The 72089-nt window shown below is 47.3% G+C and overlaps 1 protein-coding gene across 1 annotated transcript; it reads left to right on the top strand.

The window, feature by feature from the left end:
- The first annotated feature begins 17495 nt into the window (after positions 1 to 17495).
- Positions 17496 to 69382, top strand: LOC142573181 (uncharacterized). The gene is made up of 5 exons (XM_075682755.1): positions 17496 to 17689; positions 32744 to 32996; positions 45120 to 45338; positions 55924 to 56133; positions 68556 to 69382. Exons 2-5 carry the CDS (start codon positions 32748 to 32750, stop codon positions 68949 to 68951), a joined length of 1074 nt encoding a protein of 357 aa, XP_075538870.1. The 5' UTR covers positions 17496 to 17689; positions 32744 to 32747; the 3' UTR covers positions 68952 to 69382.
- Positions 69383 to 72089: the final 2707 nt, after the last annotated feature.

Here is a 72089-nt window from a genome sequence, read left to right as displayed (position 1 = left end):
TGTCGGTTGACTTGCCATTGTGGTGGCAGGTAGATGACGTCCGCTGCGAAGTTCCGTGATTGTACCCCGCACCTTCCGCCAAAATGTTGCAGAAGAAAGCAAGTAATGTATATTTACAACTGATGTTAATGGCGTTCAGGCAACTGCCAGACTTCGTCTACGTCTAGTCCAGTCCAACTTCTTCCTTCCCTTCACCGTAACAATATTATTGTAGTTTTAATAATTACCTTTTCAATAATTTATTTTACGGCCCATATTGTAATTTACGAATTGTAGCCGATGAGTTCGCAAGGCGTATGCACTTCGACAAATTCTCACGATGATACCAGTTTAGAGAGAATTATCTTGAACGTGTACGAAGAAACACATTGGCGTCCCAGTTATTCCTGTGCTTCAATGCAGAAAACAGCCTTTTCTTATAACAGTTAGTGGAACAGCGCATTTTTACCACAAGTCTCACGGCGCATAGTTCGAAAGTCGTGCCATCCTCAGAATTCCTTTTAAGTCAATATGCATTTCAAGTTCACTAGCAAGAATTCGTGAATTACAATATATGCTGTACTATAATTAGTAAAATATTAAGTGTAAGATATTGTTAATTAGTCAATTACGCGTTTGACTGCTCGTGGAGCTAATATCCGCCTGATCGAGTAATTCAGTTCGAGGGTTATAGGTGCCACCCGCCAAAGTTGATATTCAAAAATTTGGTGTAGCTAAAAAACAAAAACAGAAATACGCTATTTATCCAAAAATATGTCCGCCGAGATAGCAACCGACCCATCAATAGCCTGGCAACCACGCGAAAGCGAGGAAAGTAGGCGGAAAGATTCGCTTTAAACGATGTAATTGTTAACATAATTCATACTTTGCGTCATGTGCAATACAAAGGGGAATTTTTTTGTAATTCAGGTACCTCAGCAGCCGCTGGTACTTGTCTGTATATTGTAATATACTCTAACGACACGCATAAACCACAATGATATAATCACTCGAGTCTTACTCGTATTGGAATCTAGCTACGTAGCGCGATGGTCAAACAACATCGTTTCGCGGTCTCGAGGGCCTTCAGGATTTTCCTGCATCCATTGCCGACGCGCTTGCCAACGCATTGCTGCATATCTCTTGCGCTGGGTCTCGCGTTTCTGTGCTTGGATGCGCTTTCGTTCCGATCCTTGCTTTCTGACACACGTGCATATTGAGTCGTTTCTCTTGCGTCTCATTCCCAGGTGCCCATGTTCTCATCTCGGAGCCACGAGGCAGACTGGTGCGCAAGCAGCTGCTTTCGCTTCGAAAAGAGAATCGTTGCGCAACATAAAGCACTGGCTGCCGCAGCGAAAGAGATTTCCTAATCACTCGTTCTACGCCCGCGTCTACGACCTGGTAGGAATATTGTCCGAATATTGCGCTAGTGGACCTCGGTGAGGGACTGTAGTTGCAATTCCCCACCATAGCGCGCACTTTCCTTCGATTGATGACCACGCGGACGTAAAGCAGCCTGCCCACCGCAAAATTTCTGGCAAGAGGTAAAGGATGGTTTATTTTTTTTTTAAATGCAGTTTTGCAAGGGTGAAACATTGGTAGTGATAGCAAGGTTTACCATTTCGGCCCAACTCCTTGGACGGTGTTGTATTTATGCGCGGATGCCTCACGATGGCGCGACGCCGCACGCAAGAAAACTGCTGCTGCGCAGTGTGAAGGAAGATCCTCTCGGCAGCCTGACAAACCTGCGCGATGTTGCCAGGAGGCGTTGCAGGCGACGCACCTCGATGGTGCACAAGATGACAACGACGGTAAACCGTCGGAGTCCAAGCCCGGTGAAATGCCAGGTCGCGTTAGCCTGGCGTTTACTACCCGTTCCACCGAGACCAGTGCAGAACGCCCGTGCCAGCTACTGCTGGCAGAACGCTGTAGTGGCGGTACCGCTCAGCCGATAGAACGGAGCCTGCACGGTGCCTCCGTTTCACCGTGTTGATTGTGGCAGCCAAACGCACTTCCAAAAAGCAAATGTGCTTTCAGCAACATTAAGCAAACAACTTGCGTCAAGCTGCATCGTGTTTAGATTACTCCTGCTTTCTTGCAGGTGCATTAGGCCAAGAAGTCCGCACCGGAAAGAGAATTGCTATGCTGTACCGAACATGCGACAATAATTTGTGGAGCCGAATCCTTTGTTTGTTGCCAACTGTCGTAGTAGTTTTCGAACGTAGCTCCGAGCAAGTTCGTGCTATGATCTGCGACCAGGGATTAGCTAAGCTTTCGATAAACCAATTTCCTAGGAGAACTAGAACTAGGAGTCCGTTTCCTGATTAATAAGAATATAGCTGGTAACATACAAGAATTCTATAGCATTAACGAGTGGGTGGCAGGTGTTGTTGTGAAACTTAATAAGAGGTACAAATTGAAGGTTGTACAGGTCTACGCCCCTACATCCAGTCATGACGACCAAGAAGTCGAAAGCTTTTATGAAGACGTGGAATCGGCGATGCGTAAAGTCAAAACAAAATACACTATACTGATCGGCGACTTCAATGCCAAGGTAGGCAAGAAGCAGGCTGGAGACAAGTCATGGGGACATATGGCATAGGTTCAAGGAATAGCAAGGAAGAGTTATTAGTAGAATTTGCACAACAGAATAATATGCGGATAATGAATACCTTCTTCCGCAAGCGGGTTAGCTTAAAGTGGACGTGGAGGAGCCCAAATGGCGAGACTAGGAATGAAATAGAGTTCATACTCTGCGCTAACCCTGGCAGCACACAAGATGTGGACGTGCTCGGCAAGGTGCGCTGCAGTGACCATAGGATGGTAAGAACTCGAAGTAGCCTAGCCTTGAGGTGGGAACGGAAGAAACTGGCACATAAGAAGCCGATCAATGAGTTAGCGGTTAGAGGGACAATAGGGGAGTTCCAGATCAAGCTACAGAACAGGCATTCGGCTTTAACTAAGGAAGAGGACCTTAGTGTTGAAGCAATGAACGACAATCTTGTGGGCATCATTAAGGAGTGCGCAATAGAAGTCGGTGGAAACTCCGTTAGGCAGAATACCAGTAAACTATCGCAGGAGATGCAAGATCTAATCAAGAAACGCCAATGTATGAAAGCCTCTAACCCTACAGCTAGAATAGAACTGGCAGAAATTTCGAAGTTAATCAACAAGCGTAAGACAGCTGACGTAAGGAAGTATAATATGGATAGAATTGGACATGCCCTCAGGAACGGAGGAAGCCTAAAAGCAGTGATGAAGAGACTAGAAATTGGCAAGAATCAGACGCATGCATTAAGAGACAAAGCTGGCAATATCATTACTAATATGTATGAGATAGTTCAAGTGGCTGAGGAGTTCTACAGAGATTTATACAGGACCACTGGGAGCCACGACGATAATACAAGAGAAAATAGTCTAGAGGAATTCGAAATCCCACAGGTAACGCCGGAAGAAGTAAAGAAAGCCTTGGGAGATATGCAAAGGGGGAAGGCAGCTGGGGAGGATCAGGTAACAGCAGATTTGTTGAAGGATGGTGGGCAGATTGTTCTAGAGAAACTGGCCACACTGTATATGCAATGCCTCATGACCTTGAGCGTACCGGAATCTTGGAAGAACTCTAACATAATCCTAATCCATAAGAAAGGGGACGCCAAGGACTTGAAAAATTATAGACCGATCAGCTTATTGTCAGTTGCCTACAAACTATTTATTAAGGTAATCACAAATAGAATCAGGAACACCTTAGACTTCCGTCAAGCAAAGGACCAGGCAGGATTCCGTAAAGGCTACTCTACAATAGACCATATTCACACTATCAATCAGGTGATAGAGAAATGTGCGGAATATAACCAACCCTTATATATAGCTTTCATTGATTACGAGAAAGCGTTTGATTCTGTCGAAACCACAGCAGTCATGGAGGCATTACGGAATCAGGGTGTAGACAAGCCGTTTGTAAAAATACTGAAAGATATCTATAGCGGCTCCACAGCCACCGTAGTCCTCCATAAAGAAAGACACAAAATCACAATAAAGAAAGGCGTCAGGCAGGGAGATACGATCTCTCCAATGCTATTCACAGCGTGTTTACAGCAGGTATTCAGTGACCTGGATTGGGAAGAATTGGGGAGGCAGGCATTCTCAGATCATGAACAGCAGGTTCCCATTATCCCTCAAGAGAAAAGTATATAATAGCTGTGTCTTAGCAGTACTCACCTACGGGGCAGAAACCTGGAGGCTTACGAAGAGGGTTCTACTCAAATTGAGGACGACGCAACGAGCTATGGAAAGAAGAATGATAGGTGTAACGTTAAGGGATAAGAAAAGAGCAGATTGGGTGAGGGAACAAACGCGAGTTAATCACATCTTAGTTGAAATCAAGAAAAATAAATGGGCATGGGCAGGACATGTAATGAGGAGGGAAGATAACCGATGGTCATTAAGGGTTACGGAATGGATCCCAAGGGAAGGGAAGCGTAGCAGGGGGCGGCAGAAAGTTAGATGGGCGGATGAGATTAAGAAGTTTGCAGGCATGGCATGGCCACAATTAGTACATGACTGGGGTTGTTGGGGAAGTCTGGGGAGGCCTTTGCCCTGCAGTGGGCGTAACCAGGCTGATGATGATGATGCATGTAGTGCGTACTATATACATATATTATTTGGAAGCACTAGTTAAACACACTAGGATAACCACGATTCGAATTTGAAGAAGGCGTGGAATAGTCAGGATAGGATAGGATAGTTTATTTAGCACCGACTGCTATCTAAATTGCATAGCACAATACCTGCACTTACCATAGCTAGGCGACCTCATTCCACCCTGGGATTAAATAAGGTTTACGGAACCTGACTTATACCCACAAGCACCAATGGCGAAGGCAGGGCACACCGATAATAAGGAGTATTAGACGCACAACAAATGCACGAAGGAACAAAAACATACACTTACGCTGCCTTACAACACGATGGAGGTTCACGCAAAATGCATGCTGCTGCCGCTTATTACACAGAAAACGGGGCAAGTATATGCGTGCGCTTCAGCGGCTCTGCTCAGTGCATGGACTACCATAGAGTAATCGAAGTCACAACGCCATTAAAGAAGCCATTCAACTTTTCAATTGGTTTCTGTTGTTTACGTGCCAAAACCACGATTTCAGTATGAGGCACACTGCAGTAGAGATTCCGTATTGATATTGACGACCAGGGAACCTTTAACGTGCCCCCAATGCACAGGACACGGGCGGTTTTGCATTTCGTCCCCATCGCAATGCGGCCGCCGCGGCCGAGATTCGGTCCCGCGACCTCGTGCTTAGCAGCGCAACACCACCGCAGCCGCCAAGACACCCTGGCGCCTAGGCCATTCAACTATGTCATGGGGGCACAGAAGCCACGGTTCACGTCAGCACTGACAGTCAAGAGGCCCTCAAGCAACTGAACTCCCGATCCTACACCACGGATCATAGCGCTCCGAGCAATACTAGGCTGCCGCAACCTGCGGGATAATAGACGGGCATGCATTCTCGTACAGTGTATCACCGCGTCACAACTCTATGCATGAAACTGTAAACTACTACTTCGCTGTAGCGTTCCCAGGCGCCGCCATCCCATTAAACGCGTTCGGCGTTAGAGGCCATATACGTACGAAAAAGGGCCTGGAGCTCGACAAAAAAGCTTCGCTTTAAAAGGAAATTGGCAGTTTCGTCGGAAGGGCAACGCATTAACATCGATAGCAAGGTTCAGCGCTGCGCTTGAACTCGTCGGATGGACGCGGACGCGACATACACGGCGTGACAGAATTTCTGGCACCCTTAAGAGCTTTAAGTCGCGCATGACTTGTAATGCCACTGCGCCAGTGAAATTACATCACTTGTCGGAATGTGTGCACCCATATTTTTTTTTTCACTTGTTTAACAGTCTAAAGTAGTTCCGATAAAAATTACCGCTGAACTCATGTCACGATGACTATGGACGGCAATGCTAATAACAATCGGGCAATGCTGCGTCAGACCATGTCCCTGAAGTCATGCTTATTTAACTGGTGTAGCGGTAATTCTGAGACTTTCGTTGCTTCGGCTATATTCGCATACTCCGATAGCGTCGAAATTTGCTAGGGTACTCGCTTGCGAAGCTCGCCCCTGAGCATGGAGGCATGACGGCGATTGTATGATGTGGATGCAGTGACGATGGAATTTAAGAAGGAATCATATCGACGATACGACAGTCGCGTATACCAACTGAAGTTTTTGCTTTTTGCCCTCACCAAAACGCGGCCGCGGCGGCCGGGGTTCGATACCGCGACCTCCTGCTTAGCAGTGCCGCGCCCTAACCGCTAAGGCTGCGCGGCGGGTTGTGTGGTGAGTCGTTGATGAAAATGAAATTAACGCTATTTATAGTGATAGAATCAAAAACACCGTTCGCGATTTAAGTAGGAATTATAATTTTAAATCAGCAAGGAAAGTCTCAAGAACCAGTAACTGGCGCGGCCTGGCGCTGAAATCTTGGTAATCTCGATCTAGCGTATGAGAGTGTAAGTCGGCTGTTATTAAGCACACCGTGTTGGTTCCTTAAGTATTGCAGTTCGTATTTTATTACACGCTTATTCTATGCGTGTTACGACGTAGAGGAAGTCCTCGTTAACGAGCGGCACACGCCTCCCACAATGCGTGCACATGCTGCTGTACGCGCGTGAGTTGGCCAATGACTGTGCAGGGTTGGGCGGTCTCCCTGAGAGATAGAGAATGCCATCGACTAGCTGCACCCTAAATGGGTACCAGCACTACCAGCACAATATTAGCCCACGCGTAGTCCCAGCAACACGCCTAATTGCTTACCACGCGTAAAAGTGTCGTTTCGCAGTTGGCTAAAAAAAACTCTTGTCTTGTTAATGACTAATGCAGGTGGACTGTAAACCCCGAAAATATGTAGCTATTAGTATAGAAATAACTTAACACTTCGGAAGCATGAATCGTAGGAACAACTGGCTGACAAAAAAAAAGAACAAATACCTCGCTGATCAACTGTGGGCTGTCCGGCATGCCAAGGAAGCCGCCAGTCTCCAAGGACTGGAGGCCGTCACCTAGGCTGGGGTGCTAATGGCCTCACCCCGCACAAATCGCCGGACATTTAGAATAAAGTTTTCACTCACTTAATACTTTCTCACAGCTACGTACAGCTGCACTTGTTGTCTTTCTCCCACCAATGCCATCGTATAAACGCTATCACGCTCACTTATCACTGACTTCAAGCTGCTTCTAGTCAAGGGTTATACGTCGTCACTGCAGATCTAAAGAAAATACAGTTAAAAATGTTCCACCTTGTTTTCCACGTTACCTCTTCATGATTGGACACGCTCAGCAATATTCTTTCCATTGCCCTAAAAAATATGGGCACAATGAAAATTGTTTGTTTGGAGAAGCCTTTGAGCCACAACGTTAGCAGAACGAAAGTGAGTTCTAGTAACGTTAACAAAGGTGACTCCCATTTATAACTCCTAGACTTCGCTAGACTTGCAGTTGCGAACCGAACTACACTAATACACGCATGTGACATGAAGCCAATGAAGACACCAAGCAAAACATAGGCTTAATTCGTTGTACTTAATAATTGAATTAAAGAAACGATAAATTAATAGAAATCAAAGTGAATGAAAAACATCGAAGTCCCGCCCCTAAGGTGAAGCACCGATTGCGAAGCAAATCAGTATATAGCTGTACGAAGTAAGAATGGTAGCGTTATCGGCGGTATGAAATTGTAAACATTAGCTTGTTAACAAAATTAACAATGATAGAATATGTAAGCGTGATTCCACGAGGACGTAGAAAGAAGCTGGAACACAGAGACAGCACTGTCTTTGCGTGTCTACTTTTTTCTACTTCTTTGTTCAGTCGCGCTTACCCATTCTATCATAAATTCAAACCAACTATCTCGTCAACGTGTTTTAACTAAATTAACCAGCCAGGTATCACCGGCGCACAGGTAGACACGAACAAATCGCTCTCGTATGGGGTTCTCCTCCGTGCTCTTGGGACAAAGGAACGACAACACAGCAGTGCAAACAATCACAAGGGCATTTATTGCACCTTTCATAGATCAATGCCTGCTAGCCGAGTTTCTATCCCCAAAACATGCCGATGGGCGCGCGACAAATCTAGAAGTCCGACTCACCGCGACCGGATAGCGAGCGAATATGTTCGCCCCATGCTGGATCCCAACGCCTGGTCGTTCGCGCGTACGGTGACGCGAACGGTGGCGCGTTCCAAGGCGGCCACACGAGACGGTCTCGTAGAAGCATGGATCGGCGCACGCGCGGCACTGCACGTCCGTACTGCTTGCTGTCCCGAACCCAAGACAGCAAGCGCCTTCTTTTTCGGCGCCCAAGTAACCCCGCAGCAGCGCGACACTCGCGCCATCTCTCGTACCGCGCTTGTACCGCTCCGACCGCCGCGGGCCACGCGGCGCAGCCGCACGGAGATGGGGGCTATGCGGCGGGAAGAACACATCAGGCGACGCGTGAGAGTCGCGCATCCCCACATCCCCCCAACCTTAAATCACTTCTTATTCCGACGAAACATGTGACACGGTCTAACATTAACCCGTGCTTCGCGAACAAGATAGTACATGCAACAGTGGCCGCGCTCCGAAAATGTCCACACGCTGTCCATAGCATGTGAGCCGACATTGTCCCTGGGTTACACTGCTGGCGTCCGCCGGTCACAGCAGCAGCTTTGCAGACTCGACGGCACGATTCCAGGCCAGGACTCCGGAGACGACGACGCAGTAGTCGGTACGAGCAAGCGTCGCTCGCGCCGACGCGCCCTGCTGGCAAGAGCCGCCGTAGCTGTCGGTGACCGCCGGCTCTTTTGTCCGCCGCCGAGGGTTGTGAGCTGGATGCGGGAGGCCGCCGAAGTCACTGCGCCGAACTGGCCACAGCATCACCATCGCCCGGGGTGACTCGATCGTAGTCCGGGGCAGCAGCGCAGACGATGTGCATGTGACAGCAAGCCAGGGGTGACTCCAATCACGCTGTGTACACTCAACACACTCGGCAAACACTAAAGTAGTGCAAGGGAGAAGAATTGTGCATACGCATCGCCCACGTGGTACGATGTTCAATTCGGCTAGCAAAAGATCGGGCAGCTACTCAGATGCTAAGTTCATATGAACGAAGTTCGCTTCCTTGAGTCGAACGAGTAATTTCAATTCGTGCGTGGCTAAATAGAATGAGGGAAGCGAATTGCAACACCTCAACGCCACGGTCCACCCGGTTATGTCCCTCCACGTGCGACAAGCAGCTTTGTAAAGCCTTAGGCCTAAAGCGTCGCTACCCTGACAACAACCGGCATCCAAAACAACACCCAAAATGAGCGCAAAACAGGCAGCCACGAGGAGACGTCAGCTCTGTGAGGTGGTCCTACTCCGCTCGGTGCACATAGCACCCGAGTTGACGGCGCCCACCGTCCCAGACGGTGTCGGAGCGCCCGGTGCCAGGCCGCAATACCAGTCAGCCCGTAGTGGTACCCGTGGCCCGCGGCCACCCGGCTCCCAGAGCCGCGACTTCATCAGAGTCAAAGAGATAGAAGAAGCTATTTACATAAAAAATTCGGACCACCCACGAGGCTTCCGTACTCACTCGCTTCAGGCTTGCCGATTCTCCCCGGGCGCTAAGCCTCGCTCTCCCAGGATGCAGACCGCGTGGCTCTCGTACTAACGAATGTAATTTAAAAAAGTTGCGAAAATTAGCATGTTGACATTGTTCTAACACACTACAGCCACCTCCCTCAAGAAAGCACGCCGCCACCGCTAGCGATCAAAATCCACGCTAGCCCTATGCTTCGGTTCAAACAATGGTCTCGAACGAAGTAAAACGGTTAAAACTATCGTCCAATGCCCCAAGAGCCCCACGTTGGGCGCCAGATGTGGGGTTCTCCTCCGTGCTCTTGGGACAATGGAACGACAACACAGTAGTGCAAACAATCTCAAGGGCATTTATTGCACCTTTCATAGATAAATGCCTGCTAGCCGAGTTGCTATTCCCAAAACATGCCGATGGGCGTGCGACAAATCTAGAAGTCCTACTCACCGCGACCGGATAGCGAGCGAATATGTTCGCCCCATGCTGGATGCCAACGCCTGGTCGTTCGCGCGTACGGTCACGTGAACGGTGGCGCGTTCCAAGGCGGCCACGCGAGACGGTCTCGCAGAAGCATGCATCGGCGCACGCGCGGCACGACACATCCGTACTGCTTGCTGTTCCGAACCCAAGAGAGCAAGCGCCTTCTCTTTCGGCGCCCAAGTAAGCCCGCAACAGCTAAAGCCCCTCAATTTTTCAAAAGTAGCGCCATTCTTAGATCTTTCCGACACCCCGCTCACCCTGGCGCCTCCTCCTCCACGCCGCCGGTCGCCCCAGCCTCCTCCGCTCCCCCATTGGCCAATCTCTATCACGTGGAAGCAGGCGCCGCGCTTTTCTATATTTTTTCTTTCCAGCGCGGAGCAGGCGCCGCGCTTTTGTATATTTCTTTCTTTCCAGCGCGCGCCGACCTCCATTGTTGGGCCTGCGCGACGAAAGTACGGCAGGCGGACTGACGGAGTGCGTTAGCGTAATGGAATGTGTAGGGCCGAGAACTTAATTGCGATGCCATGCTGCTGCGCCTTCGGTTGCCGCAACAGACACAGCGAGGGCAAAAAGCTTTTTGCTTTGCCATCCGGCGGGCACAACGCAAAAAGAAGTGTGGATTCGCAGGATCGGGCGGGCTGACTTCGAGGAAGTGGCAAAGAACGCACGGCTAGTCACAACCTCTTATTTAGAGCCTAGTTCACGCCTTACGCTTCGAAAAAGTGTGTGCTCATGCTCTGCGTGGTTTTAAGCGCGTTGTTTGACTTTTTTTTTTCGAATGTGCTCTCTTTGTTTCATGTAGTTTCGTCTTGCGGTGAAATGCACGCACCTGCAGCTGGCCTGTGACATAAAAGTGACTTTATTCAGGGTGTGTTTTGAGCTCCACCAGAAGTTAACACATTCTCGATGTTTTTGCAAGGCTCAATATGACTTACGATGCAGTCTTTTAGCTTCGAATGTACGCCCGCATGTATTGATTTGGTTTGTGGTGATTAACGTTTTTAACGTTCCGAAGCGACTAAAGCTAGAATGCAGGTCGTAGCGGATGGCTCCGCATAACTTTATCGAGCTCGCCTGGGGATGTTTAACGTGCACTTTGATCGTAGAGTCGTACGTGGGCCGGTAAATTCCTTGTTGGCGTTTCATAATACTCGCGCGGGCGCGCTAGCGCTGCTTTAGAAGTTGGCGCCTCGGCGCGATTGTATTTCTTTAATAAACTTTATTTACTAGTTGTAATACCTTGTCATTATTTCGTATTATTGACGGCGCCTCCAGGGCACCAAAGCGGCAACAGGAACACCAAAGCTAGAACCAGGGCTGGATGGGGCCCGCCGAAGCCTGAGCATGCCAAGGGGGTATAAGATTGCGGACAGTCAATTTTGTATGCGAACACTCCCTGCGACGCCTGCATTATTGCAATGTCACGTGCTCTTCAGAGGCCTCCGTTAGCCATTACATCTGCCCTCCTGGAGCAGTACTTGTAAAAAAAAAATTATATATCGTCACGATTACCAAAGCATCCCGCAATGGAAAAAACGGCCCTGTTGCCAGGCATTGCTGACCGCACACAGCCTTTCCGCCTGTGTGCGGTCAGCAATCTCTCACGCGCCGGCCGAACAAAAGTATCCTGCAGGTACGTAAATGGACCTACGAAACCACGTACACATACTTTCACGCAGTCAACACCTGAAACTTTGATAATTACGCGCGTGTTTGAGTACACCGGGTGCATGCGTCGTGTTTCAGCAACACGAACTCTCAACGTCGCGCGCTTTACGCCTTAAATACGCCTCGAATAATGGTCCTTTTCTCTATTTCTTCCACAATTCGAACACGAAATTCTAAAGTCCAGTTACCGACTGACGAAGAAAGATCTCGATTGAAAAAACTGCTCCGCAGGGCTCGAACGAACTTTTCTGCGGATTTCCTCCCGTAGCGTGTTAGCCGTCGTCTGCTACGGCAGGCCCACCACCGACGGCGCCACCGTCGAGGCCGCGCCGAGCGGAGGAGGAGGGAAGTGAATGGCGCTACTTTGGGAGATTGAGGGACTTTAGCAACAGCGCAACACTCGCGCCATCTCTCGCACCGCGCTTGTACCACTCCGACCGCCGCGGGCCACGCGGCGCAGCCGCACGGAGACGGGGGCTATGCGGGAAAAAACATATCAGGGGACGCGTGGGAGTCGCGCATCCCCACACTCGATGACAGCGCAAACTGTCGGTGAAAACGCTGGAGTTAGAAATCGCGGCAGCCGCCACAAGCCAATTCACGTCCATGCATCTGTCTCCTCAACGCGAACGAAGCGTTGAAAACACAGCGCATACGCAGCTACCGGCACTACGTGCACTATGCGAAAATTGCAGATCGCTTTTAAGACGAGGCCTGTGCGGGCGCGCACTTAAGCCACGTCCCAGACCGCTTTCAAGACACGGGCGCTGGCAACGCGTCCGTGCGGCGTCCGCCAAAGACCTTTACTACCATGTCCGTGATTCGCGTGGCCAACGCCGTAGTAGGCGCTGCGGTTCACTCTAAGGTCCCCTGATAATTGCACCGTAACTCCTTCTTAATCCACGCATATCCTTCTTCATGGACTTTAATCCACCCTAATCCACTATAATCGTCCTTAATGCACCTCAACGCACCTTCATCCACCCTAATCCACCTTCATCGACCTTAATCTAACCTAGTGCTCCTTTATACACCTTAATCCACCTTCATTCACCCTAATCCACCTTCATCGACTTTATTCCCTTTAATCCTCCTTAATACACCCGAATTCATCTTAATCCAATCACTAATCAATCATTACTTTGCTAATCATTAATCATCTCTTCTACGCAGCTGGACATGCTTTGGTTCGCTCCCCGTTTTCTTTCGGTCACGTGATATTTTCTGTAGCTCACAATGGGACCTTGAAACATAGATCTAAGGCTTTCGCTTAATGAGCCACACACGAAGGGATGTGTCGCAAGCAATACTAGATCAGACGCACGAAGTAAAGCATCTGATCATGTGGCAGAAAAATTGTCTGGAGTATAGAATTCGCCTCAAAGCTCCCTTTACATCGGTATACCCCGTTCATACGGCTTTAAGAAAAAACCAACCTCCTCAAAAACTTGTCCTCCAACATTATGGATGCTGTTATTAGCATTTCTCAAAATTTTCAACCGCACTGGGGCGCGCAGCTGGCCCAAAATAACACGCCTCCATAGAATCCTGCGGCCCGTCCGCGGAAGCCCATGAGAAAAGCACGCCTTGCGCAGCCGGCGGGAGAGGATAATCGAGGAGGAAAGCGCCATAAGGAGGAAAGTGTCGCTACTTTCAAATTATCACGAGGTTTTACTCTACTCTGTTCGGAGCGGCGGGTGAGGAGGACATCGAGACACCCTGGCAGCCGGCGGAGAACGACGCCCCTCCTCCCTCGCCTGGCACCCTTGCCTCGCACGCCACAGGAGAGAGCACGCATCCGGGCCGCGTTCCTCGCTCGCGCATGCGAGTTTGAACCGTGTTCGCCGGTCCACCTATTGCAGACTGGCTGCACCTGCACTGCGGCCCGGCTGTACGCCAAGGGCCGCCCCGCGTCACCTGCCTGCAAAAGGTGCGGGGACCCCGACACTCTGGAGCACCTTCTCTGTGCCTGCCCTACCTTGGCGCAAGAATTCTCCAGAGTGATCAACACCTACAGACGCCACGGCCTTCCAGCGGCCACAGAGACTGACCTGCTGTTCCCGGTGTGTCCACAGCTCCCTGCGCTGCGAAGCCTGCTGGAATTAATAAGTTCCACGGGAATAGACACCCTATAAGCGCCCGCTACAACGTTGGCAACTTTACTGAGGACTGCCACCTCTGGCACATAGGGGGGTCTATTAGGCCACATCCTCCCTCTTTCTCTATCATCTTTCACTTCGCACTCCCTCTCCCCTGACGACGCTTCGCCGTGCTCCCTCACGGGTTGCAGAATCAAGCGTCCTTCCTTTCTTTAGACAACTATCGGCCCATCTTCACACGCTTTCACTCATACGGAACCTTGCGGCGATGGCGACGCTGACGGCAAAAAGGCGCCTAGAGTGTCCATAGAATTGCTATCGCAATAAAAACAAGTGGCTGCAGGTGGGATGTGAACCCATGTGTTCGCGTTACGCGCGCGATGCTCTTACCAATTGAGGCACCACGGCGCCGTTTTCTGATCTACTTTCTGAAGTATTTATGTTTTACTACTAGAACCCTGGGATTAGTTAGCTAGCGGCACGACTCGCAGACTTTGGTGGCGAATGTGGAACATCCTTTCTGCCACAGGAGTCATGAGTACGTGACGTACACTCGCCCACAAAATATTGTGGCGTGCACGAGCGCGTGGCGAAACGGCCCTCCTCCCCTTCTAGCGGCGCACCCCTGGTGTCGAGACCCGCGCCTGCACGCATGCGCGTCCCTCTGGCACTACAAGCGCGCAATGTTTCCGCGCTTCCCCCTTGCGTGCCGGCGATATTCGAATGTAGCCACGAGGTGCCCTGTAGCCGCTAGGTGTGCCGGCCTCGACGGGCAAAACTTCGTTTATACAACGGAAAGGAAGAATTCATTTTCGTCTTGCCTGTCTCTTTCCATAGAGCGCGTTTTCTGCCACGCTCTTCTGCGGGAGAACGCACAGCCGGCCCTATGCGTCAGCGCTCGTGAGTCGACAAAAAGAGGACGCAGCGGCGCGAGAAAGTTCACGCTTCTAAACACCCTTCGCATAGTTTTGCTCGTCGAAGCCGCCACAGCGCATATCGTGACAGGGGCACCTCGCGGCTACATCAGCATATCGCCGGCGCGTAAAGGCCAGAATACATGGAGCGAATATGCGACGAATAGTCGGCGTTCGACGCCCGGCGGCGTACGCGCGACGCGCGGCGGCGGAGAAAACGTCGTCCGCCGCCGATCCAGCTGGCGCAGAAAAGTTCGTCGGGCGGCGACGATACCGGAAGCGGCAAACGAGCGGCGCCCCAAAGCGAGCCAATCAGGTCTCACTATCCGCCCCGACTTCCGGCTAGGCTTCCCCGCTTGTCCGTGTATCCCGATCCCGCTCTATCGTTCACGCCGGTCTCCTGCTTTTCGTATTCATGGCATCCAAAGCGGCGCGGCTGGAATTTAACAAGTTAATCACAGCCACGGTTAGACAAGCTCACGTGCGCTACTTTCGGGTCTGCTTGCTTCGGCCGCGCGCGCGTTGAGCCACAGAACAGAGCCGCGGAGACGGAGGAGCCGAAAGTTGTTTACCCGCCCAGTGTTGCCACAACGCATAGCATCGCCGCTTTCTTTAAACTACATCGGCACATGAATGTCTCAAACAAATAAAAAAGACTAGAAATCATTTCTAAGCAAAATTTTACGCGTTTTTAGAGTGTTTCGTAATTCAAAAGCGATAATAATTGTCGTTAAAGTTTTTTTTGTGTCGTGTGTTTCACGACAGCGCATTTGCCTCGTCTAGCCACACTGATAACAACGCAGCGACTAGCCGGCGGCGGCCGGCCTGTCTTCGCTCCATGTAGCGCAGCCCGACGAACATACGGCGTCGCGCCGTGGCAGATTTTCTGCCGCCCGAACTTCGTCGTGGAAGTTCGCTCCATGTATTCTGGCCTTAAGGCGGAGGCGCGGAAACATGCACGCTTGCTGGCTTCGGAGGGACGCGCATGCTTGCAGGCGCCAGTCTCGACACCAGGGATGCGCCGATAGAAGGGGAGGAGGGCCGTGTCGCGACGCGGTCGTGCACGCCGGAATGTTTTGTGGGAGAGTGTACATGCACAGTACGTACCTATAGGTATGTCACATAATCTGATAAGCCCCTTTCATTTGATTGCCATTCTTAGAATACTACGTGCCCCTTTTCGGCGTCTGTCTATGTCTCTATAACTGTTCTCGCGGCATATTCAAAAGAAAATAAAATGTTTAGAATTTGTGGCTGGTGCAATCGAAACGGCGCCACAAGCGTTCCTCTTTGCAGCAGCCACACTCATCAGCGTCTCGTTCGTTTATCGCATCTCGGAAGCCACGCGCGGATTTCGCGCTGGCACCGCTAGATGACACAACGTCTCGAGATTGAAAAATTAACTGGTAAGCAAGGAAGATATTGATAGGACCGGATCCGTTACATGCACATGCTTACAATGTAGATGTATTTATCTAGATGTATTACAATCTAGATGTACTATCTATATGTATTTGTTCTAAGGAAGAGAAGAATTAACCAAAGAGCGATAGGCAAAATGCTAGACAGCTATACATGTACCCAATGAATAATTATATCGAGCAGGCACTGTTTTCAGCCCCCCAGATTCGAAGAGGATGCCAGCAATTCGTCGTCGTCGTCATCGAAACGAGATGGAGGAGCCCGGCGGCACTACGGGCCACATACATTATGCGTTTGTTCGCGTGCACCCGCGAACCACGCGACCCGCTGGCCACGTGTGGACTTCATGGTGGCGGCGCCCGAGGGCGCAACGTCTGCAAAGTGCGAGAAGTGAGCGCGGCTGCAGTACACGCCAAATACCTGGTGCACTTTGGCTGTGGTAGCTCGGTATATCGTACATCGCTCGCTTGCTAATAGCGTTACCGTCGATCATAGATGGGCTCCGCGGATTTTTCGGCGTCTAACGTATTTTACACAAACGTTATATTTCACTTTAAGAACCAGTAAAGATTGGATGTTCTATTCCACATTTGAATTTACCTGTTTTTTTATTGTATATGTATTCCGCTTAATTGGAATATTTCACTATTCGAACACGCACAATTGTGGCCCATGATTTTTGTAGCAGCTACGCGAACACGATTTTCACGAATTTACAAAGAAGCGTGAGCTGAACATTGATTCTCAGTGACTTGTCTGACACTGTGAATGACGTTTATGCGTGCACACATAAGGCCCGCAAGAGCTGTTTATCTCCCGTAGTTGTGCCGACCTTCTTCAACACTTAAAGATTTCCATATGTGATAAGGATGTAATGCTGACGCTAGCGCTTCTCTCTTGCCTTATCATCCTGGCGTCAATGTTCAACCTGGTCTTATCGGTGTTGAGACCTAAATAGGGCGGTAATGCGCCGACGTACTTTTCTGTTTGAATTTGTAACTCAAGAGAAAATTAGCGCAAAATTGATATTTCATATCAATATTCGTATCTGTCTTCCGACAGTACTTTTTCCGATGTTCTATGTTTGCAAACATGCCTCCACTCACCCTTTACCATTGCCGTCGCGAAGTCAATGGAAGTTTTTGTGCAATCCTGTCAAAAAGAGAGCATTCTGTAATCATAAACGTGTTCTGTCTGCACAATACATTGATTACGCCAGCTCATATACTGCTGCCACGGAGAGCACTTGTTAGCGAGTTCTTCCCTGCGCAGCCGTGCGTGTGCTCGAGGCGTCCCCAGTTGCGCTGTGCGCGGGGCTCGAGGAGTGCCGATAGCGGCGGTGTGCGAGCAGTTGTTATCGTGCCTGTGTGTACGCTATCCTATCATCGCGGCCGTGGCCCGCGTCGCCGAAGGGCAGCCGCAGGCGTGCCAACGCTGCTCGCGTGTCGGACCGCCACTGCTGCCAAGAGGAACCGGGTCCCCGAAATCTAAAGGTATCCTCCTCCGTTTACTACGCGACAAGTTCGCATGCCGAGTTTTGCTCAGGCGCGAGGATCAGGTGCATGGCGCTGCGTGGCGAGCTGCTTGCTGTTATGTGGGTTCACGAGCACATACGCACGAAAGAAAAGCTGCTACTTGAACGTTTTAGTTCGAATCTTTGAGTGACAGAAAGAATCCGCGAGTGACACTAAAAGCTTTTGGAGCATATGAAACTAGTGCAAGGACTAATATCTTCGCTTCACAAGTACCCAGTGCGCTTTTCATTGGCTGATGTATTGGCAGCAAGGAAATGTAGCTTCTCGAATTCCACATTCTAGAAATATTTGTGGTTGAAGCATTGCTTTGAGTTAGTGGTAATAATTTATTTATATACTCGGCGTAGTTTCCTGTTTAAATGGTGTAGTTTGCCTGTGGGTTATGTGGGCACAATGTATTACCGACGCCACTGTGGCCGCCCAGATGTAGCTGCTACGGTGTTCTTATCAAGCAATCAATCAATAAATAATATGGAAATGGGGTTTATTCGGATCATAGAGAAGCAGCGACAAATGCAGCGGCAACCTAGGTACGAGCCACGCGAAGGCAACAGGGCTTTTCAGCGTGCCGATCTTCATCCTCACAGTTCCCCCCCCCCCCCCCCCCGGAATTGAAGAGCGTTCAATTGACGACCTATGAAGAGGTGAGCCGATACGGCTTGAGCCGGTCAATGTGCACACTCTCTCGCCCGCGACGATGGAGATTGCAAGAAGGGGATATGGGATCGACCACGTAATTAACAGGTGACGGTTGCGCAACCATGCTGTAGGGCCCGTGGTACTTTGAAAGGAGAGAGAGGGAGAGATAGAAATTATTTGAAAGAAGGCAGAGAGGTCGGCCTGAGCTAACGCCCTCTGGCCTGCTACTCTGCACAGGGAGAGGGGGAACGAGACCATAAAGGTGTGATGAGGGATGACGATTACTTAGAAAGAGCGATGCACAACGGTGAAAGAAAGTTCAACATTCTGATGATAACCATTCAGAAATATCATCCATGAATCCATTATCGGGTTCCGTATCTTGTCTGTACTCACTAGGTCAAGTGAACCTCTTTGGTAGGACCTTCGAAGAAAGGCCAGGAGCAACAACAGGGCGGAACGAGAGCCGCACGAGGGAGTCGATGGGGAAGGGGTGAGGGGGTGGGTTGAGGCCATGACAGTCTTTTTGACGACACTGTTTAGCAGACGTCAAAGAACGGGCCAGTTGTCGGCATTTCTCGGCGTGCTGAGCGACCGTAGAAAGAGGTGAGCATTCAGCTGGGTCTGGCCGGTACGGGACAACCGTATAGATGGTGCGGGAGGGATGGCGGCCGTAAAGCAGAAATAATGGCGAGAATTAGCTAGTGGCTTGAGATGCAGTGTTATATACGGATGGGACGAATGGAAGCACATGATCCCAATTAGAGTGGCCATATGAACATACATTGATAACATGTCACCAAGAGTTCTGTTGGACCGTCCTGTTAAGTCATTGGTCTATGGAGGATAAGCAGTAGTGGTATGGTATGGTATAAAGAACTTTATTGGGTCCTGAAGGTCAACCCTTGGTTGACGCGGGCTGCTCCCACGTTGGGACTGTCAGGCCGAGCCCTTCAGCCACATTGCGGGACTTCTGCACTGCCCGTAATTGGTCAGAGAGTGATTCACCGTGCAGCATTTGCCGCCACCATTCTTGTTCCTTGTCACAGTCTGTGAAGACCGCGGGGCACTGCCAAAGCATGTGGTCAAGAGTAATGATGCCATTGCACTTATTACAATTGGTTTGCGTTTCCCTCTCCGGATAGATCTTGTTATTAAAATCTGGACTTGGGTATGTTCTTGTCTGTAGGAAGCGTAATGTGACTGCTTGGGCTCTGCAAAGCTTACCGTGTGGCGATGGGTATTCCCTTCTGCTTAAATAATAATGCTTCGTGATTTTGTTATATGTTAACAATAGATCCCTGTGTTCCCCGGGTGAAGTGTAAGTTGCTCGGTCTTCAAGAGAACGGCTAGAAAGTCCTCGTGCTGCTTCATTTGCCACCTCGTTGAGGTTTCTCCGAGTTCCGTCCGCCACCCCCCGATGTGCAGGAAACCAGCGGATTCCGATCCTCTCACTGTTCTCCTTCTCTAGTAACCTTGTTGCTATCCATGTCACATATTCGTTAGTAAAGTTGCGTATGGCTGTTCTAGAGTCGCTGTAAATATGAGTCCACCGATTAGCCCGGACGGCTAAGGCGATTGCTACTTCTTCTGCTAATGTTGGGTCCTTGGTATAGACGGTGATGGCATCCCGTATGTTACCTTGAGTGTCTACAACAACGGAGGTATACGCATCCTTATCTTTCACCGAGGCAGCGTCAACGAACACCGCCTGCTGCTTATGTTGATCTATGTCTTCAAGGAATGCCTTGGCCCTTGCCTTCCGTCTCTCGAGGTTTTGTGTCGGGTGCATGTTCCTAGGGAACGCGGTCGTCTTAATTGTTGCTCGTAGTCCCGCTTGCAATTCTGTTAATAATTATCGTTTGTTGGCGTGGTTGCTAATTTCTACGCCTATTTCTCCAAGTAGCGCCCTCCCAGGTTGTGTCCTCATTAGTCTCTCCTGGTGGGCAACATGTTGAACCTCAGCTATCTCTTCTAGTGTGTCTAGTCCATTGTAGCATGCCTGCCACGTACGAGAAGTGGCAAAAGGCGAATGCATGTACCAATCTTATGGCACTGTCTTCTCCCAGACCCTTATCCTTGTTGGTAATTCTACGGAAAAGCCTAATCACTTCCTCTGACTTGTTAGAGATATGTTGTATCATCCTGCAATTAGATCCATTCGCTTGGAGGAGAAGTCCTAGCAGTCTAATAGTCTCTATCTGCCTGATTGGTTCTCCATTTTTGGCCTATATGTCAATGCGGGGTTCTTCCTCTGTGATATATCCGTTCGGCTTGTGCCCCCGCTTACTGCTCCGTAGTACCAATGGTTCTGATCTTTTAGCAGAGCTGTTCAGTCCCATACCCTCAAGTATTGTTTCCACCACATAAATGCCTTCCTCTAGTTTAGTCTCTGTTTGTCCCATATTACCTTCGGCACTCGAGATTGTTACATCATCTGCATATATTGCAAAGTGGATACCCTCAATCTGCGCGAGACCTCGAGCCACTTTTGAGATTGCCAAATTAAATAACATTCGAGATAAGACAGACCCTTGTGGTGTCCTACGGTTCCCAAGTTCAAGGGTTGTCGGTTGGAGCTCGCCTAACCTGAAACAAGCAGAACGGCAACCGAGAAATGCTTTGACCAAGTTGTGCAATCGCTTACCCAATCCCATCTCCGACAGGATTTCCAATATGGCCCTGTGTGATGTGTGACAGTATTGGTGCAGTGAATAATTTGGCATTAAGTTACGAGTGACTGCAGGACGTCCGAGAGGAATACGCAACCCAGATCTCTCAGCACTTCACGAGGTACGCCACGGCGAAGAACAAAGTTCTTTAGAATGAACGAGGGGACGCCTGTTGCTGATGCGGCAGGCAAGGCGGCAGTTTGAGCATATCGTGTCAAATTATGTACGGCGACAACTATCCATCGTTTGCCAGCGCCAGTAGATGGAAGAGGCCCGTATAAATCAATGCGGACACTGTCAAATGGGTGAGCTAGGCAGGGAAGCGGCTGGAGAGGTGCGTTGGGGAATGGGGGACACATTTGCGTAGTTGGCAGGCAATGCAGGAGCGTACGTATTTGTGGACGAAGTTTTACATCCCACGCCAAAAATACCGTAGCCGAAGCCGTTTTTAGGTCTTCGACACTGCGCCGTGACCACACTGCGGGTCAGAGGGAAATGCGGAGCACAAATGTTTTCGAAGGTTGCGGGGCACTACTAGTTGTCATGTGCGGCCATCGTTATGGTAGTTGAGGCGGTATAAAAGTGCGTCGCAGATGGTGTAAAGCTGCGCCTGTCGGCGTAACGCTCGAGTTGCCGAAACTGCCGGAGGATTTATGACCATCCATTAGTCTTTTCGTTGCTCCGAGGCCATGTCCAGGTTGTCAAGTGGTGAGAGATCACGACTGTATGTACAAGTACTGGCGTCCTAAGTAACTGGGAAGCGTGAGAGGGCATCGGCGTCCAGGGCGATAGACGACACGTCAAGTGTCCAGTGTCTGCGTCCAGGGCGATAGACGACATGGATATCATATTCCTTGATTCGGAGGGCCCACCGAGTGAGGCGGCCTGACGGGTCTTTGAGGTTAGACAGCCAGCAAAGAACGTCATGATCCGTCACACATCAAAGGGTCGACCGTAGAAATGTGGGCGAAATTACTGAAGAGCCCATACGATGGCCAGGCACTCTCTTTTTGCTACTGAGTAAGGCTACAGGTTTTGTGAGGGCACGACTGGCATAAGCGACCACGTATTTGGCATTAGTGTTGTTAGGTAGTGCGAGCACGGCACCCAGGCCGACACCACTTGGCGACAGTGTGAAGTTCTGTAGGTGCGCTTGGATCAAAATGGCGCATAATTGGCGGAGACATAGGTAGGTGGCGAAGAGTCGTAAAGGCATCATCAGAGGCTTCCGACCACGTAGAAAGTTCATTGTCGCCTTGGAGAAGATTGACAACGCGCCTTTCGGTGGCCGATACTCGGTAGGGACGCTGTCGAATGGAGGCATGGCTCCAAGTGTCGATAGATTGAAAAACAGTCGTAGTGCGGGCGACTGACTTTGCTTAGCAGTCTATAGAAGAGAAGCCTTGGAGCAAGTGAAGAAGTTCGTCGCGCTGCGTCGTCGTTAGGTCACTGGCAATTGCTGGCCTAAAACAAGGCGGCAGTGACTGAGGAGGTGCTGCCTCGAGAGTGGCAGGATAAGTAGAGTCGTCCATCGTCTCAAATATTGAAGATGAGGCCAGTGGCTCTACCCCGTGAAGGCTTTTTTCACGGCGGCGCAAAATAATTGGTTCGGCTCATAGGTTTGACACGAACACGATAGAGGCACCAGTTTTGAACTCGAGGACGGCGAACGGCAGTGGTAGTGACGGGCGGCGAACTAAGAGTTCAGACGGTGCGACGAGTACTGTGCCGTCATCCACAGAGCATATACTGACAAGCGCAGAAGAGCAGGCAGGTATAACGGTGTCATCTGAAACGGCGATCTTGCGACAAGGGTTGCTGTGGTCAGTGATAATATCTGTTGAAAACGGAAACAGCCCGATTTCGGCTCGGGCGCAGTCAATGATCGCATGATGTGTGGAGAGAAATTCCCAGCCTAATATGACGTCGTGTGAACATGATGGCAACACGATGAATTCAATGATATAAAGGACCTCCTGAATGACGACGCGAGTGGTGCAGGCGCCGGATGGCTCGACGTGCTGCGCGTTGGCAGTTCGAAGAGACAGTTCAGAAAGCGGGCATCTATCGCTGAAAGTGCAGCGCCGGTGTCGAAAAGTGCTAGCCTAAACATTGTTTCTATTGCGACTTTATTAACATTTTACGGGGAAGTATAAGGCATTATGCATTTTGCTACCTAACGCAGTTCTCGTCTCCTGAACTGCGATTTTTAGTTTTCCTAGCGCGGAGAGCCCCGCCGACGCTGCATGGGAGAAATGGAGCGGCGGCGAGGAGAAGGTGAACGGCGAGCGGAGAATGCGGTCTCGACAGCGGGAGCACATTCAGAGCTTTCCGAATAGTTACGGCCTTCTTGGAAGCGTGGCGGATATGAGCGCACATTGTCGGAGACATTTGGTGTAAGTCGGCGACAGTGACCTGCCACGTGTCCAGCACGGCGACAATAAAAACAAATTGGACGGTTCTCTTCCGTGCGCCAGTGGTCTCGACGTCGTGCATACTGCATCACTGGCCGGGCGGGAGCGCACACGCGCGGGCGCAAAGGCGACGTACGTCAGCGGAGCGGCAGTCGGAGTCTGCTGGAGAAAAGGCGGAACGTGGTCGGCCACCTGCTGCTTGATGACATATTGGAGAGCGGGCGCCAATGGAGAACCCGACTGGCCATGTGTAAGCGGTATCAGAGAAAGCTGACGAGCAACCTCTTCACGGGTGAACTCCTTGATCTGTAGCAGCAGCGAAGTGTTATCCGGGGAAAGAGCCAAGCTCGACATTGAAGTCGCCTGAGGAGGAGATTGGTGGGGGGCTACACCTTGTTTGCGGAGTTCGTCGAAGCTTTGGCAGAGACTGACGAGTTCAGACACTGTTGTCGCATTTTTCGCCAACAGCATCGGGAAGGTGCTGTCTTGAATGCCTTTTAAGATATGCCTGATCTTCTCGGCATCAGCCATTGTGACGTCTTCGTGGTTACAGAGGTCGAGAACATCTTCTACATAATTGGGAAATGTCTCCCCGCTCTGTTGCGCACGACTACGCAAACGTTACTCGGGGCGTTGCTTGCGAACGACGGTGCGCCCGAATACCTCCGTCACGTTACTTTCGAAGGCCGCTCACGTCGTGACATCACGTTCGTGGTTGCGGTGCCACACGCTGGCGACAGCGCTCAAGTAAAACAACATGTCATTACAAGCAATTAAGTTCTTTAGTGTCGTCCCAGCGGTTGTGGATGCTCACCTGGTCGTAGTCAGCGAGCGAGTCTTCTACAGCATGATCTTTTGTACCTCCGATGATGCGTTGGTCGCGTTGACGCAACGGGCCAGTGCAGAAGGCCACGGTAGTCAGCGGGGCAGCGCATTGTGGTTGTGGTGTTCCTTCTTCCGGCATAATGAAGACGGGCTGCAGTGTCCGATTGCGATGTTCCAGATTTCCTTCTAAAACTGGTACAGCGCAACATACAAAGGAAGAAACAAGCCGATCCGGCCAGATAAAGGAACAGAGCGCTGTGCCCGATGTACAAGAAATAAAGTTACAAAGAACAACCTCTCGGCAACTCGCAGGATTAATTATAAAAAATCGCTGGAAGAAATTAAAAGAAAAAAATTTCAGGAAATATTCAAAATACACTCGTATCGAATGCGCAAACTTTCCAAATGCATTGGTGCACATCAAATCTGAATGTACCACATATAAACACAGCAAATACGAGCAACGTTTATGCCCGTGGATCACTAACACTATACTCACAGCTATAAAGAAAAAGAATTGGTGGTACAAAAATGAAAAAAAAGTACGAGAAAGATAACCATTACCATCTGCAAAACTTTCGAATCTCTCGTAACCATGTTGTGGCTCCAATCCGGAGGCAAAAGAAAGAATACAACTTTTCGGTAATACAACAAGCACAATGCCATATCAAAAATGTGGGAGGTTGTAAAAAGTGTAATTCCCCCCTCCCACCCCCCCAAAAGCGGGTTAAAAAACAAATCACCCTTAACCGGCTCATGCCTAATGTGCTGAAATGTTTAATGCATACTTTATTAGCATTAATCCAGAGCTAGCACACCATATTTCAGCCAGTGCGAACAGGTTCAATTGCCCGGTCATCCCTAGCCCATTTTGCTAGGAGCAGGTGGGCGAGCATACTGTAACCTCGACTATATCAGGCATGCCTTGCTACGAAGCTACTGGTCACGATGGCATTACCGTAAGAGATATCAAAGAAAGCATTGATGTTCTTGCGCCAGTACGTACAAAAACGTTTAATAACTCCGTGAGTCGAGGCATATACTCTGACATTTTAAAAATCACAAGTTTCTCCTACATATAAAAGCGGTGACATCAATGACCCTGGAAACTATAGGCCTATCTCTGTGCTCAGCATTATAAAGACTGTATTTGAGAAGGTCATTGCGGCTCAATTAAAGCACTACCTTAACACAAGCAAGCTTCTAACAGATTCCCAACAGAGATTCCGAGCTAATCGATCAACATCATCGGCAGTGCTAGAAGTAACTTAAAGTATAAAAACATCAATACAAGAATGAATTTGCGGTAGGTATATCTTTAGATATAAAGAAAGCCTTCGAAACAGTCATTCACTCCATACTTGTAAAAATATTACATGCCTATAGCACTAACGAAACTACTATGGACTTCTTTACTAGATACTTAAGAGGACGTAAGCATTATGCAATTCTTGGCTCCTTTTCCTCTCAATAGAACACTATTATTACAGGTGTTTCAAAAGAATCACTTTTGGGGCCCATACTCTTCTCACTATATATTAACGACCTTCCATCAGTACTAATATCATCAAAAGATGTTACTTACGCTGATGATATCGCACTAATATTTTCAGGTAAATCTCTTAAGGAATTAGAGAACAGTATAAATAGCTAATTATCTAACCTATCAAGTTGGTTTACGATGAATAAATTATCAATAATTAGAGATAAAACGAAATACGTGGCATTCCACTCCCTATATTCTCAACGTGACACAACAGGTATACAAATTTATGTCGAAGGTAGTACTATTGAGCAATTAGATACCATAAAATACTTAAGAGCGTTATTAGATTGCAACCTAAACTGGATACCACATATATCCAGTATTTGCTCGAAATTAGCATCCGCTTGCTATATAATATTTAAATGTAGAGCAAACTTTAATCTTAACATATTTAAGATTATCTACTTTTCTCTCTTCCATTGCCACATCATATACTGCTGTGAATAATGGGCTGGTACATATAAAACCTACATAGATCCGCTTATTCGGCTACAAAAAAGGGCCTTGCATACTATAACATACACAAGCACACATTATAATAACACCATTCTATTCAGCCGTCTCGGCATACTACCACATCCCCTGGCATCCGAAACGAAAGTTGCGATTCTGATAAACAACATTATAGGCGGAAATCACTCATTGCTCCGAAACCTGTTCATTATGCCTAATCGTAATACAAAGAATGCAACAATAAAGTTTAATTTACCCGTTTCTCGTAACGCGTATGGTCAACTCCTGACGGAGTTTTATGTACGAAAATTTGGAATTCAATTCCTCATGAGGTAAAAATTTCAAAAAATTTTGTAATCACTGTCAGGAAGCAGTACCAGTCTAATATTACTTTATTTTTTTGAACAATCTATTTTATTTTTTAGTTGCATGCGTTCTTGCAATCGCTGGCAAAAAGCTGTACCAATCTAAAATTACTTGATTCCTTTTTTTTGTACCACCTACTGTATTTTTGTTTTGTTAATTGCATGTGTTTGTGATCGCTTATTTGTTTTAAATTTTAATACTAGGAAGTAGACATGTACTAAATTTTGTAGCTGCTGATATATGCATATTGACTATGGGCCCACACTAGCCTTTGGCTACGGGCCCAACAGCGTTTTGTACAATTCACGTAACAATGGGAAACAAATGAAATGAATCAATGAATGAAATGAGTCCTCAAGTAATCGACCTGACACGCCGGAGTGAGATACGTCTTTCACTCATAACGAGACGGGTCGTTTATAAGTTCCTATTGGACTCTTCCTTCCAAGCTTTTCGTTTTTATGTGACACGGCGAAATCATGCACGTACTTTAACGTCTCCACCAAAATATTTCACAATATTTTTAATGCTTGCATGACAATCATAAGCCTCATCCAACTATCGAAATGTTGGCCTGTCTGTCTGATTTAACCCTGTTTTTACAACATTGTATTGGAAAAACATAGTTATTGGTTCTAGACTTAGGAATGTCTGTGTTTTTCACAACAAAAGCGACATAAGAAAAGCGAAAACAGGAGCAGAGAATATCGGGACGGCTATGCTTGACCGACATTTTTCTCGCGGCTGCTAATTTCTAGATTAGCTCAAAATTCCATCTAAAGGGTCGAGCAAGGCAGTTTGGCCATCATGACATCTTACTACAGTGCATGAAATGGTCTTTGAGCTGCAGCGACTTTGAGCTACAGCCACTACAGCGACAGGCCGCCATTGGAATCTGAACCTGGCAACGTTTACCGTCAGAACGTTATCTAGTTAGGCGAGTGTAGCAGTGTTATTGGAGGAATTAGAGGGTAGTAAATGGGATATAATAGGGCTCAGTGAGGTTAGGAGGACAAACGAAGCATATACAGCGCTAAAAAGCGAGCACCTACTGTGCTACCGGGGCTTAGCGGAGAGACGAGAACTAGGAGTCAGATTCCTGATTAATAAGAATATAGCTGGTAACATACAGGAATTTTATAGCATTAACGAGTGGGTGGCAGGTCTTGTTGTGAAACTTAATAAGAGGTACAAATTGAAGGTAATACAGATCTACGCCCCTACATCCAGTCATGAAGACCAGGAAGTCGAAAGCTTTTATGAAGACGTGGAATCGGCGATGGGTAAAGTCAAAACAAAATACACTATACTGATGGGCGATTTCAATGCCAAGCTAGGCAAGAAGCAGGCTGGAGACAAGGCAGTGGGGGAATATGGCATATGCACTAGGAATAGCAGGGGAGAGTTATTAGTAGAGTTTGCGGAACAGAATAATATGAGGATAATGAATACCTTCTTCCGCAAGCGGGTTAGCCGAAAGTGGGCGTGGAGGAGCCCAAATGGCGAGACTGGGAATGAAATAGAGTTCATACTCTGCGCTAACCCTGGCAGCACACAAGATGTGGACGTGCTCGGCAAGGTGCACTGCAGTGACCATAGGATGGTAAGAACTCGAAGTAGCCCCTAGACTTGAGGTGGGAACGGAAGAAACTGGTACAAAAGAAACCAATCAATGAGTTAGCGGTAAGAGGGAAACTAGAGGAATTCCGGATCAAGCTACAGAACAGGTATTCGGCTTTAACTCAGGAAGAGGACCTTAGTGTTGAAGCAATGAACGACAATCTTATGGGCATCATTAAGGAGTGTGCAATTGAAGTCGGTGGTAACTCCATTAGACAGGATACCAGTAAGCTATCCCAGGAGACGAAAGATCTGATCAAGAAACGCCAATGTATGAAAGCCTTTAACCCTACCGCTAGAATAGAACTGGCAGAACTTCCTAAGTTAATCAACAAGCGTAAGACAGATGACATAAGGAACTATAATACGGATAGAATTGAACATGCTCTCAGGAATGGAGGAAGCCTAAATTCAGTGAAGAAGAAACTAGGAATAGGCAAGAATCAGATGTACGCGTTAAGAGACAATGCCGGAAATATCGTTACTAATATGGATGAGAACAGGTATTCGGCTTTAACTCAGGAAGAGGACCTTAGTGTTGAAGCAATGAACGACAATCTTATGGGCATCATTAAGGAGTGTGCAATAGAAGTCGGTGGTAACTCCATTAGACAGGATACCAGTAAGCTATCCCAGGAGACGAAAGATCTGATCAAGAAACGCCAATGTATGAAAGCCTTTAACCCTACCGCTAGAATAGAACTGGCAGAACTTTCTAAGTTAATCAACAAGCGTAAGACAGATGACATAAGGAACTATAATATGGATAGAATTGAACATGCTCTCAGGAATGGAGGAAGCCTAAATTCAGTGAAGAAGAAACTAGGAATAGGCAAGCATCAGATGTACGCGTTAAGAGACAAAGCCGGCAATATCGTTACTAATATGGATGAGATAGTTCAAGTGGCTGAGGACTTCTATAGAGATTTATACCGTACCAATAGCACCCACGACGATAATGTGAGACAGAATACTCTAAAGGAACTTGAAATCCCACAAGTAACGCCGGAAGAAGTAAAGAACGCCTGGGGAGCTATGCAAAGGGGGAAGGCAGCTGGGGAGGGTCAGGTAGCTGGAGATTTGTTGAAGGATGGCGGGAACATTGTCCTACAAAGACTCGCCAGCCTATATACACAATGCCTCATGACCTCGAGGGAACCGGAATCTTGGAGGAACGCAAACATAATCCTAATCGATAAGAAAGGGGACGCCAAAGACTTGAAAAATTATAGACCAATCAGCTTACTGGCCGTTGCCTACAAAGTATTTCCTAAGGTAATAGCAAATAGAATCAGGAACACCTTAGACTTCTGTCAACCAAAGGACCAAGCAGGATTCCGTAAAGGCTACTCAACAATAGACCATATTCACACTATCAATCAGGTGATAGAGAAATGTGCGGAACATAACCAACCCTTATAATAGCTTTCATTGATTACGATAAAGCGTTTGATTTAGTCGAAACCGCAGCAGTCATGGAGGCATTAGGGAATCAGGGTGTAGATAAGCCATATGTAAAAATACTGAAAGATATATATAGCGGCTCCACAGCCACCGTAGTCCTCCATAAAGAAAGCAACAAAATCCCAATAACGAAAGGCGTCAGACAGGGAGATACGATCTCTCCAATGCTATTCACAGAGTGTTTACAGGAGGTATTCAGAGACCTGGAGTAGGAAGAATTGGGGATAAAAGTTGATGGAGAATACCTTAGCAACGTGCGATTCGCTGATAATATTGCCTTGCTTAGTAACTGAGGAAAGCAATTGCAATGCATGCTCACTGAGCTGGAGAGACAAAGCAGAAGGGTGGGTATAAAATCAATCTGAAGAAAACTAAAGTAATCTTTAACAGTCTCGGAAGAGAACAGCAGTTTATTATAGGAAGCGAGGCACTGGAAGTGGTAAGGGAATACATCTACTAAGACAGGTAGTGACAGCGGATCGCTGTCATGAGACTGAAATAATCAGAAGAATAAGACTGGGCTGGGGTGCGTTTGGCAGGCATTCTCAGATCATGAACAGCAGTTGGCATTATCTCTCAAGAGAAAAGTGTATAACAGCTGTGTCTTACCAGTACTCACGCATGGGGCAGAAACCTGGAGGCTTACGAAAAGGGTTCTGCTTAAATTGAGAACGACGCAACGAGCTATGTAAAGAAGAATGATGGGTGTAACGTTAAGGGATAAGAAAAGAGCAGATTGGGTGAGGGAACAAACGCGGGTTAATGACATCTTAGTTGAAATCAAGAAAAAGAAATGGGCATGGACAGGACATGTAATGAGGAGAGAAGATAACCGATGGTCATTAAGGGTTACGGAATAGATTCCAAGGGAGGGGAATCGTAGCAGGGGGCGGCAGAAAGTTAGGTGGGCGGATGAGATTAAGTTTGCAGGGACAACATGGCCACAATTAGTACATGACCGGGGTAGTTGGAGAAGTTTGGGAGAGGCCTTTGCCCTGCAGTGGGCGTAACCAGGCTGATGATGACCTTTTGAAGGGCAGCTCTTGAGTGCCTGTTCTTCCGTCGAGCGTCGGCGTAACTCGGCCTAGTTCTTCGGCGTAAACGAACGAACGAACACAGTCGAAAAATGAAAGTGAGCGCGGAGCGCAGTGTGGGGGTAGATGAAAGAAAGACGCGTGAGGAGAAAAGTGGAGGAGGAAGTTACGGGGAAATCATAGGGCGGAAAATGGAGGAGAACCGTGACATAAAAATTGTAACAGCGCAAACACATGCAACCACCAAGTACCAAAGACGAGGCACAAGCGCTGACTGTCAATTAAATTTTATTGACGGAATACAGATACCTTATATAAGGGGAAAGGCAGAAGTGAAGGGGGGATGGAGTATGCACCAACTCGCCCAGAAACAAGTTTTAATGGAGGAGATCCGGTGAGGAAACAACCTGCGCATGCGCTGAGCTGCCTGCGGCCACGGCATTCACCGCCGCTTGGGCGATCTTGTCTGCGTTTCCTACAGGGGGCGAAGGTCACGGGCATGAAGTGGGGAAGGCTACCCTCGTCAGCGCCGTAAGCTGCTGAGGTCAGTGCGCGGTACCCAGGCGTGTGACGTGTATCACTGCTCGTACAAGGGACGATGGCGAGCGGCTACGAGTAAGGCTCGAAGAGTGTCGCCGCTGACACTGTGGCACGATTTTCCCGCGACGAAGGGCGGCTCTAATCATTGGTGGAACGAAAGCCTGAGAAGAAAAGCGTAGGGCCGTGAAAGACGGGCTGTGCGTGACGATGGCTGCGATATGGCGCCACAGTAGCGTATGTAGCCTGTACGGAGACAAAGCGCGATACTGGCAGCATTCTCTTCCTAATATAAACCTATATAATCATAATACAAAATATTGACACGCGAAATGAAAACAGGCCTACAGCTGCGCTCAAGTTTCGCATTAGGAAGTATCGTATTGGTCGGTGAAATTTTTCTGAACGCAGAGTTCAATGGGAAGGCACCACATCAACCTATGTCATCGCCGCGGCATTACTGCGCTAAAAGGCACTGGTGTGTAACGAAAGAGTGCTAGAATGTGAACTAATTCTATATTCATGGGCTAAAATTAAATTCAGTGACATGCCCGGGTCCATAAAGATTCAAGACGCTAATTCATTAAGCAGGAAAACAGCGTATGATATACTTACGACAAATCTTTACCTTCAAATTAAAGCAGTAATTGACGTACTCGTTCTCGTCCGTATAGAATGAGCGTTGGTTTTGAAACGAGTAGGAGGTGCACTCTGCTCCACCGGGTGTCCCGCTGTGGAGTAGAATTGAACTTGCGGTAGCCTGAGCACCGTTGTCTGCTGCAGGGTGAAGATTTATGCTCTCTTCTCTCTCCTGTGGTCGGGTGCGTTGATGGGGCGCAGACTTACAGCGTATTGGAAGCTTTTGGCCGTGCTCGACCTCTCCTTGCTGCATTTTCATTCTTCAGTTATACCTCAACCTGTAACACTACCATAGTATGTGCGACGAGTGCTTCTGTTATGTGTCCGCTCAACTTTAGCTGCTTCAGTGAAACTGTCATAGCCTTGACACAGAGCACCCTTATTCGCCAGGCATAGATTAATGCGCTATTCGCCCGAGCACGTACGCACTTCTTTCGTTGCCGTCTCCTAGGACTCGCCACCTTGCCATCCCTAGGCAACTACCACAGAACTCTGCATATCTCCTGGAGCTGGTATCCTACGCTCCTCTCCTACCCACAGCAAAGCTCTCTCCCAATCCCATTGCCGAGTGACTTACTAAAGAGGCCAGTATGGTAGCCCCACAATATCTTGTGGATTTCGTTGACAGTGTTAACAGAACTTCGCCGGATATACACTCAATCTTGACTGCCATACGTCGCACAACTAATAGTAAAGTTCTCTATCTCTGTAACGCCGAATAAATAGCTAGTCGGAATTCACGCACGCTAATTTCGTGGTATATGACATGCGTTCACGAGCGACCTTTCTCCTCCCGTGCTCAGAGCCATGGCCGAGCCTCCGTCATCGCGTATCCCGGTGCTGCAGCGCGCCGATGGTTCCTGGACCACAGTGGAGCACAAGCTGCGCCAGCTCGACGACATGGCCGAGCCGGGCACCTACGTCCGCCTGCTGGCCGGCTGCTGCCGGGACAGCGTGCAGGCGGCGCGCGCCATGCAGGCGCAGCTCGACGCAGCCAGGGCAGAGGTGAATGCGCTCCGGCTGCAGCTGCGCAAGAGCGTCGACCGGATCGCGGAGGTGAGGCGCCGCGCAACTAGGGCGCGACTTAGATTTAGCGAGGGGATCAGGTCCAGAGGTTGGATGCGCGCAATAGCTGTCTTTCCATTTCACTTATGTGGGAGCTAAGGCGCTACGAGGGATAAAAACAGCCACGAAAAAAAGGACGCTTAACATATAAAAAACAAACAAAAAAGACAGAAAGAAAGACGGTGAATGATATAACATGACATTTAAAGGGGCCATGGCACGGTCCTTCAACTATTCTTTGTTTTTCATTGTCGTTGATAGTAGAAGGGACAACATGGCTGTAAACACAAGAACCGGGCTTTCAGGGCGCATTTTAACTCGAAATTTCAATTCAGAATCCCTCTTAGCAGCAGCAACCGCCATTTTGACGTATTTTGGGTCACGTGAGGAAATGTGGGGTCACTGCTCTGTCAGCTGCTTCGAAATAACCGGAAACCACACCGGACCTCTTGCTCCTCACGATCTGGTACGGAAAGCCGTATGAAGAGCGTTGAACTGCGTCCTTAATTTTTTTTCACTCGCGCCAAAAAAGCAAGCAGCAACCGAGAGAACTCCCACAGAAATTATCTCCGAGTGCTCGTCGACACCCACGTGCGCAAACAAAACAACGCGTAGCCACCGTGACGTATTTCCGGTTCCCGGAATCGCTTCCTCTTCTTGCAGTGCACAACAGCATGGCCACGAGATGGGCTTTTCTAACTCCGAGGGTGCTGTAGTTTGGACGAGAGCTTCTCTTTCGCGCTTGCCCGACCCAAAAGAAGCCCCCGGAGAGAAATCTGGGGACTTTGTGCTAGGAATCATGCGTCTAAATGTGCCTTTATTTAGATAATGCAGAGGACGCCGCCGCCCCCCTTTCCCCCTCCGCCGCCTAAACTAACGTCGAGACGGGATCATAGCAGCTGGTGCGGAGTCTGTAATGAAGAAAAGTCAGCTTTTTTTGCGTTATTTATTGACTTATGTTCCTGGGGTGCACCTAACGGTTTGGCGTTTCGCAGTACGTCACGGTGTGTCTTCGTCACTTTAAACATGGTTGTTGGCGACGGGACGAGTACCGGCCACGTGGTCACGCTCTGCGTATGCGCCGCCCAGCCATGAACGAGAACTTCACTGCAAATGAATATTTAAAAATAAAGGAGTTGGCAGTAATAATGTGTCATTATTAAATGGTCTGCGGCCGCTAAAGTTGCATCTACCTAAGCCCCCCCTCCCCTGTCCAGCCCCCTCCACGCTTCGGGCCGGGTCACTTCGCAGGCCCAGGCAGGAACCCCCAGTGTCAGGCCTGGTGATGAAGTATAGGAAAAGATCATATACTGCAGAATTCAAATTGGGAAATAATATAGTTATGCCAGAAACTTAAAAATAAAAAGTAAGATGAATAATGCCGACACTCTTTTAAGGGGAATTATCATGGTGCGAAGCATCATATGGTGGCTTCTTATTTATATAACCAAACATTATATGGCAGGGTCAAATAGTACCACCCATTTAACCTGCTTCTTTGGTCGAAGCATGTTTGTACCCCGAGAGCAGAAACAGCTCTGGAGAATGGCGAGTGGCGCCCGGGCAGATATAGGCGTCTGCTGCCCTCCTCCTCTCCTATGGTCCACTCTCTGTACCAATGAGCGGGCGCCTCCGCGTCAAGTGCTCATCTACCGCAGGGAGGGGGCGGAGCTTAGGACTGTTGCGGTTGATGTGGCCTTCGTGCCCAGAGGATCCGGGATCACCAAATTATCGTACGGTCACGTGAGTTACCTGGAATGGACCCTTACTTTATAGATAATACATGTTGGCCATTTTCATACTGCTGAGTTAGGTTATCACCTCACAGTGCTCATAAAAAGAAAATTGTGTTTCGTAAGTGATTTTTATTTTGAATTTCTTTAATTACCTCTTGCAAGTGTCTTCATTTTTTTCGGGTAGCATAGAATACTAGTGGGTAATTAAAATAAGTTTGAAGCAGCATTTTGCCCTATTTCTAAGCGCAAAGTGTATTTTTAACGTGGGCCAAGGAACTGAAGATGACCTTGCCGAGAGCGTCCTCGCATTAAAAGTGACCAAACTCGTTATTCGAACGGACAACCTGCCAGTGACGAGCGCAATGCTCTGGCATGGCGCCACGAGAGACGATCGTGTCGAGTGGGCTTTCAGCGTAGCATTTATCAGTTGCCGTGTGGTGCAGCTCGGCTAGGGACAAACGGAGCAAAGCGCCTTCTGCTCCGCAGCACTGGATTTGCACAGGCTTAGAGAAGCAGAAGTTCCCCCGACTACCGTGCATTTCATAGCTACGTGCACAATGGTCGGGCAAGCGCAAGCGCAAGAAAGAAGGTCTCATGGAAAGGGGTGTGATTCAATGCGTCACCAGTTAGTGATGCCAGACTGCTGTACAGTCCAAATGCCATATAAAAAAAGTCGAACAAATGGTTACTCGAGCACCGCATGCACCCAAATATTGCTAGCTTGGTGTGGGACGCCCACGGCTAAACATGAAATGCGAAATTCAAGCTCCAGAATTTGGCGCATGGCCCTTTTAAAGGGACTAAGCACCAATTTTCATGGTACCTATGTTTTAATGCAATGGAAAGCTTACTGGTCAGAGTGTATAATCATAAAGTGGTTGCGCAGAAAACGGTATGGAACATTTTTTATCGGAACATTTTGCTCTGCCGTGAGAATGTAGTCGTTCACAGGAAGCATGCTGAAAACAGTGATAGGTGAGTGCGATTATAGGCCGGCATTAGTGGGAGGCCGACGACAAGTGCAGCCGTAAGTGTGAGAAAGTATTTTTTTTATCAAGTCGATGTTCCTGCGATTCATGTTTTCCAAAGCGTTGTAGTATTTCTACGATAACGGCTAAGTGTGTTTGTGGTTTCCTGTTCAACTGATTTGCTCTTTAACTAGTCAGAACAAAACCAATCGGATGGAAAACGAAACGACGCTTTTACACATAATTTTCAGTTCTGCGTGTTGCCGTATCCACCCGTGCACTTTTGATTTCCGAAGCATAGAATAAATCTCAAGTGCCTAATTATATAGCAATGGCTATATTATGGTATAATTAGGTTGTACAGGATTGCGGCCGACTTACGTACACTGATTGCATAGACTGCATCCGAAGCACTAAGATTTCACCGCCAGGCCTCGCCACCTACAGGTTTTTGAGAGTTTCTTTGCCAATTGAAAATTATAATTCCAACTTAAACCGCGAACAGCGTGCCAGGTTCTATCACTATAAATCCTGGTCATTTGTTTTCCATCAACGTCTCACAGCAGATTCTGGCCAGTTGTCAGACCCTTCAGGGGCATGCTTAAGAAATAAAATAAGCACAGTGTCAATGCATGCACGCTCACTACAAAGAAAGAAAAACAATACAAAATAAGTTCCAACGCATGCACACCCAGAAGCAATCTGCTGCGGACTAGCCGACTTTTCTTCTGGTATTTTTCGCAGTACGTTATTTGTTCACCACGTGCACGGCACGATTTTCTTGCTAAAGTGCTGTGCTTCTATTGAATGCAGTGGCTACCCAATGCAGTGGCTTAGCCTTTGTTGTGTTGCGCCGCTAAACAGGAGGTCGTGGGTTTAAATTCCGGCGGCATTTCGATGGGGGCGAAATGCAAAAAACGCCCGTATCCCGTGCATTGGGGGCACGCGAAAGATCCCCCTGGTGGCCACAATTAATCCTGAGGTCCCCGACTGCGGCGCGCCTCGTAATGAAATCGTGATTTTGGCACGAGAAACCCAAGCATGGAATTAATTCAATTGAATGTACCCCGCAGCTTTCTTTCTTTTTTTGTGTGTGGCTGAGCGGTGTACCTGGATTGCGACTATGATTTATGAAGAAGCCGAGAATTCGGGCCACCGCGTGTTTGTCAGCATACACTATGCTCCACTTCATGCAGCTATCAGGTGCAACGATGTGGAAGCTACGCGAAGAGCTCGGTCACGCAAATTTACAACTCCGCGCGTTCTGTGCACGATTCGCTGCACGTCAAGGACGTACGCTCGGGCGAGGATCCACGTGAGAGTCCCGGAACGGACTGCAAATAAGAAAGTCGCAGTTTCGCCTGAAAGAGGAAGCATCGATGGTGATGGGGAATTAGTGGACAACTGTACTAAGTAAGGGCACTAGTTTTGTCTGCCGTATGAAGTTACAAACATGGGCATGCTAATTCAATTAACAGACATGGTGTCACGGGCACACAAGCAAACATGATCGCATCTTATTCGATGACCGCGGAAACTCTGCGTCAAAACGCTTTAAGCGCGGCAACAGCAGCGAACGAATTGACTTTCGTGCTGCCGCTCGCATCAACGCGCACTAAGCCAAAGCAGCGCGCGACAATTCCGCACACGTCTCAGATAGTTTTCAACACAGCGGCTCGGGCGGCCGTGCGCGGCCCACCGCGCCGCTCCGAGTAGAACGCAGCACCCCCCTCCCCCCCCCCCCTTACTCACGGCGGACCTTGCCCCCGTCGCAGTTGGCTTTCAAGATAGAGCGGCCAGTGGGGGCGCACCAGCCGAGCGGAGGAGAATGCGCACCCCTCCCTACCCACCCCCGGATCCTTGTGCGAGACGGAAGACGGCGCACTTCCTCCTTTTCGTGCTAACTAACTAACTTTTCGTGCGCGAAATCAAGCCGCGATCGCCGGCTCACCCTCGCAAGCTTTCACTCACACATACAGCATAAGGCGCGCTGCGACGATTTTATCGCCCTATGCGGAACCTCACGGCGACGCCGACGGCAGAATGCGCTTGGAGTATCGATATAGTTGATATCGCTATAAAAACTGATACAGAACAAGAACAAAAAGAAAAATGATCTAAAACAATGCATTAACAGTCGTATACCTGTGTTTGTTTCTAAGGATGAAAACTTTTTTTTTGCTTAGGTACTTAGTCTTTGTGAAATACAGTTGCGGGTAATTGTGATAAAAAAGAAAGAATGTATGCGCAAACCACGCGCTCTGGTAATCGGTGTAAGCGCAGCAGTGTATGCTGTTTCCTTTGATTGACGATATAGCGGTGATGTTGGTGGCAAATGTGTAATTTTTTAAGCGTTTAGGGCAGCAGGAAAGTGGTGAGTTGGTGTTAAAGATCACCTTGCGTGCACCACTGCTGTTTGTCTGCATAGTACACAGAACACACATGGATATGTGTTTGCTTGAGGTGTTGTTGTGCGTCATCGTTCATAATGTCGGAGATGTTTGAGCATTATCATTGCCTCACATGGCACATCGCATCGTGGCCGAAGTGTTAAACTTTAATTGGATTATTGGGCTGTAAGTAATTCAATTAATTATTATAATTGTACGTGTACATTGCATACATACATTTGCGGTCTGCACCACCTTTCGCTGCGTAGCGAGGGCGCTTTTGTTCAGTGCGACGTTTTTTTCTGGCCTGGGTGTCCTCGACACTGAGTGCCCGCTTTGGAGTCATTTTGCTGGCGCGTGTTTACGTACTTCTTCTGCATACGTGGCGAGCACGCTCTTCTGACGCCAGCTCTAAGCGCTCTCTTCAGTCTACGGACGATAGTAATGTTTACTGTTCACCGCGCAGCACGCGACCTCCACAACCCAGCATCTGCATTTTTCTCGCATAGAAAAGCAAGCACAGCACGTGCCATACACACAAACTGTACAACGCTGCCGCCGCGCCGCCAGCCGGCTGATGATAATGATGACTTATTGGCATCCCCTTTGAAACAGAGCAAGGACAAATCCTCCCCTAGCCTTCTAAGTTACTCAGGTATGCTCTCAATGCTTTTCCCCCTCCTAGCATTCTTTTAGACATATTTTTAATATTCTCTATCTACCTTATACCGCTGCTTATGCTTGTAGTGGATCCGGTCGTATCAGTCTCTTTCACATCACGTGGGAGTTTACAGAACACGGAGAAGAACACGAAACAAACGGCACATACAACGAATGGGAGGCACTGCTGTCTGGCCCGGCCCTGGAAGATCAGCTACGACTGATCCAACGAGCTGAGCGGATGGCCCGTGCCAGTGGGCTTTGGAATAGGGGCACTACCCTGCCGGACAAACTCCGTTTTTCACCTCCGTATTTCCTCTGGGGAACTGGGGTAGGAGCCAGTGCGGTTTCTGTATATAATAACGTTTTTGTACTACTGCTATTACTAGTCTCTTTCCTGCTTTTTTTTTTTGCGCCAATACTCTTAATGCTTCTTGCTTACATCGACTGCAGACTGGTTTACACTCCCGTCTACTTTAAATTCATGCGCTTTTGTAAGTTGTACGTTACGTACTGGTCTCCCTGGGTGAATCCTTTCGCATTCCATTAGGATGTGCTGAGTGGTCTCTGGATTTTTCCTGCAGCGTACACATGCCTCATCTAATAGAGAATATTCCTCCGGTATGTTTTTGTCCTCAGCTAACGAGGTCGAGTGTCAAATTCCAAGGCACTTCCCTGCGTGTTACATTACAGATTTTCCATTCTAGCTTCTTTTTTCTCATTCTTGTAAATCTCCACGGTGTTTTTCGTTTCTATTCTTGGCATCCAATTAACTGTCTCTGTTTCTCTCACCATCTTCCTTATGACTCCTGGTTATCTATTTACAGTTTCAATCACCCTGCACTTGGCTAGCAACTTCCTTGGTCTCTTCCTCCATTCTGTGTCCACGATTTTCATGCACAAATACTTGTGCACTTTAGCTGCCCATTTATTTTCATCCATGTTCCTGTGTCTTTCTTCAAAAGAAATTTTGCTCTGTGCTTCTCTATCTTCAAGCGAGGCCCAACCCGTCTCACCATGCACCGCTTCGTTTGCGGTTTTGCCGTGGGCTCCCAAAGCCGACCGGCTCACCGATCTTTGGTTAACTTCCAACCCCGACAATACGTCCGATTATAGGCGCAGAATGGCATTTGCGAACGTCAGCGCTGACCCCATGACTCTCTTCCAAATTCCACGCACCACCTTATATTTCTTGCGGCCCCAAAGCGATGCGCGCAGGCGAGCGCCATCTGGTGGTGTTGGAAGAAACCCAGCGGCGCGCCAAAGCAAGACCACAGCAGCGGCAGCGCCCGGAAAATGTGGGCAAGAGGCGCAGAAATCTTCGCTTTAAAACATCGAACTATATCCAAATGCGAACGCAGACAATGCGAAATGTCTCTCTAGTCACCACAGCGTTGAACCTGATGTCTCAAACGGAGTATAGAATTCCAGTACTCGGTAGTTTTTTTTATTTTTTTTTCTAATTTCATCTCGCCGTTGCAGCTGGGCTTGCGCCAGCCAGCATATGCAGTGTGGCGAACTGCCACAGCCGTCGCAGGCAGCTAGAGAGAGCTGATACTTTTTACGAATAAGAAAGGGACTGTGGGCTTAGCTGTAGTCAGGAAATGCCTGAATCGAGGCGATGGCGATGGTGGCGATGAAAGGCGATGTTTCGGAAATAAAGTTCGCTAATTAATCGATAATAATAATACTATTCCTAAAATGGCTGAGAAATAGGAGGCAGTCATCTCTTTTCTTTTGTTCGTTTCTATCAGTTCGCGCTTCTAAAACCATGTTGCAATTTTTAACATGATTTTCGTGAGCTATTTCTCAAAGACTAGAAATAAAACAACTAAGTCATAAGAAACACAGTTAGTAAATTTTAATCTACGTGAGAAAAAAATCGATCCCTATGTGCCGTTCTAAATCACACGATTGCACTCTATAGTACGACTTCCAACCTATGGACTGTAAGTAATGCTTAGTTTATGTGACGAAAATAGTTGTGACACATCGTAATGAAAATCACGGTGAAGTGATCTAATCACGCTCACCCTTTCGTGAAACAGTTCCTCTGAAAATCTCGTGCACCTTCAACTGCTTCACACGGTGTGCCGATGCTGTGAAGAACAAAAATATTGAGAATTTCCCCGTATGTACAAAATATTACGATTTTTGCATAATTCGCATAATTTGCAGTTCTATGACCGGTGTTTAGTGAACTCACGTATGCGTCAGCTCTGTTCAGTCCGCACCAGCCGCGGTAGCCCACTGGCTATGGCGTTGCGCTGATGAGTTCGAGGTCACAGGTACGAATCCGGCCACGACGGCCATTTTTGATGGGAGCCAAACGAAAAAAGCGCTCGTCTACTAGACCTAAGTGCAGGTTAAAGAGCATCAGCTAGTCAAAATAAATCCGGAGTCCTCCACTATGGCGTGCCCTATAATTATATCGTTGGTTTGACACATGTAAATATAGTTGTTGTTTTTTTGTCAGTGCACGCTTTGTTGAAACTGCCCTGGAAGCACATTTGCCAGTGATATACCATTGGGCTATTAAAGACAGTTCCTTACCTCTTGTGATTTTTCATTCACTTTGCGCCGGTGTTAATACTAGCATTACAGGGTCTGCTGTCGGGTGAAATATGTTTTTCACATCATGGCCTTATATAATGCCATGTATACATGTGCCTGCCTGTTCGTAGGCAGTAAATTAAAACTTGCATTGCGGTGTTTTACGTGCCAGAGGCGCGACTTGATTACTAAGTTCATGCCGTGGTGGGAGACTCCAGATTAATTTTGGCCACTCGGGGTTCTTTAAGGTGCAGTGAAATATAAGTGCACGAGCGTTTCTGCACTCCGCCCTCGTCAGAATGTGGCCGGCACCGAACCCTCGACCACGTGATCAGCAGCGCAACGTCACAACCACCGAGCTACCATGGCGGTTCGCAGACAGCAAATGTTTGTGGACGGCTTTTGCTTCTAAAATCAAACACTGAACAGTCGCAAGGAAAAGAGAAATGGTCTTCAACAATACAGTGTTGATGTCATGTGCACAATTAAGAAACCGCAATAAGTTGCACTGGAGGAACCATTGGAAAAAACGGTCCCCTTTTTGGAAGGTTTTCAGAAACTTGCCACCGAAGAACATCTACAAATTAAATTCAAATGTTTTATTGTTTGTTTTATATGATTGCTTTAGCATATTATAGTGGCAGAAAAGTTAGTGTAGGGTCGGTATGACATGCCAGTGGCTCAAACCACCTGAGTAGCTTGAAAGAAGCGTGCCCAGCAGTAAGAGCTCAGAAGATTGAGCTTTTCGACCAGATAATACTTAACGCTCAAAATCTATTGAAATTGCAGATACTGCATGTAACTTTGCGACCTGCGACAAAGCTGCGTAAACTGAATTTCCTTTTTCTTTATTTTTTGGTGGGCGTGAAACGTAAACATGCAATTTTTTCCGTACAGTGTGCTTTATAATGAGGTTTGAATGGTGTTGTTTGTGCTATCTTGTTAACTTCGCCAGAGGCGCCGGTGAAATGGTTACTGAGCCGCACTCTCTGACCAGTTTCGCTGAACATTGTTAGTAAGGAACGTGGGCGTCGGCAGCGACAACCGGCCGCACTGAATATGAGAGTCCTTTCAAACATCATATTATGCCTGAACTTCTGCCAAAAGCAGCCTTGAGGTGCACGTGGCCATTGTCTGTCTTTCTTATGGCAACACAGGGGCCCTATAACGTAAAGCTATTCCAATATGTTTTTATTGCGATCTCCTGACGTCAAATTCGCGTAACCGCCGGCGCAAGCATCGGGCAGTGACTTGCAGGGTTTTCTGAAGAGACCAATCAAACCCTCTCCTCATTTACAGGCGGTCACTTTTGTTTGCTTGAAAAACTAATTACATTGCCTACACTGAGCGGCTTGTTTTATCTAATTGGCTGACAAGAGGCGAGGAGCACGCTCAAGTGGAGAGGAAATCGATGGGGCCGTGCCACTGCAGTGAAAATCGATAACCGCGTGAGGAGGGTGGTGCCGGCGCCTGCGATTGGTCCGCTTTCCCTGACTTAGCTTGCATTGGCTGGTCGAAAATCGCAGCGACATGCAACGGAAGCTTAATAATGACGTCAAAACGGATCCTCATCAAAGAAGAGTTGACAGAACAAGGTCGTAAACGTGCCGAAAGTGCTCGAAAACGTTACATGGCCACGCAAAACGTTTTATTATACGGAAATAAACCCATGCCCTCCGGCAGCTGGAGTAGCCAGTGCCTGAGCGATCGGCGGCAGCCTTCTTTTATTCCGTTCGGAACAGGGCAGCCTGCGGCTATTCTGAAAAAAATTCAGTTTTGTGCGGCATATTAATGTATCTTTAAGTCGCACACGTCACTTTGATGCGGTGAGTTCTCGCGGTTTTGTCACGTCGCGTGACAGGCAGGTGAAGTGGGTGGAGCCCAAAAACTTTTGGCCAATAATCGAGGGTTAATGGCGAAAAGGCTTCCAATCAGAAACAATTATTTTTCTTTTGTTCGGTCCAATTATGCATAATCAGCGCCTACGCGTCATACCAGATGGGGGACCTATCGCGGTTTTCGTGACGTCGCGTGACATGGATGCGAAGTGGGGCTGGTTAAGAAACGTTTTTGACGAATCGAGGAGGGCTTATTGCAAAATTGGAAAAGAAAAGTTTGTAATAGCATTACGTTATAGCGCCCCAGGATTGCCTTAAGTAACTACAGAAGCATGACTGGGCTTTCGATTACGAATGGAAGAGGAATGCCTAAGGTAAGTCAGGGCAACGGGTTCTGGCACGCTCCGTACTGAAAGCACGACGAGGACAATGCTCGACTATTGTAACGATTCGAAGACGGTTACAAGTTTGTTTGTCAACAATGAACCTAGTCTGAGGCGGTCATAACGCATCCACAAGCACATAAAAGATTAATATTTGCCTGCAACATCCCATCGTGCATGTAAATTATCTGCTACATTCGAGTTATTTTCGACATATTTTGGTGTACAGCATGACGGCGACGGCCGTGTAAAAACGATGCGTGGACAGCGATAGGCACGATGAGCGCGTGACGACGACGGCTGCATGGCCAAGACGCCATGACGACGACAAAATCTCGACAGTGTACCGACGACAGCGTGACGGCGGCAGAATGACGACCGCGCGACGGCGTTGGCATGACAACGGCTGCGCACGTGCTCGTGATTCTGCGCTCGTTTGCTCAACAGAGGCCGGATACTCCTCGGAACGTTTGCTCACAGCCCTCATTTGTTTTGAACTAATGCTGAGCCGGAGCACTGTGGCAGTTTCTCTAAGCGAAGACATGGTGAGCCGGCAAGGCGAGATGGTGCATCTCGGCAAGAGACGTACAGTGGACTACGGCGACGAACGCACTCCGCAACTGTCAGCCCTCACGACGCCGCCGCTCTTGCGCAGCAGCACGCGCATCTCAAGGCTGGCATTCGGCGAACAACTCTCCCGGCTCGATAGCTGACGCGCTCGCCCGTGCCCTTTCTCTCGGCGAGGTGCGCGGCCAGCGCTCAGCAAAGTATGCTAAGCACTAAATCTTCAACACCGAGACGAACACGGTGAAGCACACCGGCGGCCTTGATTTCGACTCTACTACCAGGTCGCTACATATATGTAAATTATTTTCTAAGCTTCTTCGAGTCTTAATTTTTTGCGAAAACCAAATTGTCGGCGCAATACAGTTCTGCCTCAACAATACACGTATTATCGTGACACCTGTATGGCTTGCTTGTGTCTCTAGCACTAAAAGAAAGGTGGACGGGGAACAATTTTATTGCTTATACAACGTTCTGTTACAGCAGAAGCTATGACCGCTGAGTGCCAAAGGGCGAGCGAACGTAGTCACAAATGGGCTTCATGTATCTGGCATTTTAATCTGTATTAACTATATGAAAAAGCATACATATCGAGAGGAAAAACGAGAAGGCCGGAAAACGTACTTGTTTAGACCAAGAAATCTATAGCACCGATTTGTCCACTGAAGAAGGCTGAATAGTGATATTACACGGTTGTCGTGAATGCGAAGTGAAATCTTGGGGGCAGAAGTACGATAGTTCTTTAACATTCATGATTTAAATTCTTGAAAGCCTTATATGCAAGCAACATTGCAAGCGGGCGCGTCATATGCGAACATTGCTTTAAAGTGCCTGGTTAGATTACAAGAAACTCATACTATTAAAACGACTTGGATAAAGAAATAGCGTCGCTGAGAATGGGAGTTATTCAGCAAGTTCGCGCAAATGTGCGGTTTCTTTGTGTTCTTTTTTTATATGGACGCCATCCCCACAACATCGCCCAGGGTGAGAGAGTCACGCGCCTCTTTTATGTCACCTCACAGATGGAGGAGGATCGGCAGAATCTGTGCAGTGCGGCGCAGCGTGCCGAAGCCGAGGCAGGCAAGGTGGCTGATGCAGTACGTCACGTGACAGAGGAACAATCGCGGCTGCGCGCTCAGCTGGAGCGGCTGTCGGTCGAGCTGGTGGAATCTCTTCGTCAGAGGCACGAGCAACTCGAAAGCCGTGTGCGTGAATCGCTCGATTCACTCGCCGAAAAGCAGGTGAGGTAAAAAATATGGAGAACTGCCGTGTTCTTGCGGCCATAATTAACACCTGAATAGTATGCCTGCGGTTCGCTTTTGCAGTGAATCGTTTTTAAGCCTCGTAGCTGCGGCTTTTTTCACTAGGGTTCCACTGTGGTATGTGCTGAGATCTAAGCCAGACGGAGACAGCTGGAGAAACCAGCTGTATAAACAAGCTAGCTGAGAAACCACCACACATACACACACACACAGGCGCGCGCGCACACACGCACACACACGCACACCCACCCACACACACACGCACGCATACGCACACACACGCACGCATACGCACACACACGCACGCACAAGCACACACACACGCACAAGCACACACACACACGCACACACACACGCACACACACATACACGCACGCACACACGCACGCACACACGCACAAGCACGCACCCACACACGAACAAGCACACACGCACACGCACAAGCGCGCACCCACACACGCACACAGACGCACCCACACACGCACACGCGCACACGCACAAGCACACACACACACGCACACGCGCACACACACGCGCACACGCACGCACAAGCACACGCACACACACACACACACGCACGCACACCCGCACAAGCACACACACGCACACACACGCACGCACAGGAATAAGCACACACGCACACTCACAAGTACTCACGCACAAGCATACACGCACAAGCACGCACCCACACACGCACACACGCGCACGCGCACACGCACACACGCACAAGCACACGCATGCACACACACACACACGCACACGAACAAGCACACACGCACGCGCACACGTACACACACAAGCACACACACGCACGCTGAAGCACACACGCACAAGCACACGCGCGCGCACACACACACGAACACACACACGCACAAGCACACACGCACAAGCATACACGCACAAGCACTCACGCACACACACACACACACACGCACGCACGCACACGCACAAGCACACACCAAAGGCACACACGCACACGCACAAGCACACACACGCACACACACACACACAGAGAGAGAGGTACTGGATAATCCGATGCACTGTTGCGCTAAGATAAAAGAGAGAGAGAGAGAAGCAATTTCATTTAGTCGCCTGCAGAACGGCACCATGACTAAATGGCGCCGTGACGCGGGCCCTGACGTCTTTTCAGCGGGTTGTGTCTAACTCCAGCGTGTGTTACTCCCGCGGTCAGTCGCCCTGAGGGGCTACGTTCCATCGGTGTCGCTCTGCTTTTGTCTTTCAAGAGTCGCCGAGACCTGCTGGACGGCCCAGGTTTGGCTTTCGTGGTCGTAGCATGCCGCCGCAGCCGCGAGTCGATGCGGTATCGTTGTACTTGTCGAAGCTTCGTCGGGGAACTTGGTGCAATACCATACGATGTGCGTGAGGGTGGCGCTCTCCCGCTGGCACACGCGGCACACATCACTCACATATAATTTCGGGTACAGATGATTCATTAACACTGGAGCGGGTAAGAAACCAGTTTTGAATTGTCTGAACAGCACCGCCTCCGCTCGGCTCAGCCCCGGGTGCGGGGGTGGGAAAGTCTTTCGAGCCAGGCGGTGCAACTGTGCAAGTTAGTTGAACGTCGTCATGCGCTCCTTGGCACTACACCATGTTGGACGGTCGGTTGCAGCGGCGCGGTTGGTTAGCGCTCGCGCCACTCCATGTGCCGTCTCGTTGTGGTTAACGTGCTTCTCCAACGCATAAAAAAGAAAAAAGAGAGATCCAGGTAACATGAATGCGATGGATTAGCTGTGCACCAACATAGTATTTTACTACACCAGCAAACCATAAGTGTGCTGAGATTTTACTCGTGGCATATAGCTCGGTGCTGCAGTTATGGAAAGGGTTTGCGAAAGACTTAGTAGTGGTGCAACACCACATACAAAATAACGGATATTCAAAATTATAAGCGCCAGCTATGGACCTAAAGCAAATTGTCATCCGTTCTGTTGTCTAAGGCACAGCAAAACGACACTGCCAGCTGCACGAAGCTGCACGCAGAAGTGCTGCTTTCACACTTGTTCTGCCATCACACGCGTCCGCTATCCAGCACCTTCAGAATCAAGTGACAAAAATAGTAACCGTCAGCAGCTTCATATCCAATACATCACCTGTGCTCTTCAAGCTGGGTACTCTATTTGAAAAAAGCTCTAGATAACTTCTCCGCATTGGCATTTACAAATTTGTAAATGGAAAGCTTCCATTTCGTCTACGATACTCAAATCAGTTTCTGCATGCAACATCGCCCCGCCTTACAGCATTAAATAATTTCCTCTTACCTAAGCCAAGGCCAATTACGCCAAGTCCACTACAAAAAAATCTGTAACTATCATTTTGGAATTCTCTGCCTTCAGGAATAGAGGAGGGATCCATCGTAACATTAATAAAGAACTTGTGCTAGTATTTGTTAAACTTATGACTATTTCATACTACTCATACTAACTGCTTTTGTAAGTACGTTTATTTAGAGCTTACATCATCATTTTATATATTTTATTTTAATAATCTTGCCACTGTTAGCCACGATGCACGATCTCCCAGTACGTCTGGCTCTCAGTCTTGCGACCTATCTGCGTTTATGTAGTTTTATGCAACACCATACTCTCACGATCAGCTTGGGCACAGCTATATTAATGCGAAAGCATTATATGTCCCATGAGGCAGAAAAGCCTCCGTTGTTGTCTGCAACGAGTGCTAACAAGATCAATGTGACGTCATTAGCGTCTTGTACGACGTCAGTAGTAAAAGAGAAGATAGTAAATGATATACCAACGCTAATTCGTTGTAAATATGGATAATCAATGCGACTTAGACTGAATTAAGGTCAATTAGAATGAAATAAAGTTAGAAAAAAGTTAGAGTAAGGGTACTTAAGTTGGAGTAAAGTGAATTAGAGTGAAGTAAAGTTAATAAAACTGCATTAAGGTGGATTAAAGTGGATTGTTGTTGGTACAAATTAGAACAAGGTGCATTAAGGAAGATTAAGGTGGATTAAACCTAATGAAGGTGGATTAAGGCTGGTACAAATTACAGCAAGGTGTATTACGTTTGTTACAAGTTAGAGCAAAGTGGCATAAGGTGCATTACGGCATAGTTGCGAAGGGCACGTCGCAATGTATGACGTCACGTATCATGGACGTAACCAATTAATTAAAGAAGTCACAATGATTTCGCATTGAAATCACGCAAGAATACTTAGGGGACTGTCAATTTGTCGTTTTATTTTTATGTGACGGCACTGCTGTTTTATATACAACGCACTTGTATTCTTAGCACCTAAACATTCTTGCTTCGGTAGGGGCGAAATGCAAGAACTCCCGTGCAGGTTGAAGATGCGCGCCTCGTAAGGATATTGTGGTTTTGGCACGTAAAACCCTAGAATTTGATTTCAGTATTTCAGCGGCTAAGAAATGATTTCGCTGATAAATTAAAGACACCTCACGGGTTGTGGCGGCATCTATCTTGCTGTAAATATTTTCCAGACGAAGTAAAATATAGGGGGAGCTTCTGAGAAGATAGCGCAATGCTCACTATACGCATAAACAGAACTGAAAAGCGTAAACTGAACTAAGAAGATCCCAGGACACCTAAGTATTTATGAGTTGTGAATCCGAAAGCATTAAGATCCAATTGAGAGCCGCTCCGAGTTGTGAATCCTTCTCGGGCAAGCGAGCACGTTGAGGCGCTTGGCGCATTTTTATTTGCGTTTGCCGCGGCGCAGTTAGAACCACCGTAATTAGAACGCAAGCGAAACCCTGCGCGGACAAGGAACGCGCCGATAACACCGGCTTGCGAGAGCGAGGGTGATGTGGTGTGTCGGCGATGGCTTCTCCCCTCACGCCACAGCTTGCGGGTCCAGCAGATGCTTCCTTTTGCCCGCTCAGCTCCACCGCTGTCGTGGAGGCCTTATCGAAAGCTGGTGTGGCTGAAATACCACGAAAGCGCGAAGGCCATCTTAATCCCCGGTGCAGCTATTGAAAAAGCTGCAGCGTGGTAGCAATTAGCCCGCAGATAGCAGGTACGACCCAATTGGTCAATGGCCTGCTGTATAAGAAGAGCAGCAGTGCTGCATACTTGAACGTTGCGATGGGAAACCGTGAATGAAATGCGAGAAGTGCAATGTTGACTTTTGTCTGACAAACTCAAGAAATTGCGTCGAGGAACTTCACGCGCGCAACTGGTAAGGTTAGGCTAACTTTAGCCACACGAATAACATTTTCTGCAGCAGACAATGTGAATAATTTCAAAAACTAAACTCCCATGTATAGCTTCACTTTTGCCTCTACTAAAACAACAAGGCCTTGATGTCCTGTTTTGAAAACATATTTCCAGATATTGCATGAGACGAAGCACACATAATTTTTTAATATATTTGGGGTTTTATGTGGTAAGCAAGCCAAAAAACACGAATAAAATATAGGTGCGAATAAAATTTGTCAAGGCCGATCATGGCATGGCGACAATGTCATGAAGACCACGAGATGACGACGATGGCGTCGCGACAACGTGACAACCATGCTGGAATTTTCGCCTATAGCATGACGGCGATGGTGTGACAAATACAGTTACGTTGCTGGTATGACGACGATGCATGACCACCGTGTGATGGTGATGCAATGATTACAATGACATGACCACGAGGAGATGGCCACGCTGGTATGGCGACGCTGGAATGACGATGGCGTGTCGATGACGACATGACAAAAATGGGATCATGAAGATGGATAGGCGACGACGCAGTGATGATGATGGCACGATAACGGGATTACGACGGTGGGATTACGACGGCCAAATGACGACAAAGGCATGACGACGACGCAACGACGAGGACGGAATCACGACGACGGCATGAGAACGACGGTGTGGAGTGTTGCGGTTGGAGCTCTCGTTCACAGCGGCCGCGGCGGCGCCAGCAGCGAGAAAGTCGGAGAAAGAGCGAAAAAGACGTTTCCCTTTCAAAAGCGGTTTGAAACGTTAACATAAGCATGTAGATGGAGCACCTAATAGTGCCATTTATTCGCTAAATACTGCAGACAGCTCAGCGAAGTTGATCCGAGCAAACTTTACCATACGAGGGAAGAATCTGCGGATTCCACGCGCTGTGGGAATAAGTTTAAGCGAATATTTCAATGGTACTTGGAAAAACGCTGCGGCTGCTCAGCGGTCATTTGCAAGTAGAGACCGCAGGATCCAGATGGACAGTTCCACTAGAAAGTACCTGACTCAACTCGATGCGCTCGATCGTGCACATGGCACACATTACGACGAAACAATGATGACGACAGAACGAGTGCAGCGACATAAAGATGACAGTACAATGATGACGAAATGACGACGATGGAATGCGGAGGGAGGCATGCCAACACTGGAACCACTACGACAAAATGACCACAACGACATAATGGCGACTGCACGACGACCATGGGATGACAACGGTGGAGGGAGGGCGTTGATGTGACGGCGGCACGGCTATCAGATGATGACGCAGGAGGGGCGGCGGTGGTACGACGCCGACCATGCGACGACCACGATGGCGTGAGGGCAGCGGTAAGATTTTGACGGTGTGACGACCACCGCACGATGATCGCGGGAGGACCACGCTGCAGTTAGAGCACTGCGCGGGCCCTGGCCGGGCCGGACTCATTAAAGGGCCTGAGTTGGGCCTCAGAGCCCACATGAACGCTATGCATTGCGTATAGTCCACGGCATTCTGTGCGAAGCTGAAGTGACACGTGCAAAGAGCTGGCTCTTGTACTTAGCAAAAAAAGAAAGAAAAACCAGATGAATGTCTCCTTTTGAACTTTTCTACAAAAATGAACATTGCGTTTGCGTGTGGAACATTAACTTCTACAAAAACCCGCTCTTTAAACGATTTCCCTGTTGCCCCTTTTGCGATTGTACTATTACCGCTCTCAATAATATTACAAATTTTGCGCTAACGCAACGGTTGTTTCTTTCCAATTGTGCGTTAGTTTTATGCTGTATGCTCGTGAATTCATCTGTTTGTGCATGTATGTATATATATTCGCATGTTAAATGACCTCATAGGACCAAATCGTACGATTAAGATAAAAAATGCATACGACTAACGGAAAGAACGACAGCACAGGCAGTGCGCCACATAACTGCTGTTTGCGTGTGTGAAACAAAGATTTCGGTCTTTTATTGATTATACACTGCAGCGGATTAGGCCCCGAGAAGGTGAGGCTGACCCACATGGTAGAATCTGTAAGTATCCAACAGAATTTTACTGCAGCTTGGTACACACACCAAGAGAGGAGGACCTGCCTGAAGCTTAAGAGCCTGGAGAATCTGCTGTTTTTGCATAAGAACATGTAGATTATATTACTTTTTGCTGGCCTTCACAAGGTCCTGTTTTTGAGGCATCGTTTTCGGGTGATATCTTTTTGTGTCGCTGCGTGTTATTTGAAGCGACTTTCCTATTTTTAATTCATAAAAAGGGAAGAACCTTTTAAATGGAATAACCTGAAGCATGGTGTGTGACAGCTTGTTGATATACTTTATATTCTACGTCGTCATTACAATTTTGTGTCCAAGTTGGAATAATTATGATTTGCATTTCATGTGCTTTTGCTTCTTGTTCACCTTCAACTTTTTTATCTTGCTGCAAGAAATTCTTAATCACGAGCCTCTCTTAAAAATCTGTGTAAACGTTATTGTTTGCAACATGACGTGCACTGAATAGGATTAGAGAGAATGACTTGGGTCTGCTCCTATCTGCTTTTTCATTTTAGTTTTGCTTTCACGCTTTTTTCACTATGTTTTATTGTCGCTATACCTTTATTGTAATGACTTTTCCTGTACCACATAAGCAAATACTTCATTTATATTCTGGCGTAATACGTGCGAAAAGCATGATACGATTGCGAGGCACGCCGTAGCGGGGACCGGATCAATTTGGACTACCTGAATTTCTTTCACCTGCACCCAAATTTATGCGCACGGGCATTATTGCATTTAGCCCCCTTCAAAACGCTGCCACCACGACCAGGAATCGTACCCGCGCCCTTGAGCTTAGCAACGCAACAGCTTCACCGCTACTCTACCACCCCGGGTAAAGCGAAATTTCAATGCATGTACATGTACATACATGTACATGTACATGCATGTACATACCGGATTTTCTGTCTGATTGCCAGCTACAAAAGACAAGGCAGTAATAACAATGATTATCATCAACAAGTTTTCGCCAGCGTGCCCGGGCCAGGCCTGGTCATGCATACGCGAGCCCTGGGTAAGCTGAGTAATGAACACCCGCGCCTAGGGCGGGCTCGGGCTGGGCACGTTGGCGTCACGGGCCCGGCTGGGCCCGGGTTTCATAAAACGGGCTCGGGCCGTGCCCAACAGTGATCTAGCTGGAGTGACGATGATGGTACGACGGTGATGACATGACGACGACTATGTGAGGACGACTGGATGAGCACAATGGGATGATCACGCTATAGTGACGATGGCGTGACGACGTAATGCCGATGCTAGAATGATGCTGATGGTATGACAATGACGTCATGACGACGATGGTTGGCAGAAAAGAATAACGGAGCTGGAATGACGACAGTGGCGCATCGACAAAGCCATGACGAAAATGGAATGACAACAGTGGAAGCACTGCGACAAAATAACGAAGATGGAATGATCACGACGGCATAATGGTTACCCTGTTACGACGACGCAATGACGACTGTGGCGTGACTACAACGGAATGATGACGGACTGATTACGACGACTCGAAGATGGCTGCGTGATGTAGACGATATGACAACAGCGTGACAGCGACAGAGGGAAAACGGCGGAAATGTTACGTTGGCACAACAACAACGAAATTATCACAATGGCATGAAGGCGAGCAAGTGACGATGCCGGAATGATAACTACGGTTTTTGGTGTTGGAGCTCACGTGCACGCTCTCGTGCGTCACTTGCCACCACGGGTCCCCTTAATTCACACCATTCACACTACGTCTAATGTTTGCTTGCGCTATGCCAACAATTCGGACCGCCTAAATACGTACCACGACTCGATGTCTGTTTGCTTCACGTCCGCTACCGTAGGCCTCCTTAATGTGCATAATATCTGTTATTTGCACTATGTCCAGTACCGGCCGATCATGGCGCCTTAATTCACACTAGTATGTCTGTTATTTGTTTACACTACGTCCGGTACTGTGGGCCACCTTAATTTGAACTGTATCCTATGTGTGTTTTGCACTACGTCCGGCCCCGTGGAACGCCTTTCTCGCACTATATAAGGTGTTTCTTTGCACTGTCTTCTACCGGCCAATCAGTTGCCTTAGTTCGCACTATATGTGGTGTTTACTAGCCTGGACGCCCATCTGATTAACATCCTTGTCTTTCCTTGTCTTATTGCCTTAGCCTTAGAAATGTCAAAGTGAGCTAAAAAGTGTATGTGTGTGAAATGTGGGAGGCTGGCCACGTGGTAACTATATATAAAGCGCAACTTGCGGAGCTCTGCTAGGGACCACCGTCAGTTGCACTTCGTTCCTGGTAGAGTGAGGACGTGTGTCGAGTGCGCTACTGAACAACACTTTTCAATGTCATCAACGCGGTTTAAATCACGGATCCAGGACCTCAAAGAGGCGCGACCTAATGCTAGCGCATTTCTCTCGCATTAATCTCAAATGGTTATTGATCTTTCTTCTCTCTGTCTATTGTGTTTACTTGCACTATGTCCGGCACCGGTCAATTGTGCAAGACTGTATCGAGCAGGAATCACAATGAATTCGGTAATAGCTTCGGCAAGAGCTACAGCACAAGACAGCAGCGATCAGCAGGAATGTCGATGGAAGAGACAAAAAAGGCTTCACTTAAAAAAAAAATGGAAGAGCGGGCACCACATCGGTGCACATCGCTCAAGGCGTCTTCACGGCAGCTCACCAATGGCACAATGGAGCTCATTACTCGATGGACGATGAAGGTGACTGTTACATTTTAGAGCCTTGAACATCACAACGGTGACGATCGCCGAGCTGCGCAACATACAGGCAATTTGCAACTAAGCTTCAGAGACGATGGCGAACGGGACAAGTCGTAACAGATCCCTATGCATTTAGAATATCTCTTTTTAGATTGAAGAGAAAAAGAATGAGTGTAAGGGTTAACGCAGGTTAACACAGGTTAACCAGACCAAGCCCCATTGGCTTCCCTGCACTGGGGAAGGGGGAAAGGCCTCTCAAAGATAAGGGAGAAAGAAAAACACATGTTCACCGGACAGTTGAAATGAAAATCTCAGTGCACGTTCCTGCTTTGCTTGTGCAATTATGGAAATGTTTCAAGTTTTCACCTTTTGTTATATATCATATTGTACAAAATTTTATTTCTGTATTTAAGTAGCTGTAAAAATAAATGTTTCAATAGGTTTCTGCTTTATTTCAACCCTAATGGGCTTTTGCATGATATTTTGAAGAATGACATTAAAAATGACGTTTTTTGCGTCATTCAAGGCATTTTTAAAGCGAAGCTTTCTGTTCCACCTTTCACCCCTAACCCCCGTGGCTTTTTTGCCGTGGGTGCTGCTGCTCTGTTGAGAAATAGCTCAAACGCAGGACATCAGCAGTCTTTATTATATACTGTTCCAGTTATCCTGGCTGCTAGCCTTGTTTTCTATGGAAGTATGCAGTGATGACACAAATTATACCTAAATATCCTCGTTTCAACAACTGTTCTTCATCAACAGCGCAACCGAACTTTACTATTGCACTAGTATCTCCAGGATCGGCCCACTATACTCGGCGCACCAACCATGGATACAGTGTCATAGCAAAGGAGACCGATCCTGGACACCGTATATTATTGCGTGGGCAAGAGGATCAGGTGGTGGCGGTCCTGGGTCTTGTCATCTTCATTATGGTGCTAATCATTATGGTGCAAAACGCTGTGCAGAATTTAATCAGATGCACAGCATTTGTCTAACCGCTTCACGAAAGCTTCGGTTTTCAGATTCTAACATGTGGCTTAAGTCGGCGTGATCTTTTTTTGTTAAAAATTGTCCCCAATAAGGAACAATAAGGAACAACGACAACAAAATATCTGTCTTCAGCCTGTTTATTTCTGGGCTTCTCGGTTTTACGTCTAGGTAGACGTGTGGAATAAAAAGTGCATGATAGAAAACCGCACTCCCACTTAAGAATTCATATATAACGCGCCCCGCCTTGCCGTTACGCCTAAGCCAAACCCCTGTATCCAGAAATGCATTGTAACTTCAAACCCATGCATGATTTTATCTAAATGACGCCTGACGTGAACGTGCGCAGGACGCTCATTGCGTATCCTTCGGTGCATTCACGACTGTTGTCGAAGATGGAACCTTTGCTTCGTTCAGTAAACGCAATAATGACGTACGTTTGTTTCAGTCACGATTATGCCTTTGCTACATACTGGTTGCCATCGGCACGACTTAGAACATTCCATGTTATTCGGGCACGGACAGACGACGCTGAGCATTCGTAACGATGGGCGCCATGCTCGCGAAGATGGGCGCAAGGTACCAGGACGCTCTCTGTAGCTAGGTGGCGTACTCGCAGGAGGCCATGTTGGAGGCTCGTCTGGAGGCGGCGCTAGGTGACCGTCTGGCAGACCTACAGAAGGCGCAAGAGGCTGCAGATGGCCGCCAGAAGCTCCTGGACGAGGCCGAGCCGTGGTCACCGATGAAGCACTTCCAGGAGCTGCCCCTGCTGAGGAGCTCCAGGGACGCCCCCTTCCGCTGGGTGTTGTCAGGGTACCAAAGGCTGAAGGTGAAATGGGCTTCACAGAAAGGAATGTCGGTGTTTTCATCAACCTTTTTTACTTTTCGAAAACTTTGACAAATGTAACATTTCAAACTTAACGTTAGCGTCTATACAACGCTTTTCTGCTTGTAAGGGTTGATTAAGATGTGAATTGATATTTCAGTTAGCGAAAAGCATATTCTGTTCTCACCTTCTCAAATAACATTATCTTTACGTCTTGCGGATCGCTTAGAAAGACTACCTATGCGTAGAACCCACTACAGAATTACCCACTTCGCACCATATTTTAGCATTTTAGTGATATAATTGTCTTGGCCTTACCTTGCTCTAGGAAGCGAATGTGCAGCTTTTCGGTGGGCGAAAGCCGATACGAAGCCGCAGTGAAAGGCCTTCCTCGCCATTTATGCTGCTAGCATATAGAGCGAATGTTTCTACTTTTCTTTTAAACAGTGCCGTTGAGCACTGGAAGGTTCAGTTCACTCCGAGTGATTATTTTATCGTATCATCCAAATACACACACCTCTGTTTCAGCAAGCACATTTCGGCCGACGTCGCAGCGCAGTCATTGCGCAGTGCCGCGTGAACGCCACGCGCAGCGCACCAGACAATGCTACGCAAAGTGCCAAAAGAGCGTTACTATTTTGCTGTTCACCCCTTTGTTATCAGGCTGACAAATAGCAATAGGTGTGATAGATACATAATTGTCATGGGGATGCCTAAACGAGGACGGCATTTAAGTAAGGAAAGTATTGTGAATATAGATATGGGGGGGCGGGGCAATATCGGTACGCGGGTCCTTTCTTATTTCTTAGTGATCTAAATAAGGCCACAGTGACCGGGAACGACACCTATGATGCCTTACTAGGCCGCGTAAACGATTTTTGTTTTGTGCGCGTCGCCATCTTGAGCTGTTACGCGAAGAATTTCTTAGTTTTGTGCACAGCGACGCCAAATTAACAGAGTCATAGAACTACAAACGCGTCTGTACAATCATTTTCGTGCATGTAAATCTACTGTCGTACCATGCATTTGGTTGTTCCCAATTTTGGTTGTTCCGTCTGTTAACCCAACGGCTGGGTTAACAGTTCAAGACGGCAGCACGCAAACGCCCCTGTAAAATAAGAGAAAATCAAAATTAGATTTAACCGCTCTTTGTGCGCATGCGTGAGGAGCAGCCGTTTCTAGAGAAAAATGTGGGGACTTTTGGTCCAGGAGGGATGCTGTAGCCTACGTACTACGAATGAGTACGAATAACATGGAATGTTCTAAGTCGTCCCAAACAGTGGCGGTAGTAATTAATGCACGACTGGCGCGGCGAAGAAGTCACGCCCGACAGGAGTTTATCGCATTTGATTGCGACTTTAGCATAATAAAGTCTGATAGTCTCAGGGGGATACGATAAGAACTAAGGTGTATTTTTTGACGACAGCAATGGCAAAGCTTTACGTCATGCCGGTGCATTTTTAGTGCCGTTGAGCATACCATACCCTTGAGGAAATTCATGGGGAACGGGATCAGTTTCTGAATTGAACTGTTTATATTTTACAACAAATCTGTGTATGGCGAGGATTCCGTGCATTTTTGTTCTCCGTGAACAAAAACTATCACCAATGGCTCATAGCCCCGTAAGCATTCATGCTCCCGTAAGCAAGCTAAAATGCAATAGCTCATAGCCTCGTAAGGCAGAGGCTACAAGCACTAATCAAAGTGAAGCGAACAGTGTCTAAATTCTTTCTAATCACGCATACATCATGGAGAACAACATGTCCGAAACTTTCATCATTAATGGCTCATAACCCCGTGAGCAATAACTCACACTCCCGCAAGCAAGCGAAAATGAAACGACTCGTGGTCCCGTAAGGTTCATGGCTACTCACTTTGTGTGAGTTTGCTGCGATGACACTACCCCTGTTGTCGTTGTGGGTGATTTCAATGTGGATGTGTCGGTACCAAAAACGGAGCGGTTTACGCGTTCCGTGTTACGGACATATTCCTTGCGATGCCACGCTGATCCGGCCCAACCGTCTACCCCGTGGTGTACGTGCATCGATTTGAAATTATCAAAAGATGTGATAGCGGTTGTGAGTGAAATGATGAGCACTGATGAAGACAATAAATGAGTTCGTACCTTAGTTAAAAACTATGTGTCACCTCCGTGTCGTGTGCTAAACAGCTTCGGTGGTCAACCACCTTCACAGAGTGGAATGGCTCGTGATTTTCTATGTGAAAGTAAGAAACGCAATTTCCTAGGCGTAGACCCTTGTGAAAGCTGTACAGCCACATTGATCGATTTCTTCGTACGATGCAGAGTGATAAAGAAACACGTACTGAATCCCCGTGACGATTTTGTATACGGGCTGCGCTAGGTAGAAGGTAAAGTTTATTTACCACATAAACACTGATGCATATAAGTGGTGGGGATGGCAGGATAAAAGCTGCATAACGGCACCTTGATTGGTCCCAGCTCCATATATCCGTCGTACATATTCGTCGTACATACTTGTGGCAAGGTTAATATGTACACCCACTTTTATATATATATATATATATATATGTACAGCAAAAAGAGCAATGACAACTTTGAAACGGCAAAGAAATACTTTTCAAGTGACAAACAAACAAGTTAACTGACAGAAATTTTTGCAGTAATGTGTTCTTGGACGTACGACGTATGTTTACACTAACTAGATTGTATTTCTTAGGTGTTGAGGGAAGACAGTAGGAGTGTGCCTGAAGGGCATAATTAGTTCGTGGGCGTCGAACTGCGGAGTGTTCAGTGTATCGATTTGAGCGAAAAACAAGATCTTGCTGCAAAGAACAAATAAGTTGATACTCGTAAAGGTAGTCTACTCGTGAAATATTAAACTTTCGGAATATATCACGCGCGTGTGCATTGTAAGGCAAGTATGCAGTAGCACGTAAGGCATTCTTTTGAAGTGAAACCAGGGCCCTATAACGTAAAACTATTCCAACATGTTCTTATTCCACTCTCTGGATGTCAAATTCACGTAACCGCCGATGCAAGCAACGGGCGGTCACTCGCAGGGTTGTTTGAACAGGCCAATGAAACGCTCTCCTCGTTCATAAGGGATCACATTTGTTTGTTTGAAAAACGAATAACATTGCCTACACTGAGCGGCTTGTCTTATCTAATTGGCTGACAAGAGGCGAGGAGCACGCTCAAGTGGAGAGGAACTCGATGGGGCCATGCCACTGCAGTGAAAATCGATAACCGCGTGAGGAGGGTGGTGCCGGCGCCTGCGATTGGTCCGCTCTCCCTGATTTAGCTTGCATTGGCTGGTCGAAAATCGCGGCGACATGCAACGGAAGCTTAATAATGACACTAAAGCGGATCCTCATCAAAGAAGAGTAGGCAGAACGAGGTTGTGAACGTGCCGATAGTGCTAGAAAACATTACACGCCACGCAAAACTTTTTATTATACGGAAATAAACCCATGTTCTCCGGCAGCTGCGAGTAGCCAGCGCCTGAGCGATCGGCGGCAGCCATCTTTTATTCTTTTCAGAAAAGGGCAGCCTGCGGCTATTCAGAAAAAAAATCAGTTTTGTGCGGCATATTAATGCATTTTTAACGCGCACACGTCACTTTGATGCAGTGAGTTCTCGCGGTTTTGTCATGTCGCGTGACAGGCAGGTGATGTGGGTTCAGCCCGAAAACTTTTGGCCAATAGCCGAGGGCTGATCGCAAAAAGGCGTCGAATCAGAAATAACCATTTTTATTTTGTTCAGTCAAACCATGCAGAATCAGTGTATACGCGTCATATCAAACGGGGAGCTATCGCGGTTTTCGTGACGTCGCGTGGCAGACAGGTGAAGTGGGGATGGTCCAAAAAGTTTTTGAACAATCGCGCAGGGTTGATTGCAGAATTGCAATAGAGAGTTTGTAATAGTTTTACGTTATAGCGCCCCTAAATTACCTAACGATCTCTTGGTACTATTTGACGAAAGGAGGTTACAACAGCGCATGTGAGAAGCAAATAGTGTGTTATAAACGATAAGTTTCTATGGTATTGGTGGTGTAAGGACGAAGATAGCACAAGGCGGCCGCATGGTTCCCGAAGTGAGAAAGACAAAGACCCAAGGGTCAGTGTCGCTGTTCTTGCTTGCGCTGGCGCTTGGCTAGAATTGCGCGGCTGCTCCCTGCACTGGACACGACCTGACTGCGATTCCCGCTAATAGTCGGTAAACCTCGTAGCAGTACTAACCTATGGCATCTCTGCAGTATACTTTGCGCTTTACTAAGTTTATTTCATAAGTAATCGGTATGGTGGTCCCATAGCATCATTTCATGAAAGATAATACGCAATGCTTTTGCAGTAGCGGAAAGTTCTATTTTCGTATAATTTCGTGACGAACGGAGTGAGATCACAAGGCGTGGACTTCGCTTTAGAGAGGACCGCTTTTGTCTTGGAGTAATTTAAATGGAGATAGTTTTTTACCGACCGATATATATTTTACCGATATATATTGCCCAATATTTCATTTGCCAAATTCATGAGTTCATACTCCTTAATTCTTGAGAAGAATAAGCTAGTATCATCTGCGCAAAGAATATAGTTAATCGAATCATCAATATTCACAACGTCATTTATACAAATGATAAATAGCAGTGGTCCCAATATGCTACCTTGAGGTACACCCTGATTAATAAGCTTAAACGAAGATAATTTTCTATTTTTGATACGCATGACTTTCTGTTGGTTATGTAACTTCTTATTAAATTTCAAATTGAAATTCTTTATTTATCCATGAAGACACAATAAAAGTTTGTCCAGCACTGTTTGGACCCGTAGCCGTGGGCTAGTTATGGGTCCAAGAAATGAAATTGTATAATGCAGAGACTTCGTCACATGCACAATAAAAACTTGGAAGAGCGGAGAGGGGGGATATATACATAATACAAACGACAAAAAGAAAGCATAACAAAAAAACAGTCGCTTCAATTCAAAAGACATCGTGCATGTTATATTACAATAATAAATGGGATGCAAACAGCAGATGTCTTTTAACATGTTAAATGCATGCGCTGAAAAAATTTTTTAGCTGTAAGTGCAAAATTTTGAGCGTATTTTATTTCTTGTGGAAGAGTGTTCTATATTTGAACACAAATGAAAGAGCCGTCGCTCTCTACAAACGTAGTGCGTGGTTGGTAGATTAAAGTTGCCTAATAATACATTTCTTGTAGTACGCGATGACGTATGGAAGGGCGACAAATGGAAGGGGTGGTTGTTTCTTACGATACTGTTTACGACAGTTGCTGTATTTAGGAGGCGTAGTAAATAGAAGGGTAATATCCGTAGATCGTGGAATAATGGGTTGCTGGGTTTATCCTGCTTATATTGCGTTATGATTCGTAATGTTCATTGCTCCAATTTTCTGATTGGCTGGAGATAACTATTGTAGGTCCATCCTTATGATTCCAAACAGTATGAGAGATGACTGTGGATGAAGGAGAAATATAAAATACGTAATGTACTTGTACAATGTACAAAAATGTCAAGTGCTTGAAGCAGTTTATAGCACTTTTATGCCACCTTCGCCCCAATTACTAATAAATGGTTTTGCGAGTGTAGGTGTCTATCAAAGATTACGCCAAGATATTTAAAACACGGAGTATATACTAGTGGAGAGTTGTCAATACTAATGTTTACAGAGTCTACATCTACTTGTTTTCTGCGGGAGTTAAATATAGCATATTTTGTTTTCTTGATATTTACAGTAAGCTTGTTGGCTGAAGACCATTTAGAGACGTTTGCCAAATCTACGTTTGCTTTGGACTGTATTACCTCGATGCTATTGGCTGTAATTATTATAGCAGTGTCTTCTGCATACATCAGCATTTCTGCAAATTTTAAGACACGTGGAAGGTCGGAAACGTATATAAAAAAGCATGGGTCCCAAAACAGACCCTTGGGGCACGCCTATATGAATATGTTGTGGTGACGATGAGAGAGAGAAGTGGTTCTTGTGGGGAAGGAGGAAAGGCTAGCACTATTTTCTGCAACCCCTGCGGGAGCACGGCTCAGTGCCAGCAGGGTGGGGAGATGGGATTAGAAGAGAGAGAGGGTAGGAGGGAGAAAGGTAGAAGGTCGTCCTAGCAGCACCAGAGCAGCCCGGCAGGGAGGGCCCAGTAGGTTCGACCGGAGGAGTAGGCTGGAGGTAGACCGTATAGGAGGTGGCCCAGTAGAAGCGAAGTAGTGGCGAATCAGGAAGCCCGAGGTGGTGCGATGGTCGTTAGGCCATCCGTCTTTGTAGAACTCTCCTATAGTCTCGCCGAGAGCCCCGACGAGTCGAGGTACTCGACGACGCTTAGGAAGGCTGATAACGACAGGGGAAGAGGACATCTTCCTGTCGTAAACATAGGAGCCCCAGACATTATTTATGACGACTATCTGATGACGTCCATTGAAGTAACTAGAAACCAAAACGAAAATCCATTCCCGAAAACCGTAGTGCTCTAGCTTGTACAAAAGAATGGAATGGTCGACCGTATCGAAAGCCTTTTTTTAAATCGAGAAAGACTACAGCTACAAGTTTGTTGTCATTCAAAGCACAGTTTATAATGTGGGCTAAAGACTACACCGTTGATGAGGTTGAATGGTGTGGCGGAAAACCATGTTGCTGTGGGAAAATTATGTGGTATTTGTGTGTAATGCTATTGATTCGATTCGCAGGGATTTTCTCGTAAAGTATATTAATGGCGCTGAGCACGGATATTGGTCGGTAACTACAAGGGCTTTAGCGATCACCGTCCTGGTATATTGGGACAACTCGGCCTGTTTTTACTGACGTTGGGTACTGGCGTTTTCTAGTGAGTGATTGAAGACGTGGCATAATATTGGACCCAGAATATCAATTTTTTCTTTTAACATACGTACTGTAATTTCATTTATACCTGCAGCTTTGTTACTATCCATAGTTGCTAATGTTGAGTGTACCTCGGTAAGTTCAATGTCATCCATACGAAAGGAGTTTGGGAGTGGGCTTGGTAACAAAGAGTTTATATCTGTATTATTAACATTGGTACCTGAAGAAATTCGAACAGCAGTAATATATAAATTAAAGCTGTTTACAACATTCTGATCAACCACGTCCGGAAAGGTCTGTTTGTGTGGCTTACCTATACCACTATTCAAGATTTCCCAGAGTTTTTTTAGAGTTACCGGAGCTCTGTTCAATTAAACGTGTATAGTAGTCTATTTTCGTGTACGCATAACTGCCACAGATTTATTGCGTACCTTTTTGTACTGACCCAAGTAATAGCTGTTATCTTTATGCTGTTTCCATTTATGATGCCAAAAATCCTTCTGCTGGAATACTGCTAAAATCTGCTCCGTCATCGAGGGTGAGATGGGCAACTTATATGAGCGAACAGATGTTTTAATACTGCTGTTAGTTTTAACGCAAGTCAGGATGTCAATTAGATTGGATAATTTTATGTCGACGTCATCGTAGTAAATGGTACTAGTGTCAATTAACTCGACATTCGATCTCAGCAAAGCATAGTCAATCCTTGTACTTACTTTGGCGTGCGTTAATTTCGGTTTTATGACGTTTTTCACCGTTACTTAAGTGGGGAGATGGTCTGAGATGGGTTGGTTGCATACCCCGGCATTAATATTCGATGTTATATTAGTTAAAACATGATCAATGACAGTTGCGGATGTACTTGTTATTCTAGTAGGGACAGTGATCAGATTTTGAAAATTAAAGGACTCTAGCAGATACGTATAGTCGCTATGGTTTGTATGACTGGTGTCTATGTTAACGTCACCACTAATTATAACCGGACCTTTGTGTCGTGGCACTAGAGTGAAAAATATAGATTGAAGTTTTTGAAGAAATAAAGCTAGAGGTGAATTAGGTGGTCGATACAGGACACCTATGATAACAGAGTTGTCCAGTCTTATAAATAAGGCTTCAATATCAGATGTGCTGCAGGAGACATTGGGCAATGCTGAGTAGGTGGGACTGTTATGAACAAAAAGGGCTGCACCACCGCCGCGTGAAAGTGAACCACGTGGATGATAAATTGTGAGATATTCAGGAGTAACAACATGTTCACCTTTTTTTAGCCAAGTTTCAGATATTGTAATGACATCATAATGTTTTTGGTACTGAAATAGATAAGCAAGAAGCAAGGTCAAGTTCCTTCTTATACTGCGTATATTGCTGTGGAATATGTGCAAGCTACTATTGTCCATCTTCGTGAACGCTATGTCTCTGCCATGAGGTTGCTGCGGCTAGGAATCAGTTACTAGACAATTTTTGAACGATCATCTTCACGTGTCACATGGACGACTTTCGAATTGTCTGCTTTCCTCGCCAGAATTTTACTATTTGAAACCCAGGAAAATTTCCTGCCCTTTTCTTTTTTCAATTGGGTGGTCTTGCATAGCAAGATATTGTTTTCAGGGCAGAGGTGGTCATTCACAAAGATTGCGTCGTTATCCTCAAAGCCAAGCATCTTTGTGTTCAATTGGTTTTTCTTGGCTGCTTGAAAGAATTTATACCACGCACACCTTGAGTTGAACTTCACAATTACATGTGGCCCCCCTGATCCTTTAAGCGGAACTCTATGCGCGACATCTATATCGCAAGCAGAGAGATCCAATTTCAGGCACTTCGCCACCTTCTGGACTGCGTCGTCTAAGTTCTCGTTCTCTGTTTCTGGCACTCCTTTCAGTTCAATGTTGTTGTGCCTACTGTATTGTTTCAATTCAACAAGATCCTTTTTTAAGTCCCCCAGGCTTTTCCTCAGCCTCTGGCGGTCTCCTTCACTGTCTTCACTCCGCTTCTTCACCTCAGTGAGCTCCTGGCGTAAATTCCGGATTTGGCTTTTGAACTCATCGAAGCTCTCATTGTTGAACTCAACGAATTGTTTCATGGTCATTACGTCAGTCCTAAGTTCGGCTACGGCCTCGATAAACTTCGCTGTCAGTTGAATGAACAGCTTTGCTAGTTCCTTAATAGAATTTGGGGCCTTTTCAGACATGGATCTGGCAAAATCTTTCAACACATCAATAGTCTGCAGAATCTCGGAATCCGGCTCGAAAAGCGACAAAAAGATGCAAACAAGTAACAAATGGCATAAATTTCAAACCACGTTCAGAGCAGGCCGGCAGCTACGCCAATAGATATAACATAACAATGTGTCTTAAAAGCCCACCTGCGATGCGTAAGAGCAATGGGTTAGCAGTCGTTGCAGAACGGCCACCAGCCTGCTCTGAAGTGGGTTCCGAGTGCAGTTTTGTAGGCGTCGGAAACGCCCCACGTTGCGTAGATATACCGTGATCAATCCTGTGGTTGATATGCTGTAGTCGATGATGGCACGTGCTGGGAAGCAAGCGATAGTGCGCGTGCGTGCAGTTGGTGAGCCTTTTACTCTGCCACTGTTTTGGGCTGTTGCCGGTAGCTATATTTTGTTAGGAAGGCCTGCGATGCGTAAAAGCGATGGGTTAGCAGTCGTTGCAGAACGGCCACCAGCCTGCTCTGATTACCATAACAATGTAATTTTTCTAATAGTGTGCCATGGTTAATTCTGTCGAAAGCTTTTGCGAAATCAAGGAATACTCCCAGTGTTAGTTTCCTTGCCTCTATGTTTTTCAAAATTAGTTGTTTTTGTGTAAGAAGAGCAGTTAATGTGGAACAGCCTGACCTGAAACCATAGTGACATGGTGTTAAAACAGAATACTTATTAAAGAAAGCAATCATTCTAAGGAGAATAATTTTTTCTAAACCTTTTAAATACAGTGGAAGAATTGAGATTCGTCTATACTTACCTATACTTACTTAAATTATCTATTCCCCCGCCTTTCTGCACCGCAGTGACCCTTGCAAATTCCCTGTGTTGAGGAAAAATGCCCGAGGTTCAGGAGATGTTGTAAATGTGAGTGAGGCAAGGGGTGAGTAGGTCAATAACAAGAAGAATTTGTTGTGTTTTTAATCCGCGCACATCCTCACTTTTGGTTCGCCTAAAGCTTTTGAAGACATTAAAAACTTCAATGTCGTCAGTCTCATCAAGATACAAAGAATTTGTAAGGAGACTGAATACATCAAGGCACCTCAATCATAAGTGCTTACAACTCACGATACAAAGTAATCATTAAATTTGTTGGCCAGGCGAAACAAGGACAACACTCGCCACAGCCACGTCCGAGAAAGCTCTGAAGGCCTGCGAGCACATTCATTAGGCGTCTCTGTGCTCCTACTGCGGCATGAGACGTGACGGCAATGTGCGCGCGTGTGTCACACTACACCCCGTGACCGACGCCGCTTGCCGTCATTTTAGCCTTGCGGCGAAGCAGACTGTAGATGCAACGCGATTGAAAACACGTACACGTTCTAGAGGCCTTCCTCGGTCTTTTTTAAATGAAGACACAACGTACGTCTGTACCCGTTATTTAGAAGATTGATAAGAAAGTCTGGGAACCTGCGTTCAGTGCGTAAAAAATAGAAAACTTTATTAATGCAGCTGTACAGGATCCTTTAAAAAAAACTGCAATTCAGTGGTGGCTCTGTGGAGCTGGATCTGCCCCTATGGAAACACAGCTGGCTAATCAGTCAGGCTGAAGATAACTTTTTAATGGTAATATTACACCCCTGTGTTTGTGCATAAATTGTCACCAGCCAGCGATAAACGTATTGCAGTATACAGTGAGGCTCTGTCTTATTCCTTAACGCTTATGTGGCGAACAGGCGAGCAAAAGGTGAGAACAATGCTTTGCGACGAAGCAGGTCTTCTTTAATCCGTATAGTAAAATCGGGTTTATTATTGGTGTAACGTCAGTGGTAATCACTTCCTTAGGCATAACTTTTACTGCTGCTTACCGCTTCTGTCGGTTCGAGAGCTTCTTTACTGGAAACAACTATTGATTTATCAAATCAATTTGCCATTTTGTAGTTTCACAAATTTTCCTCTGTTCTTTAGTCTTTTCTGTATATGGAAGAACTGGTTCAATGCATAGTGTGCGAGAGTCTTCCATCAGATTTAACGGCACATTACACCTCGAGATAGCTCACACGCTTCCAGAACCGCAGGAATACACGTGGTTCAGTGCAGGCGAGTACTGTGAATTCAATTATTTTTACGAACAACTAGCTCTTGCTACTCACAAGGCTAGAATTGCAAAGTGATTGAGCTGTCCGCTTGTGACGCGTTTCTTGGCATAAATAGCGTCAAGATCTGCGCATACACTTGCAGAAACCAGTTAGAGCATGAACACCTGTATAAAAAGTTTTATATATTTTACTTACGGCACGTGGGTGCCCAGACTTTTTATCAGTGTTTTATAACATGGACAAAGGCGTACGTTCTTTTTCATTCAAGAAAGAGGGGTGAAGACCGACGAAAAGCTCTTGAACGTGTATATATTTTCTATCGCGTCAAATATGCCGTTTTCCTACAATCGGCTTTGCCGCAATGCACTGGTGGGCAATGCATTTGTGTTACGGGGTCAAGCATATGAATTGTATTGCATTGAAACATCCGAAGGGGGGAAAGTGTTTCTGTCACGAAATATCGTGTGATACTTGCGCGCACCCGTCGTCACATCTCCTGTCACAGTAGGAGCACGGAGACGCCTAATGAATGTGCTGGCAGGCCTCTCCAGATATTTCGAATGTGTCTATGGCGACTTGAGCCCTTGACTCCTCCACCAGCGCGCCTAGTGTACAAGATCGTAACGGAGATCAAGTACGCTGTTTAGATAATACTTGCGCGCCCGTGCCTCAGAATCACTAGGACCTGTATCACGTAGTCGATCAGTGTTACTGTACAGGGTTCACAGGAGTCTACGGCTAAGGAATCGCATGACGACATTCACTGTTCTTTACTTTAATACACGGGTAAACTAAGTGGTTTTTAATTGAACGAAGCGTTTTGATAAATCGGTACGGCGTAACGGTTTGCCGACGTTGCTCTACAGCTTTCCCACCAGCTACGGATATTAACTTGCATGACGACGTTCAGTTTTCTTACTTTCACATGGGAAGTACAAACAGCTGAATTAACTGCTTTGTTGCCGCGCATCTCCTGAAGGGTGCGGAATTCTCAACTGCCCTAGTAAACGATACATCAGAACGACGTAATCCATTGCTATTAATGTCGTCAAATAAGACATCTAAATCCTAATCGTATCCCCCAGCGAGTCAGATCTTAATATGCTAACGCCGCAATAAAATACAATAGACTCCCCTCGGGCGTGCCTTCTTTCCTTTCTGTGCTAGCCACGCATTCTGTTCTGCCATCTCCGCTTGCGACTAATGGAGCAAACAACGTCCTGCCCCGTAGTATCTTGTCGAAGACACATCTCAATAAATCCAATTTTGATGCTCTCGTCCGTAGAACATACGTCTCTGAATCAGCAAGTGTGTGCGCGAATGCGTGAGCGACTTCCGACCCCTGCAGGGCGAGAGCCAGCGCCACGGCCAGCCGCGGCTGTACAGTCGGCCATTCGGCATCGAGCGCGAGGGCAGCGTGCGCTGCGTGCTGCGGCTCGTCGCGTGCCTGGGCGTGCCTGCGGGCCAGGAGCCCGGCGACGCGGTGCAGCTGGGTCTCGAGCTCCTCCACTCGGCCAAGTGCGCCAAGAAGTTCGACTTCTGCCTGCGCCTGCTCGACCGGTCGGGCAGCGACCGCCACCTCGTGAAGACCTTCTCCTCTTCGGAGCTGGCCGTGCCGCGCTACTGGTTCTCGCGTCCGGCCCTGGGCCTGGTCAGCTTCGCCGTGCTCATCTCTGAGCAGCGCATGCTTCGCGAGGGACTCCTCTCCAGGGACGCGCTCGCCATCGAAGTCGGCCTGCAGTGACGGTGCCGCGTGCACTCTGCAGAGGCAAATCGGGGCCCGCTGTGCCTTCAAGTACCGAACAAGAAAATGTTGCTTGGTGGACAAGATGTCGTGTTCAGTTCCAGGCGCAGTAAATACGGTGCCGTTTTTTGTGCCAAACACTAGTTTGCTGATCACGTTTTCAGCGACCCCATTATGGTGCCAGAAAAATGCATCCATTTTCTCTAGGATGCCGATTGGAGCACACTATAAGGTACTTAGTCCTTCCCAGATTAAAAAAAAGCACATTTTCCTTATATTCGGCTGAAAACCGAAAATTACTTGGAACACTTAAATAAGTATCCGTTTGCTAATACTTGTTGTCCTGTTCAAGCTAACCTGGTAGGGAAATCTAAAATACGACATGTTAGAAAATTGGCACAATCAATAAAGGGGGCAGCTTAATTGCTGCCCCGTGTCAATGACAGCAGATGCAAAATTGGCGGTATGATAGGCTTGTGTGTCTCGTTTCAGCATGAGTAAGTGGCTACAAGTGAGAGGGTGATGGTGAGCTATACTTTTTATATGCCATAACAGCAGCTGTCTAGGCTTCGGTTATCAGTATTGAGGAACTGTTGAGACTAAGGGAAATCCGCAGTGGGCTACTTGGTACGACATAACTAATACTATTGCGCGCAGCTACGAAAGGACTGGACTTAAGCGTGAAAACAACAGGTGTCGCTCAGGTGTCGTGTGTTGTTTCCTCGCTTAATTGAGACTAGGGTTTGGACCTCTTTAGGCCACCTCGACGTCTGTGTTAAGCCGATCTCCGGAGTTCTTCCGCTGTCCCAGGGGCGAAATCACGCAAGCATCTCGCCTTCTGAACATTTGCCTGCGCTCTCGTGATTCGCCGATACGACGGCGCTGCGCTTTCATCAGTGGTTGTCTGCTCGGCGAGGCGGGAGTGACAATTCAACACCGCCTACTCGGTCACACAGGAGGCGAAGGAAACGTTCGGAAAGCGATGCGCTTGCGTGATTTCACCTTTGGTAAATGCCGAGCAAGAAGTTTGTAAGAAGAGGCAGCCATGACGGCGCTCGAATGTATGCGTTAGAGCGATGCCGTGAGTCAGCAAACACACCGATATAGCCATGCAGGTACAACACTGACTCTACATGCAGTGAACTAGAAGGCTTCCTAGTGGCACGACCGAAGCGCGCTCTCCTTGCTTGCCCACTGTCCCCACGTGTGGCGAAAGTAGCGTTGGCTCTGTCATCACCCATTCCTCCCGTTTAGTTTACTTTGCGGCATGACCGGCATGTTTTTTCGGTGTTGTGTGGTTGTTTATCCTAGTGAAATGGCTGAAAAGCCGCGTCTAAACCATTATTGGGCACCAGTTGGCACAACTGGATACGCGCGTGTGGAGCAAAGTTGTAAGTTATCTCTTTGTAAGGCCCCGAAAGACGAAGAGCGACGACTTCCTTGGGAGCGACACCTCCATTGGCTTGACAAGCCGCTTAACGCCGTTTGCGCTGTGTGCAAGTTGCACTTTGGACCGCATCTTATGGGGAGAGACTATGTGCATACCATCGATAGTATTGAAGTCAGAATGAATAGGGGAACGCCAACGCTGGCCCCTATAATGTAGTTCGGACGATTTTGCCCAACCTGCCTGAATATATGAAGTGATGGAATGGGGCTCTGCGGCCTCAAACAGAGCGACGTCAGAGCAGGCGACCTGAGAGTGAAAAGAGGAAACGACGTCGGAAGGCACTGTTTCTTCGCAACTTCTTGTCGATAGAAGCGTTACAACAGCTGCAGGTGGCGATGAAGCTGGCTAGGCAAGCTCAAGTTTCTCCTTTGATGCAGTCGCCACTTGCTGAATTTCATAGGCTTCTTTTGAAATCAAAATATTGGGCCCCGCATGAGTTTCTCGGGTTTAACAGCGTCACATACTTAGCACGCACACTAAATTCTAGCCATCGTGAACTTTCTATTGAATGACCTGTATCCTTCAGCTGTGCAAGCAACGGAAGTGTGGAGTGTAAAGCATTTGCGGAGAACAAACTAATTGACAAGTCTAGTTTGGTAACGGTGCGAGAAGCCTCAGATGCGCTACCAGTTACAAAAATCATTCCACTCTCGTGGAGCAGTAGAAACTTCGTTTGTGCTGCCGTCGGGCCTAACACGTGCGGATGATGTCGAGGGGAGGAGTTTTGTTCAATGTCAAACGCACGGACAAGTCAGCAAAAGATGATCAGAGTTTGAAATGAAAACGACAAGTATGTAACCCTAGCGCCAAGTACGTGCTACAAAGTCTTAATGGGACAGGTTCTCGTGATTTTCTCTTATCAGGAGATGTTCTGAGTGCTTAAATGGCCAAGTTTAACCATATTTCCTAAGCAAACTCGAGCCGTGCATTAAAGTTAGGATGCATTTTGTGTGCATCTGTATAAGTTTACTTGGTTGGCATTTTTTTCTGACAACTTCAGCTGTGTTAACATTGTAGTTTAACTTATGATTTGTGAATACAGTCTTCCTTAAATATTTCCTTTAGAAGCTCAGTTTAGCGGAGGCAAGAAGTTTTGAGAGGTTGAGAACGCAGAGTCGACTGGCTTTATTCAAAAGTAAAAGCAGGTTTGCCGAGTGGCAGTGGTGGCGCCGCAGTCGGACAGCCACCTCTGTTCCAAGAAAGAGCAGGGGGCAATGACCCCACGGCGAGGCTAGGTGAAGTGACAGACGGGCGCTACATTTCTTTCAGGATTCCCGTGCGTGTGATTCAAATACCTGCGTAAAGCTCGCCAGACTAGGAAGTCAAGCTCGAAGAGAAAAGCAGCTAAGAGAACCTGCAACACTGTCAACTGGAATACTTTGATTAGCGCAAAAAGACAGACACAAGAAAGACGACAGGACAAGGCGCTACTCTCAACTGACATCATTTTATTGCGTCACTCCTTTATAGACCGCACAAACCAGAGGAACATGCGCAGTGAGCACCATGCGGTGGAACCACCAACATCCGATCCCAAGAGCGCACTCATGCGACCGAATCCAAAAAAACCAAATTCAGCGCTGTACAAGGTTAACAAAAAGCGGCTAACCAAAACCTGCAACAGTTGTTTTCACTGACTATTGTACGGAAAGGCACATCCGGTTTGTGCGTTTTCGCAGTGAAAAAAA

The sequence above is a fragment of the Dermacentor variabilis genome, chromosome 2 (genome assembly GCF_050947875.1).
Source record: "Dermacentor variabilis isolate Ectoservices chromosome 2, ASM5094787v1, whole genome shotgun sequence".
Lineage (NCBI taxonomy): Eukaryota > Metazoa > Arthropoda > Arachnida > Ixodida > Ixodidae > Dermacentor > Dermacentor variabilis.
Note: the sequence above shows the minus strand (reverse complement) of the source record. Positions and strands in the feature narration are given on the sequence as shown.

Bases quoted from the DNA above. Each gene is read 5' to 3' on its own strand.
- LOC142573181 (XM_075682755.1), top strand. From the start codon at position 32,748: ATGGCCGAGCCTCCGTCATCGCGTATCCCGGTGCTGCAGCGCGCCGAT. The intron at 32,997-45,119 runs GTGAGGCGCCGC...GTCACCTCACAG, and splicing joins GCGTCGACCGGATCGCGGAG to ATGGAGGAGGATCGGCAGAA. The intron at 45,339-55,923 runs GTGAGGTAAAAA...GCGTACTCGCAG, and splicing joins ATTCACTCGCCGAAAAGCAG to GAGGCCATGTTGGAGGCTCG.